This window comes from Capricornis sumatraensis, chromosome 14 (genome assembly GCF_032405125.1).
Source record: "Capricornis sumatraensis isolate serow.1 chromosome 14, serow.2, whole genome shotgun sequence".
Taxonomy (NCBI): Eukaryota; Metazoa; Chordata; class Mammalia; order Artiodactyla; family Bovidae; genus Capricornis; species Capricornis sumatraensis.
Window position 1 is genome coordinate 83,995,373 of NC_091082.1, and position 70,424 is coordinate 84,065,796.

Here is a 70,424-nt window from a genome sequence, read left to right on the forward strand (position 1 = left end):
CAGCCTTCAGACTGCAAGAAAGCACATTTCTGTCGGTTAAGCTGTCTAGACTTGGCATTTTGCTATGGCTGCCCTGGCAGATTAATGTTGCTGCTAAGTCGCTTCAGTTGTGTCCGACTCTGTGCGACCCCGTAGATGGCAGCCCACCAGGCTCCCCCGTCCCTGGGATTCTCCAGGCAAGAACACTGGAGTGGGGTGCCATTTCCTTCTCCAATGAAAGTGGAGAAAGTGAAAAGTGAAAGTCACGTCGCTCAGTCGTGTCCGACTCTTAGCAACCCCATGGACTGCGGCCCACCAGGCTCCTCCGTCCATGGGATTTTCCAGGCAAGAGTACTGGAGTGGGGTAGTAGGAAGTAAAATTTTAACCTCCACGTCGTGTGTGTGGGGTGTCCAGTTGGAGACAGTTCGGAAGCCCGCCTTCTTTCCCTCCTAGCAGGCAGATTTGTTTTATACTCCAGCTGTCTCGGAGAAGGCAATGGCACCCCACTCCAGCACGCTTGCCTGGAAAATCCCATGAACGGAGGAGCCTGGTGGGCCGCAGCCCATGGGGTCGGTCACAGTCGGATACGACTGAACTACTTCAATTTCACTTTCATGTATTGGAGAAGGAAATGGCACCCCACTCCAGTGTTCTTGCCTGGAGAATCCCAGGGACAGGGGAGCCTGGTGGGCTGCCGTCTCTGGGGTCACACAGAGTCGGACACGACTGAAGTGACTTAGCAGCAGCAACTTAGCAGTAGCAGCCAGCTGTTTGCTAAGGACAGGGCTCTGATGAAGGTCAAGTGCAGCTCTAACTATGGGAATAGCTCTTTGAGGGCCTCACCTCTAGGATCTTGGCTCAGATGACTCATCGGGCACAGGCCAATGATTCCACCAGCCACTGAGACTCAAGTACCAAGACTGACACACTCCGAAGCACAACAGCAGTGACGGAGACAAATTACAACCCTGATAGTTAGCTCGGTTTTCAGCTTTGGGTATCTAGATTTTCCCTAATTTTTCAGGTTTAACTGTGTATTTTAAAATATAGTTAATTTTTCAATTTAGGCATTTTGTAAGGGATATTTTTAAGGCTATCTACCATGCCATATATCTGGAAACTGAGGTCCTACACGTCTTGTTATAAGAGTGAAGAAACCTTTTCTAGGGGCCTTCCTGCAGAATTTCCCCGTGTCTCGTTGGTAGGAGCCTTCGTCTTAATCAACCAATCAATTCAGGAAGAACCTGACCGAAACTGGTCAGCGTTTATCTCAGGGCTGCATGGGGGCGTGATGGACAATGAGACCGATCTGGGGGATAGGGAGGGAACAACTACTGTGGAGACAGCGTAGTATGCCTGGAACAGGGACACTGTAGCGGACACTGGGTAACCAGTGTGACTAGCACAGAATGTTTCCCTGGAGAGTAACAGGACATAAGAGCAGAAAGGCATTTCAGGGGCCCAAGCGTGGCAGTGCCAAAAATGCCCAGCCAATGAGTTCACAGTTTAACTTATGTGTAAGATGGTGACACTGAGGATTTTTGAATCAGAAAATGACAATTAAAACGGTGTGTTAGTACCGCTATTTTGACAACAGTGTTAAGAGTGAAACAGAGGAGGAACAAAGTATAGGCAATAATTATAATTTCTGCCTACACTGCAAAACTGTATAGGCAGTAACTGAGGCATGTAACTTTCGCAGAAACTGAGGCATGCATGAAGCGATAACGACCCAAACCAGGTAAGATTTCAATAGGAAGTCAAAGGAAGGGAAAGACTTTCGGAGAGAATGAACAGAATGTGACTGAACTGGAGGCGGGGGGAAGAGCTTTAGTCTACTTAAATGCACAGGAGAGTGTAAAAAAGACGGAAGAGTCAGGTTACAGAGTTTCAGTTCCAGCTCTGCCATTTCCCAGCTGGTAACTTCGGACAAATCCCTTAGAAATCTTTGGTCCTCGGCTGTACCACTTGTAAAAATTTGATATGATTATATAGTTTGGATCTTAAAATGTTGTGAGGCTTAAATGAAGAGTTTCTAAATGTACACGGAAAATTATGGAAGATTACAGATGTTTATTGGGGCAGCTCTACCACATACAAGGATTTAGATCGGGTATTACAACAGCAGCTAGTAGATACGACACTACTCTTTAAGGCTATGGCTCCTTGTTGGGAGAAGGACCCATGATTATTCCTGTCTTCAGGAGCTGTGAAGAGGGAAGGGGCCGAGGGTAAATTGGAGATGGCAAGGACGGGTCTCAATCCATTTCCATGTGGGAAAGGAGATGTGGCCGGTGGATGTAGTCACTTCCAGGCCAAGGTGGTTAAAGTACCTTTTGGTGAATTCAGAGGTTATCAGTTGAAAACAGTGGTGCAGGAACTTCCCTGGTGGTTCAGTGGCTAAGACTCTGCTCCCAATGTGGGGTCCTGGTTTCAATCCCTGGTCAGGGAACCAGATCCCACATGCCACAACTAAGACCCAGAGCAGCCAAATAAAAACAATTTTAAATAAATAAAAAGAGTGGGTGCCAAAGGAGATGGAATTCCTGGCTCTCTGCTTCAAGGCGGGCGGACCAGGAGGGCGGGTGGACCTTATTCACACGCTGGGCACTGGAGGAGCTATCCGCAAGGATGCCTCAGTTTTCCTCAAGGCCTCTCCTGAAGTCTAGTGCGGGCTTCTTGATTACAGCATGCTCTGGTGATTCCAGCTATGTCTGAAAGGGGTCAGTTTTACAAAGCAGCCATCACGCAGAATAAGAGATCACATTTTATGTGTACATGAACAGGTTGAAGGAGGAAATGCCATTTCAGGTGGAGCCTGAATGATGCAAAAATGCTTTATCAGGCTGAAAAGGACAGTGATTTACTGACAGTTTAGGGGAATCTAAAGTCCAGCAGGGCAGCTTCCACACCGCGGAGAGTCTTGGGGAGGCCCTTTCTTGCCTCGCGCAGCTCCCTGGGCTCCGGGCTGCTTCCCGCCAGGCGCAGCCCCCATGGTCGCATCCCCACGTCCTCTGTATGTCAGTTTTAAGGACACTTGCCACTTGATTCAGCACCCCCACCTTGGACAATCCAGGACGATCCTCTCTTCTCAAAATCCTTAGCTTAATTATATCTGAAAGGGCCCCTTTCCCGTCAAAGGTAACATTAACAGGTTCCCAAGATGAGAACACAGACATACATTTTAGGAGGACCACCATCACCGCACCACAGGTTTAAAATGAAGAGATTGTGAAACTGGATTTTTCTTTTAAAAAGAGCAACAACTAGGGACTGCCCTGGTGGTCCAGTGGTAAAGGGTCTGCCTTCTAAGACAGGGGGTACAGGTTCAATCCCCGGTTGGGGAGTAAGATCCCACGGGCCATGGGGCAACTGAGTCTGTGCCACAACTCGAGAGAAGCCTGAGTGTCACAACTGAGACCCAAGGAGGCATAAATAAATATTTTAAAAAATTAAAATAAAAAGACCCAATTATATGATCCTAAAAGAAATACACTTTTACTGTAAAGACAAATAAGGATAGTGAAGTCACTCAGTGGTGTCTGACTCTTTGCAACCCCATGTACTGTAGCCTACCAGGTTCCTCCATCCATGGGATTTTCCAGGCAAGAATACTGGAGTGGGGTGCCGTTTCCTTCTCCAGGAGAACTTCCCAACCCAACCCAGGGATTGAACCCGGGTCTCCCGCATTGTAGGCAGACGTTTTACCATCTGAACCATCAGGGAAGCCCCCCAAAATAAAAGGATAGGAAGAGCTTATGCCATGACAACACATCCTAAGAAAGCTAGAGTGCTTAGGTCAATATCAGACAAAGCGGATTTCAGAACAAAGGAAAATTTCAGAAGAGGGACATTGCATAAAGGTAAGGGGTCGTACAAGGGCACATAACAGTCCCGTATATTCATGCCCCTAACAACAGAACTTCTAAGTCCATGAAGGAAACCTGAAAAAGTCACGGGCATAGACACATCCAAAGCTATTTTCAACAATGCTATCGAAACACGTCATCGAGAGACACGGCCAAACAGGGCAGTGGGCGGTGAGGATGCCCTTACACAATGATACCGATGTGACCGCTCGTAGCAAGCGTTCAGTTAGTCCAGTTGCACGCAGAAGATCCGTGTTCCACAGAGTCCCACAGAGCCATCGATTTCACACTTGGAGTAAACGTGAACGGCGTGTGTGCTGTGCTGATCGCTGAGGCTCATCCCTCCCGCCCACCACGGGGAGGATACTGACACGGATCGCACTCGGCAGACGAGTCAAACACGTCAGTGTCACGGGTATTTGACCTGAAACTCAGGGTGCCTTTCAGTGCAGTCATGGAACAGCAGACATGCTTTCTCCCTCAGGCAGCGGCGAGTGCAGAGAACACGGCTCTGATTTGTACGTGCTGCTGACGACCTTAACCGACATCTCTGTGCTGGTGTGTGCGAAATTCTACAGATCAAGGGCTGGCCGTGTCATTTTAAAAGCGCAATTCTAAATCATTTATTGTAATAAGGTACAAATGGAATCACGTTCTTGCTAGATCTTCAGCCGTGTTCCTTCTGGGAAATACACTGGTAGCACTGAATATCCTGAAGAGTAGGTTTCATTTTGAATCCCTGCAGGACAAAAGGGCTAGAGGTAATTAGTCTGGATATTTTATATGACAGTGATTGTGTGCATGTAGTTTATAATTGGAATGATTGTTCAGGGTTAACAAGGCTGCGCTTCACTGTCAACATACACTGACTGCGTTTGAAACACAGCCCATACACTGCACCTACCATTAATTCGATGACTGCTTGGGGGGGACCTATTAACTGGACTGCCAAATAAAATCATGGTTACCTCGTTGTTATGGTGGGATAGTGTCTCTCAGAACAACAGGCTGAGATCGACGGACGTGTTGATAAAACCCATGCTGATTCTTACCCATAAGATATTAGGGGAAAGTGCATTCGTATCACTTCTTTACTGTGCGACTCAGGTGCGGGATTTTGCTGCTATTTGTTCACCTGTTCACTTCGACAAGCATTTTTTTTTTTTTAGCATTTTCTATGTAATTGTGCTGGTAGAGATAAAAAAGATGATTAAGACAATCTTTTCCCCTTGAAGACCTCACGAGTTGCCAATAAAAAAGTCCTCATAAACACAAAGCCAAAAAGTTAGAAAGTGCAAATACAGAGACACGTTTTGGATACTGTGGAGTGCTGAGGTGGTCTGCCCAGCTCAGACTGCAGAGGAGGCAATGAGCAAGGTGAGCAGTCAGAGAGGGCTTCACAGAAGAGGGGTCGTAGGGGTGGAGGCTTCAAGCACAGGTATAACATCACCACTCCCAGGAGATGAGGGGTATTTTTGTCAGAATAAATATCATGGGCAATGTATAAACAATCCATCTCCAGCCATTTAGCAGAGGGCCCTGATACAGGATAAGTCCTTGTTACTCGTTCTGTTCCAGCTGTGCCCTGGGGAAAGAAATGGTAACAAACTGAACTAGAACAAAAATAGAGGCAAAGGAAGACGCCTTTGAGACCCAAAGAAGTAAAACAGGTAAGACTTGGTGATCACCTGGATGCAGGGATGTGGGGAGAAAATCTGGGGGCAAAAAAAAAAAATCTCTGAATTAGCTGTGCCTTTAAAAGCAGCGACGGGACTTCCCTAATGGTCCAGTGGTTGAGAATCCACATTGCAATGCAAGGGACTTAAGTTCAATCCCTGATCAAGGAATTGAGATCCCACATGCCTTGGGGCAACTAAGCCTGTGGGCCACAAGGAAAGATCGCCAATGAAGCAACTAGCACTCTCTGCAGTTAGATGAATAATATATATATATATTTTTTTTTTTAAAAAGAGGATATAAATGGTGAAGTAGTATTTGGGAGGGAATGATCACAAAGTCCATTCTGAGCTCAGGGGTATTTATATCTGTACTACAGGCGGAGAGTAGATGTGTGGACCTCACAAGCGTGAACTAGAGATCTGGGAGTCATGAGTGTGCAGGAAACATTAAAAACATAAACACAGATAAAATTGTGTGAGGGTGGAGTGTGCAATAGGAGAGGGTGAGGGCTGCTGAAGAAGCAGGTGATCAGCGCTTTCAAAGCAATTAGCCAAGCACTGGACGCATGGCCCACATTTAACCCTCAGGTCGTGCCTGCTCCTCACCCTAGTGGTGGGCAAAGCCACTGGCCTACTGCTCGGTAGAGGATGATGGAGAGGGTAGAAGAGGACCCGCAAGAGCTAGATTGCTTCCACAGCTCCTCCAGGAGACAGAAACGAGGGATGGAGGGGAGCCGAGGGCAGGGGCGCTCAGGGCAGGCGGCACCAGGGGGTGGGCCCTCAGGAAGACAGCCAGGGTGCGCTGGCTGTTTCGCAAACAGAAACGGCTGTAATTTCCCCAAGAATTTTCTAAGACCAGCTCCATGAGACAAAGGGTACCGACAGATGTCGCATGGAAGGAAACAAAGATTCCCTGTGGGCGATCTCAGGGGTGTGTAACATTTGCTCTCAGTCATGAGGATTGATAGTGAAACGCGCTATACGCAGAACCATGGTGTGACACGCCACAACACATCATCCGGTGATCCAAAAAGCGTCAGATACGCAAATCGCGTCCAAAACAACCGTGCCATCAGGCAGTGTCTGCACAGGATGTCTGTGGGCCGCTCTCAGATCCCAGCGCCCACTGGCCCACTCGTAGCGCGATACGCTCACAGTTGCTGAAAAGGAGACACAGGTGACACTTCAAAGTCAACCCCAGGCAGCTTTTCTGGGGCTGAGTTCAGTTTGATAACGTGTGCGTCTGAGCCGTCAGTAAAACGGCCCAATGTTACTCAATAAAGACAATTTAACATGACCTCAGAGTTAGCATCTTTATCATCCAGTTTTTACGGTATTTATTTGCAATCACTAATTTCTCAAATTTGCATTATTATGTAAAAATGTTAATTTTAGAATTTCATATGAAATGCCCACCTACTAGCTAAGGACTGTAGATTTCAGAAGGAAAAAACCATGGATTCATTTACCCATTGGAAGTCTTCGTTCACTGAGTGTCGTAGCGCGAGTGTGCTCAGTCGCATCTGACTGTGTGACCCCAGGGACTGTAGGCTCCTCTGTCCATGGGATTTCCCAGGCAAGAACACTGGAGTCGGTGGCCTTCTCCAGGGCACCTTCCTGACCCTGGTTCAAACCCGCGTCTCCTGGGGCTCCTGAACTGGCAGGCAGATTCTCTAGCACTGAGCCACCAGGGAAGCCCAAGCGTCATAGAACAACACACAAAGTGTGAGCTGGGCTGTGGAGACACAAGGATGAGAAGAGCGTACTCCCCACCCTCCTCCCTACTGTCCTGTTTATCATCTGTTGGGAAAACAATGCCCCCAAATTATTACATATAAAAAGCTAAAATGGAGCAGATAATTGTGGGCAATCAAAGGAAAGATGTCCAGAGGGGAACCAGAGGCCAGTGAAAAATGTTTTAAGTGATAAGCAATTAATACTAGGGAATTCCCTGTAGACCCAGTGGTTAGGGCTCCACGAATCCACTGCAGGGGGCAGGAGTTCAATCCCCGGTCCAGGAATTAAGATCCTGCCCACGGCAGCCAAAAACACAACATGCTAAATGCTAAAAGGACTGGCGAGCTGGAGGAGTTTGTTTTGCCTTTACAAGTCACACTGCAGTGGACGTCAGTTACCTGTATCCCCACCATCGGTACAGAACTGTTCTCAGGCAGTGCCCTGGGCAGGCCCCAGTTGTCTTCAGCACAACCCATACTCATGAAGATTGGTTCACAAATGGACACACAATAAAAAGATGGCTGTTAGGACTTCTGGGGGCAAAAAGGCTTCTCCACCAGGAGCTCCATAAGACTTTCAGTGGGACAAGGAAGAGAAACCTAGGAGCCTTTTACCCCATCTTTCACCCACAGAAACAGCCAACAGCAGTAAGGAGGAAACAGCCCAGCCCTGTGCCTGGACCAAGTCCTGCCTCAGGGTGACAGGGCCTATCCCTTCTACTGTAACCAAAGAAAGCCACCTGACCCACATCCTGCCACCTAGAAGCCTAATGTAGCTACTGAAAAAAACTGATACAAATGAAACAGGGACACACCTGTCTCTGAACCACCTTCTTCCTCCTCCTCCAAATAACAAGCATGTTCAATGTCAACACGAACATCAAAGACGACAGGAAGGAGTGCAGAACACACGCCACATCACGGAACATGCAGAGAGGTGGCACAGAACTCTTCTTCAAGCGAACTTGGGTGTAAGTGCATTCTAAATAAAGCAGGGACTAAAGGTACCATTCCAGGGTGGAATGCGGTGCCCCCCCACTTTCACACAGTTCTGTCTGCTTTAGCACAGAGAATCTAAGAGGAAATTAACACATGCTAGAATAAGGTAGCCTTTACCATCTGAGCCACCAACCCACTCCAGTACTCTTGCCTGGAAAATCCTACGGATGGAGGAGCCTGGTAGGCTACAGTTCACGGGGTCACAAAGAATCGGACACGACTGATCAACTTCACTTCAGAATAAGGTAGGCAACAAGATCCAAGGAGGCTCTTTCAAACAAGAGATGCAGTGAATGAATCACTGGATGTGCCTTGACACTGACTCCCAAGTGTGAAGATGAGACAAAAACTGAAGGGGGTGGATAAACGACACTCTAATGGTCAAATCTGGAAACTATTTATACTAAGATACTTCATCAACTCCTAATTATATAGGTTTCCAGCTCTGGTAAGATTTCAGCTCATTTCAGTTGCTCAGTGGTGTTCGACTTTTTGCAACCCCATGGCCTGCAGTACACCAGGCTTCCCTGTCCCTCATCAACCCCCAGAGCTTGCTCAAACTCATTATCATCAAATTGGTGATGCCATCCAACCATCTCATCCTCCTGCCTTCAATCTTTCCCAGCATCAGGGACTTTTCAAATGAGTCAGTTCTTCACATCAGGTAGCCAACGCATTGGAGCTTCAGCTTCAGCATCAGTCCCTCCAATGAATATTCAGGACTGATTTCCTTTAGGATGGACTGGTTGGATCTCCTTGCAGTCCAAGGGACTCTCAAGAGTCTTCTCCAACACCACAGTTCAAAAGCATCAATTCTTTGGCACTCAGCTTTCTTTATAGTCCAACTCTCACATCCATATATGACTGGAAAAACCATAGCTTTGACTAGACTGACCTTTGTTGGCAAAGTAATGTCTCTGCTTTTTAATATGCTGTCTAGGTTGGTCATAGCTTTTCTTCCAAGGAGCAAGTGTCTTTTAATTTCATGGTTACAGTCACCATCTGCAGTGATTTTAGAGCCCCCCAAAATAAAGTCTCACTGTTTCCTTTGTTTCCCCATCTATTTGACATGAAGTGATGTGATCAGATGCCACGAGCTTAGTTTTTTTGAGATTTAAAGATATGTATCTAAAAGAATACACACACTCGTAACACCTGAGCTTCTGGGACCGACATGCCCAAAGGCTTTTAACTAACAGATGATTTTTAAACCTGGCAATGGAGGACATAATCTAAGGTTCTGGTTAACTCAGTGATTTCCTTTACCCAGTAATGTGAACACTGTTTTTATATCCCTTTTTGCATTTATGGTTTTTTAATTGAAAGGGAAAGTGAAGTCGCTCAGTCATGTCCGACTCTTTGGGACCCCATGGACTATAGCCTACCAGGCTCCTCCGTCCATGGAATTTTCCAGGCAAGAGTACTGGAGTGGGTGGCCATTTCCTTCTCCAGGGGATCTTTCCAACCCAGGGGTCAAACCCAGGTCTCCCACATTGCAGCCAGAAGATTTACCATCTGAGCCACCTACGGGTTCACAAGAAGTTGTAAAAATAGTACAGCAGGTTTCCTTCACTCAGTTTCCCCAAATGGTTACATCTTCCACATTTGTAACACAGTATCAAAGCTAGGAATGGGACTTTGGAACAAAATACTCTAGTTCTATCTCTAAGCACACCTGTAGACTTCCGACAGGATCGGAACACAGAACTGCTACTACTACTATCAAACATCTCCCTCACCACACCCCTATATTCACACCTGCCCCCTCATTCAGTAAAGTAAATGTTTCACAAAACCAGTATTCACTCTTCGTAGATGACTATTTTCTGTCATGAACATGGTCTAAAAATTTGGTCTCTATCCTTTGAATTAATGTTACAAACTATTAACTGGTCCTCATCCTCAATTTTAAAACCAATGTAATCAATCAGAACTTCCAGACTCACTTCGAGAATTTGGTTTGGCAAAAAACACAAACACACAGCTGATTCAGTCAGTTCCCTTTTATAACCACAGTTGCCCTTTCCACAGTTTACTGAGGGTCCCTCCTCAGCCTCCCAGGTTTTAAACTTTTCTCAGATCACTAAGCATTCTCCAGAGCCTGATTAACTAATTTATTATCCCAGCACAAAGGAAGCAGATTTACAAAAGAAGATCCCAATTTATTAATTACTACGAGATTTACAACGGACCAATAGGGTCATTTCAATCAGCGCCGACTAAAAATACAAATATAATGCCAGGGTTACAAGGTGAATGCAGATGTCAAAAAGGGGTGGTGATGGTCTGGCCTCATCCTTCTCCTGTACCACTCTACAACCTGCTCTTGTCCTCAGGGGTCAACTGCTGCCCTCAGTTCTCAGAAAGTGAAGAACACTTACAAAACAGCGTACTCTTCAAGCCTGAAACAGGCTGAGGGGAGGAGGCAAGAGTACTGTTCATTCTAACGCCTGAAATTACCTCCTGGGATGTGTGCTAATTTTCTCAGTCAGTTTTTTTGGGGAGGAGCGGGATAACTTTCATCTTTCAGACAGGAAATATAATCTTAGTTTGAATTTTGCAAATGACTTAGCAACTTGGAACCGACGCCTCTTCCTGCTATTGGTCCTCCGGTTAGTCTGGGTCAAAGAGCCGGGCGCTGGAGGGCTCCGCTCCCAGCACACAGCACCTGCAAATACTCAAGCCTTTCCTGGATGAGCCCAAGCTGGCTATAAACGAACCTGGGCGACTCGGATCACTTTCTGGCATTTTATCAGTTGTAGCGATTATGCTGAAAAGATCTCGAGGCTCGTTTGACAGGAGAAAAAGAATGTCCACGTGTCCTGACAGAAGGCCAATGGGAAACTTGGAGCGGAGGTCCTGAGGGTGGAGAAGGCACGATCTCCGGTCCCCGCGGCCTGCAGGAGTCTTCTCAGCCGCCCGCAGGAGTCTTCTCAGCCGCCCGAGTCACCTCATCTCCAGGCAAGGCCGCAGGGGCGGCGGACGGCCCGGGGTCCGGTCCTCAGGGCGCGGGCGGGGACCGCAGGGGCCAAGCTCGGGGTCGGGAAGGGTGGGGAGGTCCCTCGGTCCGGGGTCAGGGGTGCGGGCCGGGGTCCAGAACCGGAGGGCGGGCTCCGGAGGCTCGAGGCCGGGGTGGGAAGGGGAGTCGGGGCTCGGAGGGCTGAGGTGCGGAGGTGGCGGCGAGGTCCGACAGCCCGAGCTCCGCCAGGCCCCGCGCGCGCAGCCCGGCCCGCCCCGCGGCCGCGCGCCCCGCCCCCTCAGGCGGCGGCCATGGCGGCCTGGCGGGTCCCGGCTTCCGCGCTCGGGAGGCCGCGGCCCGCCGCCCCGCCGCCGCCGCCCCGTGATGGAGCAGCGTTCCGACGGGGCCGCGGCGTCCCCCTCTGCTCCGCTGCGCGGGAAGACGGCGGTGGCCCCGGACCCGACTCGCAGGGCGGGCAGGAGGAAGCGGCCAAACGCCCGGCGAGCCAGGGGTTAACGGCGGCGGAGCGGAGGATCGTGGAGCTACACACGGCCGCCTGCGCGGTGAGGCCCCGCCCCCTCCGCAGCCCCCGCCCCCTCCGCAGCCCCCGCCCCCTCCGCAGCCCCCGCCCCCTCCGCAGCCCCCGCCCCCTCCGCAGCCCCCGCCCGAGGGCCGTGCGCTTGCGCGGTAAGGCCCCGCCTCCCGAGACCCTAAGCCCCGCCCCGCCCGGGCTCTGCCCTGGGGCCATGCGCCCGCTCCGCGAGGCCCCGCCCCTCGGGCGTCCCGCCCCGCCCCGCCCCGCCGCCTGGGGCGTCTGTGCGCCTGCCGGTCCCCCCACCTCGAGCCAGGTGGCTAGAGGCCGGCGTAGGCGTGTCTCTGGCCTCTGTTCATGCGGCTGGGTCCCGTTCAGAACTTTTCTCCTGAAAACTAGCCACAGTTCCCTATTCTCAGCGAAGAATTAACATGTATCTATTTTGAGTATCAGTGCAGCTCCTTTCTAATCTGTGTCCGAACTAAACTCCGGGGGGTGTGGGTGTGTGTGTGTTTGTGGGTGTGTGTGGGTGTGTGTTGGAGGGGTGTGAAGCATTGATGTAAGAGGTAGACGAGCTGAGAAGTCACCGGAAAATATGTGTTTTTATCCGCAGTATCAGTTTAACACCAATGATTGCAATAATGAGAACGTAAAAGATGAACTTTTTTTTAAATTTAATTTTTGCTACCATCCTTTCGTCTTTTGCACCTCTCAGAGCACAGTTACAAAGGAAACTATAATCAGGAGTCTACATTCTTCGCAGACAATCTTGAGCTGTTTTCTCTGGTTCAGGGTTTCAGTTCAGTTCAGTTCAGTCGCTCAGTCGTGTCCGACTCTTTGTGACCCCATGAATTGCCGCACTCCGGCCTCCCTGTCCATCACCAACTCCCAGAGTTCACTCAGACTCAGGTCCATCGAGTCGGTGATGCCATTCAGCCATCTCATCCTCTGTCGTCCCCTTCTCCTGCCCCCAATCCCTCCCAGCATCAGTCTTTTCCAATGAATCAACTCTTCACGTGAGGTGGCCAAAGTATTGGAGTTTCAGCTTTAGCATCATTCCTTCCAAAGAACACCCAGGACCGATCTCCTTTAGAATGGACTGGTTGGATCTCCTTGCAGTCCAAGGGACTCTCAAGAGTCTTTAAATCAAAAGTTGTCACCTCCCATCATGCTTTCTAATATCTTAGACTACATACATTTAAAGGTAGCATATTTATATTTGCATCATCTTTAAAGAGCAAGTGAGTTCTATGATAAAGATACAAAAAGAGATATGAAAGTAGCCTGTGATACACTGCAGGTGATCAGTCCTTCACGGGACTGATGTTAACCAGGTCTGAGCTGGAACCAAGGGAGCAGAGAAGGAAAACTTGCAGGTTGCCTAAAGTTGACTTTTTCGCTGGCAGTTGGTAGGCCGTGAAATCCACTCCCTGATTCATTCCAGTGTTGAAACTTCTGCACAGAGACTCTTTAGGAAACGACTGGCAGCTTTTATTGTTCTTGTTTATACTCTTTTTAAAATAACATGTGTAATTTGTTCCCATATTTCACCATATGGGCTTCCCTGGTGGCTCAAGATGGTAAACAATCTCCTGCCTTGCGGGAGACCTGGGTTCGATCCCTGGGTCAGGAAGAACCCCTGCAGGAGGGCATGGCAACCCACTCCAGTATTCTTGCCTGGAGAATCCCATGGACAAAGGAGCCTGGTCACTATAATCCATGGGGCCGCAAAAAGTCAGACACGACTGAGCAACTAAGCACATTTCACCATATAAATGTGGTAAATAGAAGTAAAGTGTCATTCTCTATAGAACAAACACGAGTGGCCTGGAAAGATGGGCTCCATCAGCCTGGGAAAGAAACATTTTCTCATTCAGGAAATCCATCAGTGTCAGCATTGCAGGTTAAATGACTGTCCCAGAGCCTATAAGTAAAGCTGATAACAAATTTGTTGTTATTGTTCAAAAATCAGAGCCCCCTGCCCCTGGTCCTTCTCCCACACCTGCAGGCAAGCAGCTCTCTTACCTGTACTGATCTGCCTCCCTGGACATCTCGTTCTCAGTCAGCATTCCTGCCCCACCTTTGTCTGTTGCCACCATTACCTAAGGCTCATTCACTAAGGATAAATTAAGTTTGTGCAGGCAGCCAACAAGCTCAGAGTTTCCCCATCAGGGAAAGCAAGAGAGCTGCCCATACCCGGGAGCAGTCTGTAAAACTCCCAGGCTCCAGGCAATTTGCTCTCAGAAGACCCCCAGCTATGAAAAGCAGAGAGATGTCTGCGGACAGAGTTACCAGTGTTCTTTCACTTTTCTTCCAAGTCTTGCAACACAGACTTTGTATTAATAAATAAAGAAGTGAGGTCTTGACAGTCAGTCATTCTAACGTAGTGTTTAGTGCCTCTGGTCTCACGTAATCTGCTTCTGTGACCCCAAAGGATTTTGGAGGCCCCTTAGACTGGCCTTGGGAGTCGATTGTGGGATTTCTGCTGCCCTCGTTGCCTTGGAGGAGGCCTAGACTTGAACTCTAATTGTCGTTTTGCTCCACACTTTACTCATGAGGTATAGTTGACTAAAAGCCGAACTAGAACAAAATATTCAGCCATTAAGGAAGACACTCCGAAGAAGCAGTTTGTGGCACACACGAAAATGTATGTCAGAAGACATTTCCGTGTCACATGTAATTTAATGGAAAGGCTCTATGCAAGAATGGTGCACTTACCGCATGGTAAAAGGGTTACAGAAAAAGTCCAGGAGAAAGTTTTTTCCCTTCAAAATTTTCCCCTTCAAAGTCTCAAGGCTAGTTAAAAAGAATGAAATAGTGCCGTTTGCAGCAACGTGGATGGACCAAGAAACTGTCATACTGACTGAAGTAAGGCAGATGGAGAAGGAGAAATATAGTATGAAAGTGAAAGTGGGGCTTCCCTGGTGGCTCAGCTGGTAAAGAATCTGCCTGCAATGTAGGAGATCTGGGTTTGATCCCTGGGTTGGGACGATCCCCTGGAGATGGGAATGGCTACCAACTCCAGTATTCTGGCCTGGAGAATTCCATGGACTATATAGTCCATGGGGTGGCAAAAAGTTGGACATGACACACCCCTGGAATTTAAAAAGAAATGATACAAATGAACTTATTTACGAGACAGAAACAGACCCACAGACTTAGAGAATGAATCTGTGGTTGCCAAAGGGAACAGACAGTTGCAGAGTTTGGGATCAACATGCCCACACTGTGTTTAAAACAGATAACCATCCAAGACCTACTGTACAGCACAGAGAACTCTTCTCAATGTTACGTGGCAGCCTGGATGGGAGGAGAGTTTGGGGGAGAACGGATACACGTGTGGGCTTCCCAGGTGGTGTTAGTGGTAAAGGACCCACCTACCAGTGCAGGAGACGTAAGAAATGTGGGTTCAGTTCCTGGGTTGGGAAGATCCCCTGGAGGAGGGCATGGCAACCCACTCCAGTATTCTTCCCTGGAGAGTCCCATGGACAGAGGATCCTACTCAGTTGCAAAGAGTAGGACATGTCTGAGAACACATGCATAGATACATGCATATGTATGGCTGAGTCCCTTTGCTGTCCACCTGAAACTATCACAACGTTGTTTTTCTGTTTTTAAGTATTTATTTTTGGCTGTGCTGGGTCTTGCAGCAGACCAGATCTTTTGATGTAGAATTCGAATTCTTATTTGCGTTAAGTGGGGTCTAGCTTCCTGACCAGGGATTGAACCCAGGCCCCCTGCAGTGGGAGCTCGGAGTCCCAGCCACTGGACCATCAGGGAAGCCCCCATCACAACGTTGTTCATCAGGTGTGAAAGTGAAAGTCGCTCAGTCGTTTCCGACTCTTTTATACTCCAATGCAAAAGTAAAAGTTTTTTTTTTTAAATCTCTAGGATAAATAATGTCAGCCACGTGGTCCGCATCCATAGCAGAGGTTGCATCGTTCACTTTGTCTTCACATAGTGTACCTGGAACAACTTTCTAAAACCATGTTTGATAAGTAGAGCATGCATCCTTGACATCTGAAGGGCTGTAGTAAAAGCTGCTTTTGATCAAACTCATGAAACAGTGAGTGTTAATATGCTAAAACAATACTTTCATTTTGCTTAAAAACGGTAATAAAAACACTCCAAAAACAGAAAGCAGTGCAAAGCGTGCGGGGGAGCGGCGGCGCATCATGAAGGTAAGGAAAAGTGTTCAATAACAGCGAAGGCCGCACTTTTTCTAGAAGGACCGTTGGTTTTGATTAGCACATTTTCTGTAAGTTTAAATCATTATCCGCATATTTTAAGCACTGAAATTGCAACTGCAACTTCTGAGTGAAGGTTCATTTTCAGCCTCTTAAGCTCTTAAAGTCATTAAATCACCTGTTATTAAACTTGTTACCTAGAAACTGAATGAAAAATACCTGCGCGGTGGCTGCATCGTTATTGGGTATAGAGGCGTTCTTGTTTTTCCATCAACTTCTCGTTTTTCTCAAACTATATTTTCTCCTCATGTCATATAAAGTTGGACTGTGTATAATGTCGGAATGCATTCGGGCCTTAATTGCAAGTGCCACGAAAATTGCTGGGAAGAAGTTTAATATTGTTTGAAGAAAAATGTTGCAGTATTTTATGGGTAGGAATTATGGTGAGGAGATACGATGAATTTTGAGATGAATGAATTGTTTGATTTCATTACTCTTCAGGCTGGCCAGCTAAACTACGTGGACCCAGCTACCGGCTACATGGTGTTCACCCAGCTGGCCCACTTGCAGAGAGGCCAGTGCTGCGGCTCAGCCTGTAGACACGTGAGTACCAGCTCCCCTTGCAGTACAGCAGCAGTCTTTGGTGCTTCTGTGACTTCATAAATACCTATTATTTGAAAAACAAGTCAAATAAAAATGCTAAATAGACCTGTGGTGCACTTTCACAAGCTTCCCTAGTCTAGGACAGTGAAAGTCCTAAGGATCAACAGAGGACCTTTAAAGTTAATGGAATTTTGTAACATTTCACCGTGGGCATCGGTTCCTTGAAATGCCGTGATGGGAAATTCATGGGAGTTCTTTTATTGTGAAGAAACTTTTCACGAGGTTTCAAATCAGCTGTGTTCACTAGGCGAGTTCAAAGACAGCAGGAAAAGAAATCCAGAATATTGCAGACTAGATCCCAGGAAGCATTTATTTTTCATTTTTAGCTGAATCAGTAGATACTTGCCCAACACTGGCAGGTATGTTTTTGTTGACGGTAATGATTTTGCTTCTCCCTTGCTCCCTTTCTTTCTTCCTTCCCTCCTCCTCCTGTCTCCTCCTCCTCTTCTTCCTTCTGCATATTATTATTACTCCGCCTCCCTTCCTCCTTCTCGCCTGCCTCCTGCTCTTTCTGTAGCTATTTTCTACTCTGTCTTTAAAATAAGCATGAGACTCGCCACCCCATACTTAGTGCTGTACATTTCCTAAAATGTATATTTCAGTGACCCTAAATCCCTGTGCTCACTGACTAAGACGTGCTAAACGTGTAATCCTTCCCCATTTTGAGCAAAAAATAAATAAATGTGAATGGGTTCTTCGCTGTAACCTTTTTTAGAGTAGGTCCCTTTCGCAGGAAGGAAATTCTTAGGCAGTTAAGATTATAAACAGATAACCTCTGTTTATAGGCCACTTTGAATGTTTGGGGGCAAGAAGTTGTTATTTGCTTCCACTGACCCACTTTATATCAAGGGGCCAACACTGAAATCCTTGTATTAGCCAGCACTGATACAGTGAGCCTTCAGCTTTACGGGTGTTCCTACCTGTGCCTTTAGCTGTTTCTAATCAAATGCCTAAGAGCTTTGCCTGAATGGAGGACTTGGAGGATTTTTTTTTAAGGGTGAGTTTTTGATGGTAAAATTCTTCAAGTTGGAAGGATGCGTTTAGGAAGTGATTCTTGGACCCTAATTAGGACCGTTTGCCAGACTTTGCCACCACCCTCTTCTGAGTCTGTAGGCGGTAGATCAAATAATCTACAGAACATCATCAGCAGTCTCTCTTTTTCACCATGAGACATGCACTTTTTCGAGATGACTGTTAAATAATTCAACAATAACTTGTTTTCTTTCTTTTGCAGTGTCCATATGGTCAAATCAATGTTAAAGATCCATCCAAAAAGAAGCAGTTCAATTCATATTTTTATGTGTGACAACAATTTTATCTCTGTTCTCCATCTAAGCGAGCCTTATTAAAAATAAATAAATAAAATTTTAATCCAGAATGGCTTTCTGGGCTGTTAGTACTTAAGCACGGGATTCATCTTAAGTACATATGTTAAACGAACATCAACAAAATAAAAAGTTAGCAAATATTTGTGTTTCTGAAGTGGCACATTGATAATTATTTTGCTTTCTTTTTCCTTCATTATCAGACAGTGTTGAAAAAAGAAAATAATGACTCTTCCATTAAATAAATACCAGCAATCAGGTCACATTAGTAGCTCTTGATTTTTTTTCTTTTTTTATAGCCCCACTTCTCCTACTGTTTTTCTCCTCAGTGCTAGCAACCCAGGGAGGTTGCTGGCAGATAGAAGAGTCTGACTACATGCTTCCTTTTACTTACATCTTGAGGGATGAGGAGGTTGGTGTAACACTGCATTGGGCAGCATATGAGTGCCCAAGAAGTGCTATTCCGCAGCAAGAAGTGCACTCATGTTCCATCCATTCCCCCAATAAAAACTTCAAATCATTCCAACTTGGGGGTCAGGCCACTGAAGACGCCTCGCCTAAACCATTCTTTTTTCCTCTCTCCCACATTTTACCCCTCTACCTCTAATGGCGCTCCTCAGGCTGATCTGTCTTAGGGTATTTATTAGCTTTATTAGCCCATTTCATTCCACTTCTATGAAGACCCTGGACTTCAACCTCCAACTTGGCTTCTAGGACCCCGGGGACCACCCTCTCCACACCTCTCTGTTTCCCTGTGACCAGGGCAGTCCCCCAGGAAGCCTTTCTCTGGCCAGGGGAGGCTGATGGGTGAGATGGCAGGCTGGCTTTACCCAGAGCTGACCCTTAGCTTTTACTCCCAGCAGAATCTGAAAGGTTCTCTAACATCTCCAAGGTCTACCTTAATCTCTGCCTGTGGCCCCAATGAAGGTTTTTTCCCCCAAAGATTTCTACAAATCTTAAGCAACAAAAATGTCTGATGCCTTCTCCCATATTCAATTCAAAACAAAGGCCCTTCTAAACTTTAAAAGGCATGGGGTCCGGGGCGGGGGGGGGGGGGGGACACCATTAAGTCTCTAATATGCCATGACTTCCAGTATTCATTTTATGTCAAATATTAAATTGTTTCCCAAAACTTTGGCAGTTTTGGTGCCCCTGTATTTCTGATGCTCTAACTGAGGTGCCCTGAACAACCCTGTCTCATGGGCCTAGTGGGATCTTAGCATCCTCTTTGGGTGTAAAGAGTAGTGTCTGTGGCCTGGTGTTGCCCTCTCCAGGAGCTCGTTGGAGGAGAATCAGAGAACAGATCAGCATTGTGATGGAGCAGGCAGTCTTTCCAGAAAAGTCTGTGGACTCCTGGCAGCCAATTTCTTTTCCATTCTCAGGTCAAGGAGCAGTGGCTAGCTCCAGGTTTCCAGGCAGATTTGAAGATTACCGAAGCCATCTTCTGGGTGAGGGCTGGATGGGGCTTTCTTTAGTAGTCCCAAGAGTTAAAAAGAGAAGGAAACAGAGTCTAAGAGGCCTTTTTTTTTTCTGGAGAAACTAGAGGAAGAGGAAAGCAAGTTCACGTTGAGCTCTGCCCCGCCCCGCCTTGTTTAGACAGTGTTATAGAAAGCGGCTTGGAAGGTGGGAAGAAGGTCCGGATGCTGCCTCCTGGACGCGCGCCTGTCGCTCCTTCCAGCTCACCTCCTGCAGCGGGGACCTGGCCCAAAGTAGGATGTCCATCGCGGGAGGACCCTTATCGGGACTCTGTGACTCTTCCTGCCATAAATTCTAAGCGTTCCCCACAACCACAGCAGAGGAACCGCCGCTGGGGTGGGGTTGGGGTGGGCTGGGGGCGGGGAGGGGGGCGCTCTGACTCTTCCTGCCTCTAGAGCTCTCGAATCAAGGTCTGAAGTTGTCCGCCGCGGTTCTGGGGGAGATGCTGGTGAAGCCCCCAGGGAGGGCTGGCAGCGGCGGGTGCTCCCACATTAAACACAATACGGCCACATAAATGGGCCTCGCCGTGAGAGCTTCCAGCTATATTGTATTCGCACATTGTAAAGTAAAAAGTCAGGTTTCTTATTGGGTGTGTGTGTACAAACACATGTGGATGCCTGAGAAATAGACTTCCCGGTTTAAATCAACTCTGGGGCTACTTCTGGAGGCTCCTGCCGCCGCGAGGCGGGCCCCATAAATCAAGAGATTGATTTCTAGATGGTTTCTAATACGGAAAGACCCGGGGGAAGCAGGAGTTCTCGTGCGGGGTTTAGCGGGGTGGAGGCTGGGGGAAGCTTCCTGGTGGGGCGTCCGGTCCCCTCTCCCGGGAAGGCCCGGCCCTGGGCTGTTCGCCCAGCAGGTGGATTGCTAGCACACTCCCCGCTCTTCAAAAGCCACACCGACCCCATCGATTTTGCAGAGCCAGGAAGGGAAGGGCTTTTATTCCACCGCCCCCCGCCCGACAATCCCGTGCAACTTGGGGCTCCCACACCGGTCTTGTGTTTGGACCAGAAGGGGCCCGAGAAAGGGGGGTGCTCCCCGGGCGCGGCGCGGGTCTTTGTCCCTCGCGGTGTGCGGTGTCCTAAGGCGACCTCGGGAGTGTCCGGCGCGCCGGGTTCCACCGCCGGAAGCCAGCGGGGGTCTGCGAACAAATCTGGAGAAGAGGGCCCACGACCTGGCGAACGGCCATGGGCATGTCGCCTTTCCTGAGCTCTCTGAAGCCTCGCGGCCCCCCAAAGGAACGCCCCCCGCCCCCCACGCCTCCGCTGCGTGGGAACACCTGCCTTTTCATCTTCTCTACATTCGAGCAAGGGCTTGAGTTGTGGAGGGGACATCTGCCCGTGATGGAGGATTAAAACTCGCTGCTATTGGTAGTTTTCACTACCCTTCAACAACTAAAAGGTACTTCTGGATGCCAAAACTATCCCCTCCTCAGGAAAAAAAACAGTCGGTTAAGTTTGTATTGGGGTGGGGTGGGGTGGGTGGGTGGTGCGCGCCTCTGGAAAAGCTTGATTCCCGAGAAAAGGTCGTGGGAGAACTCGCAACTGTCTCTTGCCGGAGGTGGGTGGTCACCGGGACTATACCCGCGGGGTGCATTTTGCCAAGGGAGGCGAGGGTTGGGGGGGCGGGGAGGCGGGCGCTGGAAGATTCCTGGCAATCACATCTTCCCATCCGAAATCTGTCTCCTGAAGCGTGAGCTTCCGTGCACGCGCGTCTCTGCCTGCCTCTGTGTGTGTGTGTGTGTAAAATGCATTTTTAAAAATCAAATAACCTAAAACAGTAATGACCTCAAAGAGGTTAAATAAAGCCCGCTGCTTTGGACCCCGACGAGCGGGAGGACCTGAACGTTTTCGGGTCAGGGTCGCCGTCCATCTAATTCGGTGGCCTCTCCAGGGAGCGGGGGAGCGGACCCCGGGAGGCTGGGGAAACGAGCGGAGATGGGGGCGTTCTCGGGGAGAAAAAGCTAAGGAAGACGGGTTGGGAAGGGGAAACGGGAGGGGGTGGGGGGGGTGAGGGAAACTTAGATCAACCAGCAGAACTGGTTGGCTGGTGGAACCGGCTGGGACAGCCAAGGGTCGAGGAGAAAGAAGAACCCCACCCGGGGGCTCCAAGCTGCACGCCGGGGCTTGGGGCGGAAAGGCTAAGCCAGAGGCCTTTGATTCGCGGCTCCCGCCGGATCCCTTGCCAGCCCTGAAGTGTGCGGCGGAGCTGGCGGGGAGGGCGAGAAGAGGTGGGTGCACCCTTGTGCCCAGCACCACGTGCCACCATCCCAGGCAGTGGTCGCCGGCGGCTCGCGGGCGCGCGGAGCCCCCAGTGCCCTGCACGCTGGACCCAAGCGCGTGGGCCAGGGAGCGAGGGAGGGAGGGCTTAGGTGGGCAGGGCGGCGGCGCCGCCGGGACCGCATCCGGGGGCAGCGAACCTCGCCGCTCGCCACCCTTCCCCATCCGCGCAGCCACCTCCGGGTGATCCCCGCCCCCACCTCTGAGAGCTCGGGGAGCTAGTGTTGGGAGACTGGGTAAATAATTGGCCAGAGGCCAGGCTTCCCGGTTCTTCGTCCGTTTTCTCGCGGCCTGACTGCGTCCAGGGTTGCTGGGGGCGACGCAGCCACTCGGGAAGCCGAGACCGACCAGGTACCCTGGCACCCGCCGTGTCCCGGGCATTGGAGTCTGTGCCGGAAAACGATCGTCTCCCAGGGTCGGAGTCGGTTTTCTCCGGATGGATCGCCGTCCCCGCCTCCTAGCCGGAGCCAGGCTGCAAGGATACCGGGGGCCGGCGTGCTGATCCGCCGGAGAAGGCCACCCTCGGGCGCAGAGCGCACCGCGCAGGGCTGGGTTGCGGGCGCCCGGTCCCGGAGCGCCGAGAGGAAAGGAGGGGGTGCGGCGGGGGGGGGGCAATCCGTGGCTCAGCCCCCGGCCCCCCTCCAGGCGCTCCCGCCCGCTCGCCGTCTATGTGGGCACCAGCTGGCAGCGGCAGCATCTCTGAGGTGCCAGCATCTCCGGGAAGGCCAAGGAGGGCCGGGGGCTCGGGCGGGGGGCGGGGTGCAGGGCGCGTCGCGGGACGCCAGTCCTCGAGGGACTCCCGGCTTTATGAGGGTCCCTCCCGGCCGTCTTCTCCATTAACACCTTTCCTGATTGCTGAGAAGCTGGGAGGGCTGGACGCAGCCTCAGAGCCTGTCGCCCGGCCCTGGCCCGAGCCGGTGGCCTCTGCCCACCCCTTCTCCTCCTCCTCCTCCCGATTTGGAAGCATAAATAGAAATAAAAGACAGGTGGAGCGAGCTGCGGGTCAGAGGTGAGGGATTCGGGTCAATTCCGACCGAGAGGGAGAGGAGAGGAGAAGAGACACAGAGAGACCCACCCACCAACCACCTGATTATTTATTTGGATTCACAGAGGCCCCCTTGGCGAGATTCTGGGGACTGGCTCGCACCTCTGGCCGCCGCCGCCCTTCTTCTTCTCCCCGGACTAGCTTCTTGGAGGGAACGTCTGGACCTCAAGGTAAGATCTCAATTGGGGTTGTCTGATCCGAGCAGTTTTCCGCCTTCGGTGTGCTCCCGACCTCCGGGCGCCCAGGAGCGCCCCGGGCACCTACCGGAGGCGGCCTGGCTTCCCCGAAGGCCGCTGGGTCCCCAAGGCCGAGAGGAGCGGGAGGAGCGGTTGGGACGTGCTCCCCGGGTCGGGGGAGGCGCGCGGGGTCCTGGGCCGCACCTCGGAGCTGACGCGCCCGTTCTCTGCGGTGCAGCCACCATCGCGGCGTGAGCCACCCCAGCTCGCAGAATGCTGAACGGCACCACTCTGGAGGCAGGTGAGTTACCCGCCATGCTCTCTCGTGCCCGGTTCCCTAGGCCGGAACATTTATCTCTTGGGTGTGTGAGTGGGTGTGCACGCGCGTGTACCCGCCTTCATCGGGTGCGACGAAGAGGGGTCGCGCTTGCCCTGGAGATCGTACTGCGATCAGTAGGCTCTAAAATACGCGGTCTCGTTCAGAGTCCGCTGACATTAGTCCTGAAAGGCCCCTTTCCCTCCTCCGGCCTTGCTCTCCGAGGCCTGAGATTCTCGGGGTGCAGGCGCGGGGGCCGGAGGTCGCTGGGCCACTGCGCTGAGAGTTGTCGGGGCGCCAGGGATGCGCTCCGGTCCTCGGCATAGCTGCTGGGGGCATCTTCTCACGGGGATGGATGGGAAGGATGAGGCGGGTGGGGACAGGGTGGGGGCGCTAGGAAGAAGCCGCGTCTCCTCCGGAAACTGCCTTCACCCCCCATTTTTGGTTCAATCTGACCCCCGCGCAGCGGTTTCTGTGGGCGATCTCCGCGGACGCGGAGTGGGGGCTGGGGGGACGGCTCCCTTTATTCCGGCGGTGGCGGCGGGCCCGCCGCGCTGCAAATCCCAGGTGAAAGGGCTTCAGATTTCAGAAGCGCGGTCTTCCCCACCGGGCGGCGGGCCCTTAGAGAAGAAACCGGGGTCGGGTGGGGCGCCTTCCGGGGAGAAGGAGGCCCGTAGGCGCAGCGCGCACCCGAGGGCAGGGCCCCGCGCGCGCCGCGGGCGCGGGGAGCGCTCCGGGCCGAGGTGCCCGGCGGTGCCTGCCGCGGGGCTCCTTCTTCGCGCGGTAGAGCTCGCGAGGCCCGGAGCCCCTCAGCCTACTCCCACCGGGGCTGGCGGCCCTCCTCGGAGGACTGATGCCGAGGTGCGCGGCGCCAGGCTTGGCCCTGCCGCCTAGGTGTACCCACAGTTGCCCTGAGCCCGAGGATGGAGACAGGATTGGCGAGCCTCGGGGCCATCCCCTCGCTACCCCGCCGGGCGGAGGCCCCGCGACGTGCAGGGCTGGGTGCTCGGGTGCCAGCCCCAGAACAGCGCTGACTCCCCCGGCCCTGGGGTGCTCAGAGCAATGCTGGAAGCCGGACGCCTCTTCGAGAGCTGCACCTTTCAGACCAAGGAGGACCCTCCACCAGCTTAATAGGGTCAGGAGGAAAGGTGACCTCTGCCCTTTTAAGGGCAAACTCGGGGCAGAGCATTTTGACCTCCAAAATTCAGATCTAAAGAGACCTCGCTTGTGCTCACAATCGAGGCTTCCTCTCTCGACCCTGAAGCCTCCGTCAGCCCCTGGGTGAAGCGGTCCGTTCTCTTTACTTCTCTTTCTTTCTCCTGGAGAGGGACCCCGATACGGCCCTCGAGGAGATTCTGTGGACCCCGACCCTCGAGCCCAACTCCCATGCCCGCAGTCGCTGCCGTCCGCTTTCCTCAAAGCCGCCACAGGGGCTGGCGGAGCAGAGAGGGCAGAGTGGGTGAAGTGTGCTCCCTCGGGCGGAGAGCAGCCCCTGGCCAGGGTTCTGCCACCTTGCTCCAAAGAGAGCTTTGAGTTTAGACGGGAGACTGGAGGAGTCATTGTGGGCCTCGGACGGAGGCGGTCGCTGCACCTGTCCCAGCCAGAGGTGCGGGGACTCAGCCCCGGGAACTGAGCGAGCAGCACCCCAGCGTGTAGGGAGCACCCCAGGGCCGCCCCGCGCCCCAGCACCTCCTTTTGAGAGATGAAAGAAGGCAGAGACACCTAGACCCTCTCCTGGAAGTGCTTACTGTCCCTTGAGAGTGCGGGGGTGGGGTGGGGTGGGGTGGCGTGGCGTGGCGTGGCGTGGCGTGGGGTGGGCCATCTCCCGGAGGCTGCAAGACAAAAAGGTTAGGGCGTCCCAGGCCACAGCCCTTTTTCTGGAGCCGGGAGAGGAGGCAGGGCTGGACCCACCCCGAGCGATTTCTGATGGCCACACGATTAAGGAGGACCTCTCAAACTCCAGCAGCTCCCCTGCCTCACCCCGAGGTCTCCGCAGACTTCCTGCATTGGCAGAGAAGGAAGAAGGCGAGCAGTTGGCATCTTTATGGGAAGTTAGCAGATCCCACCCTGCACAGAAACTTATAACCCCAGTTTTATAAGAAAAAGCCGAGACAGCGAGCTCCAACCCGGAAGCTGATGGCAGGAGGCCCCCTGCCCTGCCTGTACCCGACAGTCAAGGAGCAAATCTGTGTATGCAGGAGAGGAATGATGGAAGCAAGGACTGGAGGGCTCACGGGCCTTCCGTGCCTGCTTCCCTGGAGACGCTTCACAAAGTTCTGGCCTCTCCTTGGAGTTGTTGGGTAAACCCTCACTTAATGAAGTCTCCAAAATTTCATCCCCAGCAAGAAGGCAGTGGTGTTCTCCGGCTCTGTTTATTTTTGTTGAGCAGGACCCAGATCCAGCAACAGCCAAACCCAAACCCAGTTCCCAACCTCCACCTGGGGGTGAAATGTGGGGGGAGTTAGCCCAGAAACTGGACAAAGCGAGTCCTTGGATTGAGGTCCCTGGTTTACTTTCCCTTGGAGCCTCCTTGGTTAAAGGATGTCCTTCTCAGAGACCCCTCCTCTTTCTTCTCCCCCCCCCTTCCCCCTCCTCCCCCTTCCCTTCCCCCGTCCTCGGCCTCCCCCTCCCTGGGCCCAGTCCCCTCTTGTGGAAAGGCAGTCTGCCCCTTTGTGACAGGACCTAACGTCTCTGAAAGAGGTGTTGCCCCCAGCCCCTGCGCTGGTGCACGTGGGTTTGAAAAGTTCATTGATTTCCATCCAAAGGGGCTAATTACATTACTTACAGTAAATAGCAGCCCTGCTGTCCAGTGGGGCTGCCAGAGTTGGGGGTGGGGAAGGTCTCCAGTTTAGTTCACTTGACTGGCTTCATTTTGTGTGTGTGTGAAATTGTGTTTTATGAGCTGTATTCTGGCACCCGGAGGACCGTAACAGCGTCCAGTCTGCAAATAACTTTTTTTTTTTTTTTTTTGACCCTGAGAAAAGAGCAAGGGGGAAGCAGGCGAGTCTTGGGTTTCATGGCAGAGGCGATTCCAGCAGCTTCAGAAGGCGATGCTTTGGGACAGGAAGTCGGATCGGCACCGTTCTCGTCTTCCTTCCTTTCTCCTCCCTCCCCCTTCTTCCCTCCCCCTTCTTCCCTCCCCTCTTCTTCCCTCCCCCTCTCCATCTTTCGAGATTTGGCCCCGGTTCCCGGTCGGGCTCCTCCGGGAGGGACGCGAGTCTGCCACCAGGGGATCCCTCGGGTGTCCCGGACCTGCCGGGAGAAGCGCGCGGTCCCCGCAAAGCCGACGGGGCGCGGTGGGGGAACGGGCAGCCTGGGGGAGGCCCGCGGAGGCCCGCCGGGTCTTCCCGCTCTCGGCTGGGAGCTGGGTCGGTTCCTGCAGCCGCTCCCCGCGTCGGGCTCCTCGGGGGCTTCTGGCGGTTTGCATGAATCGACAATATCCGAGTATTGTGGCCACTTTTTAACGGGGCCGAGGAGGGGCCGCGGCTCGCGGGAACAATCCCGCCTCTTGTGAGGCGCGGGGGCTGCCGTTCCGCCCGTCAGCTCTCACCTCGCCCTCCTCCATGCCGAGGGGCCCCTTCGCATCCTCCTCACCGCGCGGGGCGCCCACGTTTACAGGTCCCCAGTCCAGTCGGGGCAATGGGGCGCGCGCCCGGTCCCGGGATGTCGGGGGCGGCGCCAAGCTCGCGCGAGCCCCCGCTTCGCTGCCCACACGGACAGGTTTCCTCCGGGACGCGAGTTTCTCCCCCAGCCTGAACCGGCATCCCCCGGTGGCCACGCTGCAGTTGCACACACATCTCCAAGCCCACTCATCTCCAAGCCCTGTCCCCTGCACTGATTGTTCCAAGATTTTTTTTTTTTTTGCCAGAAGTAGACTCTAGAAAGAGAGGCTTTCCTAGTTCCTGTTCACTTTGGGGCTTGCTTCAGCCCCAGGTGGGGTAGGGAGGCCGTGGGGAGATGAAGCAAACGTGCTTTTAAAAAGTGAGTTGAAGTCAGGGGTAGGGGAGGAGAGGAATGCCTGCCCAACATTTATTTATTTGGGGTCCCCTCGAGCTGGGGACCAGAAAGTCCACAAGGAGGAGACGTGAAGTTTGGGGCTGGAATTCTGCGTTTCTTGAATCTGGGTCTGATCTTGAACTTGGACCAAACAGGCCGACTCTCTGCCTTCTGCGCCAGGGCGGGGACAATAAGGGTTCCTTTTTCCCTTTAAAAGGTGATTGCTGGGAACTCTTGGAAGGGCGTGTGTGTGTGTGTGTGTGTGTGTGTGTGTGTGTGTGTGTGTGTGTGTGTTGGGAAGTAAATGCCCCCTCCTCCTGCCTCCACCTTACCCCCCCCTCAGTGTTTGTCCCCGCTTCCCCATCACCAGGGGGTTGAGAGGAGTATGACAGGTCTTTGTTGTCTGAATAAAAATCCGTGGCGGCTCCGGGAGAGAACTCCTCCTACTAAATTATCAAAAATGGGCTGGCTTTAGTCTCTTAACAAATTGGACACCGCTCCGGCGGCAGGAGCAGTCCCCAACCCAACCTACAGGCGCTGGGAACTTGCAAGCAGCCAGGGGCCGCTGAAAATAGCACTTCTTTTTCTTCCTTTGTGTTCAAAATTATTTTCTTTCTCCACCAGGTTTTGCTCCCCCCTCCCCACGCCCACGCGGTTGTTCCCCGTTAGTAACTCGAGCTCTCGGAGAGGTCAGATCCGTCTGCTTCACCTCCTCGCCCCCCTTCCCGTGTTTGTTTTCTGCGCATCTCCTTCAGGGAGTCGCCGGGGCTGGCGTCCCCCCTGCTTCTTTTTTTCCGAGCAGACCCATTTCCACTGCGGCTGCCTCTTTTCTTCTTCCCCCTCTCCCTCAGTCCCCGAGCGTCTCGGCGCTCTCCCATCGCCCCGCCTCTGCGCTCCCCGCTTCTCCTCCTCGGATGAGCTGAGAGCCCCCGGGGCGAGTGTATATGGAAATAGTGGGGTGCCGAGCAGAAGACAGCTCGTGTCCTTTCCGCCCCCCAGCCATGCTCTTCCACGGGATCTCTGGAGGCCACATCCAAGGCATCATGGAAGAGATGGAGCGCAGATCCAAGAGCGAGGCCCGCCTGGCCAAAGGCGCCCAGCTCAACGGCCGCGACGCGGTAAGGAAGGGCCGGCGGCCACGGGAGCCAGGAGCCCGCGCGCGCGCAGGGGGAGCCGAGTCGAGCCGCCGAGGCGCCCGGGCGAGGGTGGCGGTTCGTAGGCGCGTCCGCTGCGATCAGCGGTTGGGTTATCTTCGGTTCGCCTGGCTGCTGCGGGGTAAGAAAGGGCCCCTTTCTGATAGAGCTACACTCCTAAGAGCCCGAGCTCGCTCGTCTCTGCCGCAGCTGGTCCGGGGGAAGCAGGGCTAGTCGGGCACGAGAGGATGGCGACGTCCTCTCCGGCGGCGCAGACGCCGGTCTCCTGGCCCGCTGGAGTCCTGGGCGCCTCCCCGGCGAGGGTCGGCGGCTCGAGGGCGAGCGGGTGCGGGCCACGGGCTGCGGCGCGCGGCCAAACGTCCCGGCCGAGCTGAAGCTCCGGGTCTCCAGTCCTTGGGTCTGGAGACCGGCTGTTCGGGGTGGACTAGAATGCGTCCTCTGGACGCTCGGGACGCGGAACGCGCAAAGGCCGCGATGGCCTGGGGATCTCTGGCGGCCCGGCTTGGTCAGCTCCCGGGCCTGGCGCGCGTAGCTTGCTGGGCAGTCGAATAGAAAATCCGGAGGAGCCGGGCGCCGAGCCCAAGCGCGAGAAGTTTCTAACCCTTCCACGCTGTGGTCGACCACGCTGTGTCGATTAGGCACGCAGGATAAAAGTCAGGCCCGCTTCGTAAAGAAAACTAATGAACAATCTCTGTGCTCGCCTTTCCCATATTACGAGCCGGAGAGGGAAAACGACAGACGTCTCCGCAGAGTTTCAGCCAAACTGAGCTGTGTAGATCCTCGGGCATCACACCGGGAATCGCAGCTGAAACTAAGCCGGTGGACAGACTGCCCGGGGCCGGTCAGCGGTGTTTGGGGTCCACCAAGTAGCCGAGATGGTGAATGTTTCTACATTTGCAAAAATGATTTCACTGCGGGGGGTGGGGGGAGCTGGTCTGAGTCAAGTGCGAAACTCTACTTTTCCAGGCCTGCCTGGGTTTCTTGGGGGAAAGTCCAACCCATTTCTGCTAGTCCTGAGGGAAATGTCCCGCAGTTAACCACCCGCCTTTTGTGGCTATCCCGTTTAAAAACAAAAAGCGGTAATGCAAACCCGAATTTCACGGCGGGGTTGCACTTAAGGCGAGGGGTCCCCTTCCTCGCCGGGTCGTGGGGACACAGGCGGGAAGCTCAAGGCCGGCTTTGGAAAGATTTTCAGTACAAAGATCTCCGAGGTATGTTTATGTTAGGGAATGGGGGCCTGTGTAGAGGCGATCGGATAACGGACCTTCCCAGGAACAGGTATGGTGCTCCCTTAGTAGAAGGACCGATAACCCTTGCAAGATCTGCCAAATATATCTCGATGGAAACAACGTCCACCACATTATGAGCACCAGTATTAAACCCTCTCCCTTCTCTTTTACTTTAAATGCTGCTTATAGGGATATTGAGAAAGAGAAATGTAATAGTGTTTGCTGAAAACCAGTATGTGCTTGTTCGGATCTCCCTTTCATCCTCCAACAACAATTTCTGTTGTTTCATTTCGGGCGAATCGAAAGCCACACTTTTAAAGTTTTAATTATTTGAGTTCGGAAACCTCCACCATTTATACAGTTCATGCCCTTCTAGCCCTTGTGGAAAAGGTTCGAGGTGACCGGCGGGTCTTTAGGTTGAGTCCAGGTTCAGACGGACGCGGCAGAAAGTGGCAGAAGGAAAAACTGCAAACATTTCCCCGATGCCTGCCTTCGCGGAGGGGCCCCTGACCGGCGGCGCTCGCGGAAACCGCGTGCACGCAGGGGGAGCTGAGTGTAGGGAGTCCTCGAGTCGGGGAGGCCGGGGGCTGGCTCTGCGCCGGGGACCCGCGTGGGGCGGCCCCGCGCGCTCCTCACCGCGCGCGCGCTTCCTTGCAGGGCATGCCCCCGCTGAGCCCGGAGAAGCCCGCCCTGTGCGCTGGCTGCGGGGGCAAGATCGCCGACAGGTACTACCTGCTGGCCGTGGACAAGCAGTGGCACCTGAGGTGCCTGAAGTGCTGTGAATGTAAGCTGGCGCTCGAGTCCGAGCTCACCTGCTTCGCCAAGGACGGCAGCATTTACTGCAAGGAGGATTACTACAGGTATTCCCACCCCATCCCTTCCCCGCCTGGCGGGGCCACCAGCCCGAGCCTCTAGGTCCCCTCCGGCTCTCCCCCTGCCCAGGGAAGCCCCCCGCGTGCGCCTTCAAACTGCAGCGTGCCCACCCCCGCCAGACCCGGGAGGAGGGCGCCGCGGGAGGAGGGCACCCCAGGCCTAGAGCGAGGTCTAGGCTCTCCCGCTCAGGCGGCCCCCGGGGCACCGCTGAGGGAGCTGGGCACGTCCTCGGAGGGCCAGTGAGCGTGTCCGCGTCTACCGAGGCTGAAGCGGGTTGGGTTTGTGTTTTCCGTTTGCTACGTACGAACTCAGCCAGGCCGGTGCCTTGGAACTGAGCCGGCGGCCGGAGCAGCAGCAGTAGCTGCTGGCTGTCGGGTTTTCGCGAGGGTGGCGGGAAAATCACCCAAATGACCACGAAAAGGAATAAATAACTGCTGTTGCCAAAACGCAGGCCACTCAGTTCGGAGATGCCCTGACCGCGGGCTGGAACCTTCCCGCCAGCCTCCCCAGTCGCCGGAGAGTGAACTGGCCGCAGCGCGTTCACTGATTCTGCTCGGTGTTTTTTGCCTTGGGGACCGCAGCGATGGGCAGGCGACACGGTTCGCTCTCGGCCGAGGCGAGAACAGTGGTTAGAAAAGAATTAGCTCGCCTCTGCGGAACTGTCTTTTCTTTTTCTCCCCCAGGGCTGTGTCTGAATGTCTTCATGCACACTCACACTTTCATAAATAACAACACCCTTCCTGTGAATGCCTTGTAATCGAGGAGACGGTTTCACTTGGCATCGCAATTTAATATTCTTAACATACTGTTGTGAGTTAGCCAGGGCACGGTTTGTTTGGGGTTTTGATTTGTAAAATTTTTACTTTACAGGGAAGAAAACTGAGGATCAGTTCCTCGATTCTTATTTTAATGTAAGGGTTCTTTGTCATATTCATCAGAGCAGGTCAATCAGCAGATAAAATGAATGTATATCCAAGAGGGCGTGGGTCCTCCGCTCCCGGATCTCCGTCTTGGGCGAGATGTGGCCCTGCCTTGGCCTCAGCTAGCTCTCTGACGCCGCTGTTTCCTTCCAGAAGGTTCTCTGTGCAGAGATGTGCCCGCTGCCACCTCGGCATCTCCGCCTCCGAGATGGTCATGCGCGCCCGAGACTCCGTCTACCACCTGAGCTGTTTCACCTGCTCCACGTGCAACAAGACCCTGACCACGGGCGACCATTTTGGCATGAAGGACAGCCTGGTGTACTGCCGCACCCACTTCGAGACCCTCTTGCAAGGAGAGTATCCGCCGCAGCTGAGCTACACCGAGCTGGCGGCCAAGAGCGGCGGCTTGGCCCTGCCTTACTTCAATGGCACCGGCACCGTGCAGAAGGGGCGGCCCCGGAAACGGAAGAGCCCAGCGCTAGGGGTGGACATCGTCAATTACAACTCAGGTGGGTGCCCACCCCATCCTGGCCGCCCCTGCCGCCCCAGCCCCGGGTCTGCCCGGAGAATTCCATCTGGCTTCTCCCCTAATCCCCCTTGGTTGCAAGAGGGCGCTTTGCTTAGCAAGACCCTTTCCTGGCCACAGCTCTCGGTCACTCAGAAAGAAGCTGGACGATGGAGTGAGAGAAAGAGGGAGGAGAGAGAAGGGGGATGGGGGAGGGGAGAGGGAGAAAGGGGGAGAGAGGCACCTTTATTTCGTTTGTGGCCAGAAATACATTCACAACCGTGGGGCTACGGCGACTTCCCCCAAACAGGCAGGGCCAAACCCTTGTTGCCCATTAGTTAATGAGCCCATTAGTTTCTGGCTCCCAGTTGGAGCGAAACAGCCCCAGGGCAATTCCTGTGTGGAGGCCAAGTTATAGATCCTGGAGGAGGTTTCCCTGAAAACTAAAAAAGAAAAAAAAAATCTTCAGAGCCCAGTCCCAGTGTGTCTAGAGGGGACAGAGGCTGTGGTCACCAGCCCAGAGTTAATCAGGGAAACAGTTGGCATGAGTGTTGAAAAACCAAATCCCTCATTTTGGTGCAGAGTGGCTGGAGGGGCGGGAGTCACTCTCCAGAGTCCATGTGAGCTGGCCTGCCCCTTCCCTGGGTCAGGGGACCATCCAGCCAGCTCACTGCTCCTGTGATAAACCCTCCAGACACCCAGACTGTCCCCCCTCCCCCCCTCCCCCAGCTTTCTCTCTTAATTAAAAACAAAACGCAGGCAGCAGGCCAGAAAGCCTTTTCTTCCTTGCTTGGGGGGGTGGGGCACACCTACCACTCATCAGTCTTACTCACCAGTACCCCGTTGTTGGCAGCCTGCCCCACCCCACTTGCCAGCCCCCAGGTGAGGATGGTGACAGGTCCCCAGGACCACAGTCTACCTCTAAGCAAGATGGAAGCTCTTCCTGTGAGTCCCAACCCCCTGGAAAAGAGGTTACAGAAAACCCTGGAGCTCACTTAGTGGCATCCTCAGGACTGGTTTGTTGTTGTTCAGTTGCTAAGTCCTGTCTGACTGTTTGCAACCCCATGGACTGCAGGCCAGCAGGCTCCTCTGTCCTTCATTATCTCCCCGAGTTTGCTCAAACTTGTGCCCTTTGAGTCAGCAATGCTATCCAACCATCCCATCCTCTGTCGCCCCGTTCAGCCTTTCTGACTTTCGGTGCCCAGCCCCACTGGACGTTTTAGGAGGAGACTCGGGCTCAGGGAGTCCTTTCTGTCGGAAAGGACCTTGGGGACCTCATGGTGGCCACCCCGCTCTGTTACCAGGCACACCCAGATGCCAGTGGAAGGGTGGGCATCCCAGAGCATGGATCTTGCCTGTTTTTCTCTTCCAGTCCCCACGTACCTGGTGTGGTGCATGAGCCGCTGTGGCTCAGTAGTAAAGGGACGCTGTTCCCCCTCATAAATGACTTGCCCAGGGACACTCAGCCAGTGTGAGCAAGCAGAAACGGGTCCTGCTCCGAAGGGGGAATGTGCCCAGCTCTCCCCTCAGCTCCCTCCTGGCTCTGATTTCACAGATGAGGGATAGCGGGGGTGTCCCCGAGAAGGTGGGGACCTTTGTCGCAGGGGTTGAACCCTGGGTCACTGGAGAGGGAGGGCCGACTTCTGGCAGCAGACATGCCTAGATGGGTCAGTGTCCCGCAGCGGTGCATCCCTGGGTTTTGCCAACCCCCTACTGGGGGGTCAGGGCCTCCTGCTGCCCCTCTGCGCCTCGGCCAGCAGGCTGATTCGGGGCCACGATGCCCAGCGTGGTTACTTGGGCTCCTTTGATGCATGGTCCCAGGGGCGGCCAGGCAGGGCACCGATTGTTCTTTATTAATAGAAGATGACATCGGAATCTCTAGCCACTCACCAAGGCCCTAATGCCCTAATTAGAGAGAGGGAGAGAAATAGAAGAGAGGGAGAGAGACTAGTCGGGTCTGCAGAGAGCAGGAAGCCCCTGGCTCCCAGAAGGTCCAGAAGCTTGGGGAGGAGCTTTCTAGCCAAAGGCGGCAAGCCTGGTTTCTTCGATTGTTTGTTTAACCTAATTAGCTTTGTTTGATTATGCCTTGATCTTACTTTACGTTAGAAAGATGCGGGGAGCTTTAAGGACAATAAAACTGTGTTTCTCCTGCTTCTCCGAGGAGCACCAGAGAGTACAGATTTATTTCTTAAAAAGAATGAGAATCTCTTTCCTCTCCGACCATTCCACTTCCATTTCCAATTCGGCCATTAGTTTGCAAATTAAGTCGCTGCAAGGTTCTGGAGAGAGCTGATGCTTCTGTTCATTAAGGAGAGAGAGGTTGCAGAGGCCTTCGGAACACAGCCAGTGTGCATCACAGAGCTGGTAACTCTTAATTAACGTCCACCGCATCGCTGCGGGACTTTCCCCAGAGACACGAGCAAACAGCATACAGTTCAGATCTGGGTGAAATAATCTAGAGAAACTCGGTTAAAGATGCCTCACCAAAAATCAGCCTACCGCTAAAAAAAAGTTTATGAAGCCAGTGCCCGTTTGTTCTTACAAAGAAATGCTTCAGTGAATTAAAACCACATTAAAAGCGCAGAAAATAAAATGGACCCACAGTTTTAGCTCCTTATTTTATCTTTCTAAGCCATCTCTGCTTAAATGTAAACTAGTCTCAGAAAAGGGTCACGTTGCTACTAAGCAGATCTGATTCACACACTGATGATATTTTCAAGCACATGCACACAAAATATGTTTGTGACGCAGAATTCCAGAGATGTGAAGCTAAGCAAAGATCCGTAAATGTCTGACATAAGGCAAGTGCCTTTCCTTGAGACTGTTCCTAATTTACTTTATCATCTCTTTGTGCGGATGGCAGAGGGATATTTTAGAAAGAGCCACAGGAAGTCCATTTGGGATGCTGGTTTGAGATGAAGCCCTCCGGGGTGAGAAGAAGATTTAGTCTAGGGCCGATAGCTCTGGTTTGGGTAATTTATCATTAGTCGAGAGACTAGATTTTTGCCATTTCTTGAAATCTCCCCTCCTTAGGTTCTTTCTTGGCTTCCAAACTTCCAAAGCTCCCTGACGTTGTTAAATTAGCCTGGCACTGACCCCTAGTGGTCTCTCTGGGAGCAGTTCTCAGAGGGTTTCGTACCTTTAGAAAAGAAACTCTCTTCGGATAGGTGACCATTTCCTAAGTGACCAGAGAATAAAATAGTTAGATCTTCTTATTAATTTTATAGTGCCAGATGAGTGTACTCACAGGTGTATATTTAAGACAGTCTTAAGAGAGTTATCATTTCATCTCATAATTCAGTGGTGGGGGGACCCCTATAGCTTTAAAACGGGGGAAACAGGTCACCTGCAAGTTTACACAAGACATTTGTAGTTAAATTTAAGTAGTTTAGGCTAATACACCGAGTTACTCTGTAGGTGACACAGACTTTGCTATTAAGTGGCATAATATAACTGATCCCACAGTTTGTTTATATGAATACCATCTTAATCAAGCACTAACTTAAATCTTTTTGCACACTGAATTGTATTCTGTTTGAAAACAAGTCCCATAGTAGTGTTTAATACACTGAAATTCTCTACTGAGTTTTAAATCAGCCATAATGGATACAGAATGCATATTCAGAGAAGTAGTTTTTATCATACCTATCATTGTGTGTGTGAAAAATGTCTATAATTATTTTTCATTAATTCATTTTAGAGACTAATGAGTAATGGAGTTTGTTTAGGAATCAAACTCATTTCTAAGAAATAGTAACTTGTGGGTGAGGGTTGATGGCTAAGGGCATTATTTAAGTACCAAGTTAAGTCTTCTGCCCCAGTGTAATATTCAGTTCAATAAGCTATTCAAGAAGAGTTACATATCACTCACCTAGGATAGGATTGAAATCTTATCTGAAGAAGCCTCCAGGGACTAAGGTGCACCTCTTTGACTGTTTTGGTGTGGCTACATTTATAATCTGGTTGTGAAATATAGCTCAGTTTACTGAGATAAGTATGGTTTTATGGTAGGTCATAAGATGCTGTTTCATCCATTTGGGGATACAAAAGGGCAATTCTGTAGAATATTTGAACTTGACATCTCTCCCCGGGGGTGCAATAGGATAAAATGTAAAACATATTCTATTCTCTCTCTTATTTCTGGGTACCTGGTGCCCTTTCAGTGGGGTTTAAGGAGTCTCTGTTCAACCTTTGGCTATGTATATCTAACTTGCAGGCCATCTGAAGTTGATCTGACTTTGCATGAGTAATCATTGATGATTTTATGGATGAACAAAAATTCAAAATCTTGATGTGAAGCTCGTTGAATTCCTGGCCCTGTGTTGGACGTCGAGGGTCTGATGGCGAGCATGATAGTGTCTTTCTTGCCAGGAACTCACCTGCCCTCTTCACGGGGCTCATGGAAATGTGAACAAAGGCGTCATTAGTTCATGCCTAGTCTCATGAGAGTGGGGAGAATTTAAGTGGATTTTGTGATGCAGGTGACTCTTGTTGTTGGGTCTCTGGATGTACACTGATTCACTGAAAGCGTTTTTTTAAAAAGTAATTCTCACCAAAGCATTGGATAAGGGAATAGCAACCCACTCCAGTATTCTTGTCTGGAAAATCCCATGGACAGAGGAGCCTGACAGGCTACAGTCCATGGGGTCACAGAGAGTCGGACACGACTGATCATGCACGCAGGTATATAGTATTTTATCAAGCAGAACGGAACAACTGATCGTAAGAGATGTCTCACATTCTTCAAGATTCTGGTTTCTCCCCCAGGCATGTGATCATGTTGATTTTAGATATTCTATTACAGTGAACTAAAATGCTGGATGGTCAGTCTGAATATACATCAGATAAACATCTGAAGTAAGGTGTAAAGGAAAAAAAAAATTGCCATGCCCTTTAAATTTCGAAAGTTGGCTGAATCGGTAAACATTTAGCAAAGTGTTTTCCTTGTAATCATATTTCTTATGCAAAGCTAGGAGGTTATCGGAAATGACCTTTTAAATGTGCATCTTTACATCCTGGGGATGAAGACTTTCAGGCTGGTTTCAAAGGCTGGGTTGTTTTGCCCTCAGTGCGGAGGGGGCTGTGTGTGCGGGGAGTGTAAAGGTGTCACCCCTCCCCCTGGCCTGCCAGCCAGGGGCACAGCTCACACTCCGGCTCTCACAGGACCAGAGCAAAGAGGGCCACCGTCCGAATGGGACATCAGCATCTCTGAGCTGGGAGATGTGAGGAGAGATTCTGGCATGAACCAAGTGAACACACACCTGGGCTCTTTCTCTTTCAGAAATATCTATTCCAGTGACTCCGAGGGAAAACTCTCTTCATCCTGGTTAGCCCCATGTGAACCAGTTACCACTAAACGTCCTCAAAAGTAATATTCTTCTGGTTATGTAAGAATCTTGCAGGTTTTTATCTTGTAACTTCTTCCCCTCTTCTTTTTAACTTTTTTCTGAAAACATTCTAGGATATGCAGAAAAGGCTGAAAATTGAAACTTAGATTCTTCCTTCTTGGGGGGTTGGGGCAGGGAGATGGCTCTGTAAAACTTTTAGACTTGAGAGAGCTGAAATTACTGGCTTGCATAGGATATGAAACTACATGTGAAACTACACCTCGTTTCACAAATACAGACAAAACGAAGAATCTCTGAAAACCGAGTGTGTGGAGGGCCAGTGCTCATACACATCACACAGTAGAAGAGGGTTTGGGGTTTTTTTTTCCCCTTTTCACTCTTGGAGAAGATTTCTCTCACTCCCACACGTAGACCTCACTCATCTTCTCAAGTCTTTCTGGCAACCATTAAGCCAAAGAGATTAGATTTATCTCATAATTTATCTAAATGTATTAGATGTATCTAATACTTTTCTAACTGCATAAACTTCCAGTGGGTCCACACTTAACAGACTAGTTTGGCGACTTGGGGTGATTAACCTCCTTCCTTTGTCTGGATCCTGCTCGTGATTGGGTCGACAGCTTTCTCCACCGTTGCTGTCCTGTCACGACAGGAGCATGCCACCTGCCACCTTTTCAGCTAAAGTAGGCCCTTGCACTGAGCCCCTGTTTTCGTCCGCTGTGGCTGCCACAGGTTGTAACGAGAACGAGGCCGACCACTTGGACCGGGATCAGCAGCCTTACCCGCCCTCGCAGAAGACCAAGCGCATGCGCACCTCCTTCAAGCATCACCAGCTGCGGACCATGAAATCCTACTTCGCCATCAACCACAACCCGGACGCCAAGGACCTCAAGCAACTTGCTCAGAAAACTGGCCTGACCAAAAGAGTTTTGCAGGTAAGAAACGTCCATTGTTGGCTGTGCCTACAACTTCCCCTTGCAGTGAAAATAGTTCTCGTCCCTGTTTGAGTCCTGTTCTGCTTCTCATTCGTTTACCTTACTTATCTCCCTAGAGAGTGTACCAAGCTTTTGCAGGGGCTTCCCGGAGACTGCCCAGAGAGCGAGAGACCCAGGGTCTCCTCAAATGCAGCCACATCCTCCCTACAGATGGGGAGAGAGGCCCACAAAGCCAGCTTGCCCCACTGCTCTGCAAACGCGGGTGGTGCTGTCTGCACAAGCTGTGTCTTTGGAGACCTCTGTCCACGTCAGGGTCAGTGCGCACACACCTGGGGAGACCTGCTGCTACCCCCTTATTTCAGCACACTCTTGGCGGCCTCACTCCCCCGTTCCAAGCTTCCAAATTCCCGTGGATCCTTTTGGTCAGCTCCTGAAAAGCCACAAGCATGGTTAGCTGTCTCTGCAACCAATCAGAGCGAGTATTTTCCCATTGTAACCAACCGCATTTGACCACTGCATACTGCAGTGAGACCTGCTGGCCCAGTGCCTTGCTAGGCTCATCATGGTAAGAATGTCTAACAGAGACCTGATAGTGGGTGGCTGGAGGTCGCCTCTGATGCTCTCACCCTCAGTGACAGACAGCAGGCGTTTTAAATTCCACGCACCCGTTTCCGGTTGCTTGGAGTCTGTGGCCCTGGAGGTTTTTCCTGTGCACGGAGTACTTGGCATGTGTCAGACTCAAGAACAGCCAGAAATCTGTTTCAATGATGTTCATTTCATGCGAGTGATTCTAACTTGGTGAAACATCCGCTGACCTCGCCTGTCCTCTTTCTGGAAAGACAACCGTTGAGGGATGAGGGTGTATTTCCACCGCCCCCCCCCACCCCCTTGATCGCTGTGCCTTCATTTCCCCAGGGTATCTCCACTTAACCATCTGTGCCCCCAAGCGGCATTCGTTAATGCTGGGGGTGGGGGCCCCTGTGCAGCTAAGAGGGTATTTGTAGTCTTACTGGGATTACTCTGTTGTCAAAGAAAGCAGAAAAAAAAAAAAAAAAAAAAACCAAAACAAAGGTGGGAGGAAGGCCCTTCTCCCCCAAGGAAAATAAACATTTAAAAAGAGAAACGTATATCCAAAACAGAATTAAAAAAGAGAAAGGGAAAGAAAAAAAAAGGAAGTATAAAAATAAACATCGGTAAAGAAATCCATTGGGATTGGTTTGCAGGTTTGGTTCCAAAACGCACGAGCCAAATTCAGAAGGAACCTTTTGCGGCAGGAGAATGGGGGTGTTGATAAAGCCGATGGCACGTCGCTTCCGGCCCCGCCCTCGGCAGACAGCGGCGCGCTGAGTCCACCGGGCACTGCGACCACTTTAACAGACCTGCCCAATCCCTCTCTCACTGTAGTGACAGCCGTGACCTCTAGCATGGACAGCCACGAGTCCGCGAGCCCCTCGCAGACTACCTTAACGAACCTTTTCTAACATTGGGTTTGGGTTTTTTTTTTTTAATTCTTACTCTTCTTTTTATTATTATTCTAATGATTATTTTATTATTTACAAAACGATATTTTTTTCCCTCACCCACAAGATACTTGGCAAGTAACAACGACAGCTTGGTGTGTAGTGTCTTGCAGCCACTTGGCAAATGAGTTTACAGTATCGTCTCCTTTACAAAGTGTATTATTATTTTTTGTCTACAAAGTGTATTTGGATTTAAAAAAGATTAATTAGATCGTTCAGTCGGTAAGGGGAATTTTGGAATCATTCTAATAAGTGCCTCTTAAAATTGTATGTTACTTATTTCCAGAATCTCAAAGGAAAAAACAAAACAAAGAGTGGTATTGTGATGGGCAAAGAATCATATTCCCAGTTACATAATTAGGCTAATAAGGAATCAGATAATTGACTAAAATTATTTTTTAATCTTGCAACTGTACCTGTACTTATGAAAGTTTGGAAACTGCACATTGTCTTTTAAAAAAATTTTTAAATGCAAAAAATGTTTTAATCATTCCTTTTTCTTACAAATGAGGAATATGGTTAAATAAACAATAGCTAATTTAAATATTAAAGATTAATTAGATGGAAAAATCTAACCAGGAATGTGACTTTTATTTTCTCTTAGGGGTATAGTCCCAACAAAACTTTCTTACTAGTTAGTTATTGCTTTTCAACCTTTGAAAAATACTTAAACCTCCTGTGTATCCATGAAAATTCCCAACAGAATTTGAAATTTTATACATTTAACCTTCTCAAGCTGATGATAGGTGTGAAAGCATTCTTTCTAAATTATTTTTCCCCAGGGAAAATGGAAATAAGCAAAATATAATTTTTTAAGAAGTTAAAAAAAATCAGTATAATTTAATCGATAGCTCGTAATTGGCTTTAGCTGTACCATGATATTGTATCTGGCATTCTATACAAATAAAACAAAAAACTTAGTAACTAATATTAACAATGAAAATTCTTTGGTTTTGTTTTGCTTCATTTTACTTCGGCACAGGTTGATGTATTTGTCAGAAAAAAAAAACAACAAACTTTTCTGACGTTAGAGATTTGAAGTTCTTAGTTTAAAGATAAACTCAGAAGCCTTGTGGATGCTAATCTGAATATATTTCCTAGTTTACAGTAGCATTTTTTTTTCTTTTAATTTAAGCTAAAATCTTAATGGTCTGGGCAGTGGTGAATGTTCATCTATATGCTTCTGTTGTAGTTAAATATCAATTAGATTGTGGATTTCCTAAAAAAAATAAAATAAAAAAGAAGTCAAGATATATGTCTTGCTTTAGTGGATTGTTAAGAATAACTTTGCACATATTCTCCACTTTTCGGACCCCTTAAATCTCCTCTGGCGTTCGAAGTGGTTATTTAATAGATTTTAAAGGTGTCCTTCTGGTTGTATAAATGTGTGGTTACATATTGACAGTTCACTGCCCACATTAAAGTGCATTATTGTAACTTTTGCTCAGGGTCTTTAGAAAATTAGCACAGAAAGTAGCTTATTTTTTAAAAAAAAGATGATGGAAGATAAGTTAACACTGTAACAGAAGAAGGTGTGTTTGCCATTATATATTTAGCAAGTGTGGTTATCATCTTATATGGAGCTTAAATCTTGACTTTTCATATTTCTATTACATTTTGGGCATTTACCACTAACCAGACCAAACAACCTTGGTAAGGCTGAGATCTTATGAATACACTTTTACAGGTAAAATATTGATACTTATAAATTTTGTTCTTTGACAGAACAATATATGGTACTATAGATCTACTTTATTAAGTAGACTAATTATAACTCAGCTCTCCTATGTGCCTTATGAGATAACTCGGACGTAAGTTTGTGAAAATTCAGGATATATGTGTTGTTTGTTAAATTAACTGTTTTAAGCCCTTTTGACACCTCACTAGTTTTGTACTGTTTTACCTCTTATTTCTGAAACTCTTTTTATGGTGTATCCTGTTAGAGGGGACAGACATGTCATAGAAAGCAGTTGTGCACTCTCCAATATAGTTGATAAATTCAATAATCTTATATATTGAGCTTCGTGTTTATAGTACAGTAAGTGGTCTAGCAAAATTGTCCATGTTTCTTTGTTTATTGAGAAATGCATTGTATAGAAACTATTTCCTAAATATTTATGGACCAAACAGTTGTGATATATCCTATTAAATTTGTGTGAATAAACCATTTTGAATCTAAGGACTTTTATTTCACATCAGTTTTATTTAAGGTTTAACTGTACTAGTGTGTTTTTGATATCTATTTGTAAAAGCTGTTAAAATGGTAATACCAAATTTATTAATATACAGACATACAAATAGTTTTTAGTTTTCCAAACTTATGGTTCATTTTTCGTTACCATTGCATTTGCAATGCAGTTCAGCTTAGAATTACCTTTAAATATATTTTCCTACAATAAAAGTAATGCCCCATGGATTTGACTCAGCCTGATTTTTAGAATTAAAAAAAATAATTAGCAGAAAAAGTAATTGCATGAAAAGAAACCTTAAATATGATTAAGTTTCATGTTAGGTCTATTGAGCACAAATGGATATTTGTAAATCTAAATAGAAATTGAAGACCCCTAAAAGCCAAGTTGCTCTGGAGTTAATAAATTGTCACTATGATTTTTTTCAGGGAGAACAAATCTTGGGGCATTACAGCCAAACATCCCGACGTTTGAAAATTCCCTAAAGTATTAAAAGAAGGGGAAAAGTTTGATCGGAAATCCACTGCAGTGAAGACAAAGACAATATTAGGTTATGATAATCATACATTAAAAGATCTATTGAGCCAAAAAGAGAGAGAGAGAGAGAGAGAAAGAGAGAGAGAGAGAGAGACCAAGAGACTTAAATGTCATGTACTGAATGTTAACAAAACTTCTGTTCTTTATGATGTCTAACACAAATGGAGGCTTAAAATTATATGATTTTAAACAAAGTAAGACAAACCGTGTATAAACCAGAGCAGCCAGGCAGTAATATGCCCACCCCATAGGTGAAGAAAATTATTCTTGGGGGAAAAAAAAATCCCACACATTTGTCAAGCACAGTACTTGTAAAATAAAGTCCAAAGGCATTCATTTCACCTGCTTGCTAATGTCTTTTAGTCCTATCTGTTAATGACATTTTCCAACTGTAAATTCAAAGAAAAGCTATCGCTCATTTAAGAGGATAGGGATCAGACCCCAGTGATTTTAGCATTATTGTTTATTACTTCCTTCTGAACCAGAAATCTCTGCATGCACGTCCACATCTGTCAGTTCTAGTGTGCACCTCTGTATGATGACTTCTCTTTGCTGTTTCTTGTATGATAATTAGCTTTCATTAATAAACATCTTATTCGATGGAAACATAGTTAACTTTATGTTAAACACACACTTTTGGAATTAATTTTGAACACTGTCTTAAGAGGCAGCACAACCCATTTCCAGCTTGTTATACTTAGGAAAAATTCCAAATGATATAATGAGGTTAAGTTCTGGTAATCTAGGATAAAATTATTTACTTGGTTTTGGACTTTTCATGACCTTTTATTTGTTGTATTCAATTGACACATAGACTAAAAGTTTTTTTTATTAAAAAAACCCCAAATTACAACATAAACAAACCTCAGTATACTGTCATGTAAAATTTCAGCAGCTTTTTTAGATGATTAGGGTAAAATTTATAGATCCTCTGTAAGTTTACATGTTTGCTATGCAATGAGCAAATTTTTTGAAAGTACACAAATATATTCTGAACTGTGATGAGATCCTGTCTTTGCATGGTTCAGATTACATATGATATTACAAACAAAAGAGCAAGTGGAAAGAAAAATATTTAGGAATGAGGTTTTTAATGGTTAAAGGGAATATTTGAAGATAGAATTTTTGAACGACTCATATTTAGCTGCGTATCCAAAGCATATGTTAAACAAATTAACATATACCTTTCCAGAAATTTTTTCATTATGATGAAATTTTTATTATATACGAATGAACCCTATGTAAATGACGTAACTTTTATGAATGATAGACATTAAATATTTCATTTACATGTATTCTCAGAATTTCGAATGTTTTCTTAAATGCTTTCACTTCCTGAATACTAAATAAGAAAAAAAAATTTAAAAAGAGAGAGCAACTTACTAATAGTAAAAAAAAAAAGCAGTGCACCATGACAAGTAGACTGTTTTGAATGATGATGAAACCTGTTCCTTTTGTCAGTAACTTGAATGTTTATGCCTCACTGAAACCTCATCCACAGCTATAGTAACTTAAACAGCTTTTCCGATACGTTTCCAGCCAGTTTATTCCAATCCTTGTCCTCCCGCGTTCCTTCTTTCCCTGTGCTGTCACCCATGGCAGTTTCGTTTAGAAATATTTTGGAACCTCGCCTGGTTTTACAGACCTTTAAATATTTGTCTGGAATGTGAAATTCGGGAAGAGACCACAGAGGGAGAGAACAGAGCTGAAATTAGGCGTCTGAAAAAAAATAATGCAAATTTGAAACAGGCACATTTTTAAAGAGGAAAAGAAAGGAGCGTTAATTGCGAGTGGGAAGAGAAAGAAGCACTCGGTGCCGAATCCGAAGGTCAGTGGTGCTTTCCCGTGATGGACAGCGGGCTCTGAGTCTGCAGGACTGCACCCTCACTGGTGTGGAAGAGAAGGACGTGGACCTCTTGGCCGGCGGCAGGGCACTACGTTTTTGTAGCTTCTACCTCCCAGATGTCTGGGTTGGCTGAATTCTTGCAAATTGATCTTGGGCAAAAAAAAAAAACACAAAAAACAAAAACCTTCGCTGAGAGTCAGCAGCTGTCGGCTTAGGTGAGTTACCACCTTCAGGCTGACTTGCAGAGTAGGTGGGTTCTTTTCTTTTTTTTTTAATATATACCTCAAATAAGGACATGACTCCATAGTAAGGGACCCAAAGCAAACACTTAAAAACCTTCGTGATGCTTCATCACCTACAAAGTAGATTTAGCTTTATTTAATAGACCTTGTGGAATCCACCGCATGCTATTTTATAACAATCTTTGGATGCACAGCATTTTAACAGCCACACAGAAATAGCACCGTGTTTTCTGTTGCAGTGTGCCTGCCAGAGCATCATGGGGAGAAGTGTTACAAGTGGGAAACTCTGATGAACAAGAATATATATATATATCTGTGTGTGTATAACTGAATCACTTTGGTGTACAGCAGAAATTAACACTGTAAATCAACTATACTTCAATAAAAATTGTTAAAAAAAAGAAGTGGGAAATTCTGGAATGGAAATGTGGAGTCATGTCATCCTAGGCTCTTACAAGAATCCTAGGAATAAGATTGTTACAAAAATAAATGTAAAGAACTAATTTTGTATGCAGCTTTGCTATTTAATTTTCAACTATGTTATAAACAAAGCTAGCTTTACTTGTAGAGAGTTTGTGTACCAAGGGGACCCAAAATATTTTATGGTCTCTAGACGCCAGGGTTAAATGAGGACGCTAGGACTTAGTCCAAATTGCAGAAATGGCATTGTGTTTGCTTTGAAACCATACAGCTATATATAGCTTATAGATAAACTCTGGATTGGCCTTCTGGATCTATTTTATACATTTAGTAATTGGGAACCGACTCTGAATACTCAAATAAATAACACCCTTCTGATATAAAGCCACAGTCCTTTGCTTTATAGTCAATCTCAAAATTAGGAAGTTATTTTCTTTACAGTGCAACGCTGATTTAAAAAGATTTTTATAACACTTATTTTGCCCATGTAATTTTTTTTCAGGATAATATTACCATCTACCATATTCTCAAAATACATTATAACTCTTAACATTATTTTGAATGCCCTCTGGAAGGATTTCCATCTCACTTTATCTGTTTCTATAGCCAGAAAAGAAAAAAGTTTGGAACTGTGCATGGTACTTAAGGGAAAGCCTGTGAATAAATATGATGTAAGTAGCAATGTAGTCACCACAACTAAATTTCTTTTTAACTCTGTTTCAAAATAGATATTTTTATCTAACATCACTCTTCACTCCCAATATTCCTTTTTGAATATTAATGTAGTAAACTCTCCTGTATGATGCATCACATGAATGAGTTTTCCTTCCCTTGGGTTATTAACTTTTGCTTCTTTGCACTACTTTTATTGTGCGGAAATGATAAAAAGCAGGCGAGAATAGAGATCCAGGTATCAGCCATATGTAGAAAGTTCCTGGTGTGCATCTCTGTGAATCTTTCCTCATCCATTAGAATTTTCAGGAATGATTCTTTTTTCCTTTGGAACATCATGTTTACATCTTGCATGATCTTATAAATTAATCTGAAGAGTTAACTGGATACCTTTTATGGTTATTTGAAAATAAAATTTGCTACAGATATGCTCCAGTCTCCATTGCCTCCTATTATGCATGAATGTATTAATTTTTTCTGTACTTACCCATTGAACCAGAAAATATTAACCTCAAAGGACATTTTAATTGTTATTTATGATAAATATACAAAGATGAAGGAATCCAAAGGTAAGGTTGCCTTTCCTTAATTATTCCCTTTCTGCTTCCTTTCTTTTTCAGAAGCAACAAAAATCATGAAGGGATATCTGCCTTAACCTTGACATTCAAGGGTTTTGACAGCTTGCATCACTTAAAGTTATATTTATTATTCAGTAAGCTTTAATTCTGTGGAATAAGTGCCCTTTATGAAATGTGATTTTTGAAAAGCGCTAAGATATTTCACCATCTCAAGCAGCTGAAACTGTTTGAATTCTACAAACTGGTTTTTTTTTTTTTCCAGAAAAAAAGTATAGTGGAAATTATTTTAAATGTAATATTTGTAGCATTTTACCAGCTTGACCTGGATGCTCTACAGGAATTTTAAAGAGCTATAAAAAAAACCTCCAAAATGTTATGATGTAAATAATTAAGTGATGATATTTTACTGTAATATAAATCGAGAGAGTTTATTTTATAAATACAGTTACACAGACGTTTTGTCATTTCAGTGCAGGTCTGAGTTACTCTTGGCTATTTTAATGACAAAGAGATCTATTTCTGAGGGCTCTAATAGAATTCTTGATTCAATTTTCCTCTTGAGCATCATGAGCCTGTGTGTGTATGTTGTGCATTTTCTTCCTAACATCCATGAAAAGACATATATTTTTAAGAAAAAAAGTTTATCTCTTTTAAACCAATTTTTAATTAAAAGCAAACCAAAAAGGCAAAATAATGGCAACTTTTCTTAAGTTGGAAATATTGTGAAAGGTCCATTTTTTGTTGTCCTCACATGAAGCCTCGCTCCTGAGAGCCCCGTGCTGACACTGCTGCTCTTTCTGGATTCTCTGCAAGTTACTGTCTTCACTGAGTGTGGCCACAACTTCGCTTTTTATTGGGATTACATTGCTGGGTTGGACTTTTCTATTCAACACAGCGTGACCAAGGCTTATATTTCAACACAAACAAAACAAAAAAAGGCAATTTTTGTTGGAGTGTATAATTTAACTTGCTGCTTCTATTAAAAGGGGCATGTTAGAAAGGAAAACTTCAGAGAAGATATTTTGGTCCAAGCTGAACTGTGTTCGTGTGTTAAGGTGGCTGGCGCTCAGTGCATTCGTTAGTGGTCGTGAGGATCGCTAGTAGCACGTGAGTACACAGGCTGGTGAGCTAAATATGCACATGGTGTAACAAGGCAGCTGGACTCTGAGGCCCTCCCAGAGGGATTTCACCATGGAGGCAACTCCCATGGCCTAAACTGATGTTTAGTTGCCAAGTTGTATCTGACTCTTTGTGATACCACGGGCTGTAGCCCACCGGGCGCCTCTGTCCATGGGATTTCCCAGGCAAGAATCCTGGAGTGGGTTGCCATTTCCTTCTCCAGGGGATCTTCCCAACTCAGAGATCGATCCTGTGTCTCCTGCATTGACAGACAGGTTCTTTACACTGAACCACCAGGGAAGTCCCATAGCCTAAACACCTAACTTAAGTGTTAGATTAGGAAACATTTGGTATCAACTCTGGCATTCTGCTTTTCTAGAGTACCTTGCATTGAAACATTTCACCAATAAAAATGATCACCATGGGCTTTGCTTTGGTTTTAGTTTTGCCTTGGATCTGTGTAAACTCATGGAATCCCTGTGTAGATTGGAAAGAACCTTAGTAAATTGGCTGAAATCCTATCTACCCCCGTCTCTTCCTTTTGGGGTGGAAATAGAAAGCACCAAGGCAGAAGTGTTTTGTTTCTAGTTCAGAGCCTGTTGTGGGCTTCCCTCAGGAAAACACGGATAGCCAGAGTTCCAATTTAACCTCTGCATGCGAGTGTGCTCAGTTGCTAAGTCGTGTCCAACTCTTTGTGATCCCCCCTGGACTGCAGACCACCAGGCTTCTCTGTCCATGGGATTTCCCAGGCAAGAATCCTGGAGCAGGTTGCCATTTCCTTCTCCAGGGGATCCTCCCGACACAGGGATTAAAGCCATGTCTCCTGCATCTCCTGTGTTAGCAGGCAGATTCTCTACCACTGAGCCACCTGGGGACCCCTTAACTTCTGCAGATTTACTGTTTTTTTTTTTTTTTAAAGCAATGCCAAAACCAAGTCCGTGAAGCAGTCCAGCCACTGCTGATACAGCTTATTTAAAGCTGCCTCTTTGTGAGTTCTATGTAGGCTCTATTTAGGAAGATGAGAACAGAAGAGTGGGGTTATTATTGCCGAGAATTTTCTATGACTGTCTACAGCTTCCGTTTGGCGTATCCACTGCTCACCTGTGTCCCTGTAAAATTCTCTTTCATCTCACAGCTCTTCCCATCCCAACTCTGAAAGCATTTTCCTTCAAGTTAGCAGTTCTTCTTCTTTTTTTTTTTGTATATAAAAATCTTGACATTCAAAGAAGATACTTTGGTTTTAACTGGTTAAATTTTCCCTGCATTCACAGTGGCTTTGGTGCCAGATTCTATACCCCTGAAGACTTGCCCTTCTTTAGCTTGACCACCGAGCACCAGGACCTCGCCTCAGGCAGCCCACCTGCCCTGCCGGCTCACGGCCATCCGCTCACCATCCTGCCGGGGGGCCTCTCTGGCTGCCTGTGCGTGCCGCCCGGGAAACAGCATCCTTCTTAGTGTTCCTCTCTTCTAGTGAGGACTCCAAGTACGTTTCTTGGGAATCTTCCCCTGACTGTTTTGTCAGTGGAGGTGCAGCAGGAACAAAATTAAGCGTATTTTTTCCTCTGCTGCACACTTTATTTCTAGGTTTGGTTATTTCTGCTCACAATTTTACTCTTCCCCTGTTCCCCAGACTGGGATTTACCCAGCTATCAGTTTTTCTCCATTGCCTTCTCTTTTACAAAAACAGTCATTTTGTATCATTCTGTTTCCAAATCCTAGTGATGCTTTCTTTATCCTATATCTCTAATCAGCCCTCTTGATTCACCTTTTATTTATTTATTTTTTGGCCAGGACTCCATCCCTGTACTCACTGGAACTTGTGGGGAACACACCAGAACTAACTTGCGGGAATTCTCCGCAGAAGCCATGAGTTGTTTCAGATGTTGTTTACTTTTCCCATCTCTGCATTCTGACCCCCTATTACAGTAGACCCAATGGTCAGCAATTTAAAAAAGATTTTATTTAAACTGGAAGATTTTATTTTCTTGGGCTCCAAAATCACTGTGGACAGTGACTGCAGTCATGAAATTAAAAGACACTTGCTCTTTAGAAGAAAAGCTATGACAAACCTAGTCAGTGTATTAAAAAGTAGAGACATCATTTTGCTGACAAAGGTCCATATAGTCAAACCTATGGTTTTCCCAGAAGTCACGTACAGATGTGAGTGTTGAACCATAAAGAAGGCAGAGTGCCCAAGAACTGATGCCTTCAAACTGTGATGCTGGAGAAGACTCTTGGGAGTCCCTCAGATGGCAAGGAGATCAATCAATCCTAAAGGAAATTAACCCTCAATATGCATTGGAAGGACTGATGCTGAAGCTCCAATACTTTGGCCACCTGAAGCAAGGAGCTGACTCATTGAAAAAGACCCTGATGATCAGAAAGATTGAGTGCAGGAGAAGGGGACGACAGAGGATGAGATGGTTGGCTGGCATCACTGACTCGATGGACGTGAGTTTGAGCAAACTCTGGGAGTTGGTGATGGACAGGGGGGCCTGGTGTGCTGCAGTCCATGGAGCTGCAAAGAGCCAGGCACGACTGAGTGAGTGAATGACAGCAAATATTTAAACTAATTATATGACATAGGGGCCTTCCCTGGTGGCACAGACGATAAAGAATCTGCCTACAATGCAGAAAATCAGGTTGGATCCCTGGGTTGGGAAGATCCCCTGGATAAGGAAATGGCAACCCACTCCAGTGTTCTTGCCTGAAGAGTTCCATGGACAGAGGAGCCTGGCGGGCTACTGTCCATGGGGTTGCAAAGAGTCAGACACGACTGAGTGACTTTCACTCGTGTGACAATTTTCTCACCAATGTAGACGCCTGTGATCTAGACGGTAGTGACTCTACTTTGTGGGGATTTAAAAAGAGCCTGGTTGGGATTTCCCTGGTGGGACAGTGGCTAAGACTCCACACTTCCACTGCTGGAAGGCAGGGGACACGGGTTCAGTCCCTGGTCGGTGAACTATATCCTGCAGGCTGTGCAGGTCAGCCGATAAATAAGTGAATAGATAATAAAAGAAGTGTGGCTGTCACTCATTTGAGCGGCTGGAGCAGGGCTTTCTCGGCCCATGGATAAATAGAAGAGAATATAGCTATCATTACTCTCATGTGGCAAAGATGTTAAACGTTTACTTCATGTCAAAACAAATGGTATACACAACAGAAGAAATAAGTGCTGCTTGAAATGCAAAATCTACCTCACAGAAAATTTTGGCTTCTAGGCGGCTGTGCCCTCAGCCCTTAGGGACACTGGTGGGGGGTTCTGAGAAGTTGTGGGCTTGATGGTCCCCAAGATTCTTGCTGGTTCCAATCACATGTGATTTGCAAAGAAGCAGCATGGTGAGTAGGCGGGCACACCCAAGGTCACATTCTGCCTCTTGCACAGGGTTCTAATCCAAGCCCTTAAGCTCATTTGCTGACTTTCCTCATCTACAATCACAGCTCTGTGAGGTTTTTTTTTTCCCCTCAGTCTCTCTCCACTCAAAATCTTTTCTATATGTTACAAGAGCAATCTTTCCAAACATTATCTTTCAGCTGTACCTTCTTTCTAGGAAACTAATGAATTCCCAGCATAGATATGATTAAGTATAAATTCCTCTCTGAAACAGCCAAGGTTCCCCATACTAAGAATTTGTCTTACTTTTTCATTTTTTTTTTCCGGCAACATGAACCCTTCACTATCTGTAGCACAGGCTGTATTCTATCATATTTTTGCCCACAGTCCCTTCTTTCATTATAAAATATTTCTCATTACTTCTTATCTGCCTACATCTTACAAATTCTTTTTTTTTCCCCCTTCCTTTGGGCATATATAATACTAATCAAGAAAAAATTTCAGAAGGAAGAAAATCACCTACCAACCTCTGGTGACTCAGATGGTAAGGAATCTGCCTGCAATGCAGAAGACCTGGGTTTGATCCCCGTGTTGGGAAGATCCCCTGGAGGAGGGAATGGCAGCCCACTTGAGTGCTCTTGCCTGGGGTGCTCCATGTACAGAGGAGCCTGGTGGGCTACAGTCCCTGAGGTCGCAGAAGGCTGGACACAACTGAGTGACTAATGCTGTCACCATCCTCATATAACATCTCTCTCTATGTTTTCCAAGTTCTTTTCCAGTTTCAATGTTTTGTTAAATGTCATCACATGGTAAGCTGGGGCATGAAAAGCATTCAATAAATGGCAATTTATTTGAACCTCAGAATGATCATTGCTTTGTTATTCTAATTCTATCTCCATGAAAATTGCCTTCATTAATGCTTGTGATAAGCCAAGTCTGTCTTCCCGATCCCCCATAACTCTTACTGTATGTACAGCCCACACCCTCAACACGAGTATTTTCGTCTTGAAGCATGTGTTACTTCCTCTTTCTCAAACATTATGTTCTTCTTGAGAAGGTGGATGGTGTCTTATACGTCTATTGCCTTTGGATTCTTTTTGTGCAGTCCCTCAGCAAAGAGTCAGACATGACTAAGTGACCGAACTGAACTGAACTGAACTGAACTGAACTCAGTCGTGTCTGACTCTTTGTGACCCCATGGACTTCAGCACACCAGGCCTCCCTGTCCTTCACTGTCTCCCGGAATTTACTCAAACTCATGTCCATGGAGTCAGTGAGGCCATCCAACCATCTCATCCTCTGCCGTCCTCTTCTCCTCCTGCCTTCAATCTTTCCCAGCATCAGGGTCTTTTCAAATGAGTCAGATCTTCGCATCAGGTGGCCAAAGGATTGGAGTTTCAGCTTCAGCATCAGTCCTTCAAATGAATATTCAGGACTGATTTCCTTTAGGATGGACTAGTTGGATCTCCTGGCAGTCCAAGGGACTCTTAAGCATCTCCTCCAACACCACAGTTCAAAAGCATCAATTCCTTGGCACTCTGCCTTCTTTATGGTCCAATTCTCACATCTGTACATGACTACAGGAAAAACCATAGCTTTGACTCTACAGACCTTTGTCAACAAAGTGATGTCTCTGCTTTTTAATATGCTGTCTAGGTTTGCCATAGCTTTTCTTCCTTGGCGTAGGTGTTAGGGAAATAGTAGCTGCTCAGTAGGCATTTTAACAACTATGTTGAGAAGCGATACTTCTCTTATGGGTCAGTGGATAGAATTGGCTGAAGAAGACAGTCTGACCCAAATTCTAAGCTTTCGTTCTGGAGAATTACTGCTGGCACTTAGAATTCTCCAAGATGTCAGGCAGGGGAAAGGCAACAGATACTTTTCCAGCAGGTCTTATCTGAGTCTTACTTTCCTTCTCTGAAGCTAGTAAATGCTTCTTGGAGTTAACCTCTTCAGGATGGAGGGCATACAACACCCACGGTCACTGTAGATTTATCATAAGGAAAGAATCCCAGAGGCCACTCTTGGCATCCTCACGGGTAACACAGGAGCTCCTGGCCTTGAATCTTTGGGCTACAATCACTTCAGTAGTTCTTTCCATTTTGTTAAGCCCACTGGGGTCCTCTGTCCATGGGATTCTCCAGGCAAGGATACTGAAGTGAGTTGCCCTTCCTTTCTCCAGGGGTCTTCACAACCCAGGGATCGAACTCAGGTCTCCTACATTTCAGGCAGATTCTTTACCATCTGAGCCACCAGGAAAGCCCCAGTCTGAACATCAAAAGACTATTGTTAAAGAAAGGAAGGCAGCTATCCCAAGTTAAGGAATTTGGCGCTTTTCCATGAATGGGAAGATGCAAGAGTCTGGGCTCACTGACATCATTCCTTTCAGAAGTCCCTCAGCTCTCCTTGGCCAGCATTCTGGGGTTCTCATCCTGAGCTCCCTTGGGGCTCTTGGGAGGGAGCGGCTGCAGCCTGATGGCTGGTCCTCTCGGTCCTGAGTGCCCCAGGGCTCACCAGCTCACTGTCCCTGGCAGCTGCAACTCTGTTGACCGCGACACCCTTGTTTACTGACATGGCAGGAAATACTCCATTTTTCAGTAGCAGCGAGACTTGATGACCATCCCATGAACACTGAAGTAAGAGGCTGTGGAGCATTTCTTTCTTTTCTGTTTTGAGACAGGTGAACTTTTCAAGTACGATCAGATATGCAGATGTTTCAGGTCAGTTGCTCTCAAATTCTTCTTTTACAGAGAGCCTTGCTTGGGGAACTTTTTCACAGACCTGAATACATAAAACAGATGAAAACAGACTGTGCTGGTGGAGAAAAGAAGGGATGTGGGAGGCCTGGGGTCTTCAGGTGCCTATTGTAAAACAGCAAGATTTTGGAACCAGTCCTGTGGTCCTGCTAAAAGGTTTTGGTAAAAGCATGGGGGAGCACACAGGTGAACCTCTGGTGGCCATCGTTGGAAGGGGGAGAAGGTGAAAGTGGGGAATGAAGCTGGGACCTGGGTGAACTGCTCCAACGGTCTCGATCTCGGCTTTATCATACATGAAAAGAGAAGCCGCCCTAAACCATTGCTTCTAAAAGTCAGCTGACCCTCAGCTTCACCTGGAGGGTTGGCTAGAAGGGGTTCTTGCCCCGCCCCTACTCCCTGGAGGTGTTCTAAAATCTGTTGTTTCATAATTGTGCTCCAGGTGCCCGGGTGAGTTTGGGAAAACTCTAGCTTCCGTCTTTTCTGCCACAGCTTCCAGCATCAAACTTTTTCAGGGTTCCACTCGCTTCCTCTATTTCTTCCACAGGTCACTTTGCGACAGGGATGTTTCTTACCATCCTGATTGGTAAGAGTCCAGCGACTCTGAAAAAGCAGGAATTTAAATCCAGGGGAGTAATGACAATTATATAAAAATGTTTCCCCCCCAGAAAACATGCATAAACAGCAATCAGGAATCTTGAGAAAACAGCAAAGACCAGTATGTGCATTGCAAGATTGTGCTCTGAGTTCAGTAAAGTAAAGTGTTTCTCAATATCCTTTGGGGGTGAAAAGTGTACTGATTACAAAGTATGTATTTCTGCATCACCCAAGGTTTGTCAGTCTGGGGGTGCAGAGGCCTCCCATAACTTCGGTCACCCCAGTCTCAGTGTTAGCCGCTTCGTGCTCCTCTCCACTCGTCCCTGGGGGTGTCTCAGACACACTGGTGTGCCCGCCTGGCAGGTCCATGAAGGAGGCTCCCTCACGTCCCCCTCCCCAGCCCTGGTTTCCCCAGGTATCTTCTGAACAAGGGCATCCTTCTGAGAATTGGACATTTGCTCCCAAGATGCTGTTTCTCAAGACTCCTAAGGAAGGCACACGCCTCTGCTGACCCCTAGCTGCTCTGTTTCCTGGGGTGGGAGCAGGGCTGTGGTCCGAGTCCTTCATCAACTTTTGCTTGGGGACCCTCTGCCCCCAGACCTTGCTGCCTGCCCCTGGGACTGATGAAGGGAGAGAGGTCATTTCAGCATCTTCCCCATGTCACCCTCAGACGTCCTCACCCAATCCTCCTTCCCCCTCCACCCCCAAACAGAAGTCCTCAGACAACCAACTCCTGCAGATGGACCCATCTTAAGTCTGTCCGTTTTGCCAGACCTGATTTAACATATCTGAATCACCACGTGGGCTCAAGGTTGGACAGAGCTGCGCGGATTGGAAATCCCAGAGAGCATCAATTAATGGATTAATACCCCTGAGGGAGGTGCCTGGGGCTTGTTCATGGACTCTGTTGTCTTCAGCATTTTTATTACAGAATTAGGACAGAGCTGTCAAGCTGGCCACATCTGCAGATGGTGCGAAGCTGGGAGGGACAGGAAAATACAACGGATGGCAAAGGCAGAACGGAAAAGATGCCAAGAGGCTGGGAGGCTAATGGGAACCTAAGAGAGAAAATTTAGGAGGAAAAACATGGAGACCCCTAACTCCACCTGCACAAATTCAAGGTGTCGTAGAGATCATTGCATGTATTTTACCATGAAATGCTTTCAAAATATAAGATCTTACCAGAATTCTCATGTAAGAGAGTGAATCTGTTCTGGTTGAGGCTTGAGTGGAGGACCTGGGGACACTGTACTCCTCCTCACCTCTCCCCATGGCTTCTGAAGAGGTTTTGTAAAACAATTTGAAAGCCTCTCAGGTGGTGGAGAGAGTGAGAGGCAAGAGAGGGGAGGATGGTGCAGGGCTCTGAAAACAGCAGGATCAGTTTCAGTTCAAGGTAGACTCACTAGGAGCTCACAGTGTGATGTGGTCATTCCTGCAAACACATGATTTTATCTCAGGATCCTGAGTACTAAGATTAGGAATACATGTCTTCTGGACAAACCATACAGGGATATGATGTTTTCACACTGCTGTGATCATCTGGGAACTATAACTTAGCATCTTACTATTTTATAAACATTCTGTCTCTGTTGGACACTTGGCCAAGGAGGTCACATATGGTTGCACAGGCTGCGCACTGAGCAAGTCCAAGGACACAATTTTCAAAGACAATATTGATTATAGAAGGTTGTTCCTCTTCATTTTTCCTCATTTTTTTCCCTTCAGTTTCCTTATCTTTCAGAACTCCAAGCTGGCTTCTTTTAAGGTCAAACATACACCAAAGCATATAGCTAGAAAATAATATGAATTTTTAAAAAAGACATTTGTTTCTCCAGGATTTAAAGAATTATAGTAGCACCAGAGTGTGTTGTTTTCTTGTCGGGGTGTGTGACGAGAGTAACCAAGGCAATACAAACATTCCGTACGATTAAGGTTTCCAGTGCTCTTTCCACAATCCGCAGTGGATTGTGACTTTCTCAAGTTAGAGGGTGGCTTCAGGGTTATCACTGACTCAGCTCGACCTCCTTCCACACTCAGTCTCCTCCGTCCTCTTCTTAAAAACAGTGGTCTGCACGGGGTGATCTCCGCGCTGGTTTCCACTTCAGTGCGTCACGATTCTACGGTCATTCCTCATCAGTGAAAGCTCGTCATTTAGGGATGGAGCTGATGACGCCTAACACACAGGTTGCAGTTCAGTCGCCAAGTCACGTCCAACTCTGCAACAGGCTTCACTGGTCCTTCACTAGCTCCTGGAGTTTGCTCAGATTCATGTGCATTGAGTCAGGGATGCTAGCTAACTGTCTCACCCTCTGTTGCCCTCTTCTCTTGCCTTCAATCTTTTCCAGCATCCTCACACATTATGTGTGTGCTAAGTCGCTTCAGTTGTTGTCTAACGCTGTGACCCCATGGACTGCAGCCCGCCAGGCTCCTCTCTCCATGGGATTCTCCAGGCAAGAATACTGGAGTGGGTTGCCATGCGCTCCTCCAGGGGATCTTCCTGACCCAGGGATCAAACGCAGGTCTCTATGTCTCCTGGATTGGCAGGTGGGTGGGTTCTTTACTACTAGCACCCCCTGGGAAGCCCTAACACATTATATTATCATTAAATCTATCATTTTCACTCAGAGTTAAGCAACCTCCATGGAGGAGATTCCAAAACAATGGTTCTCAAAGTATGGTGCCGGGAACGCTGGGGAATGGGGGGTTCCCTAGATGCTTCCAGGGTTTCTGCAAGGTCAAAACTGTTTGCATAATTATACTAAGACGTAACTTGCCGTTTTAACTCTGACTCTCTCATGAGTGTACAGAGTGTAAGAAGCCTGTGGTAATGTTTTCAGATCCCATGTTGCAACTAACCTTTAAGAAGCTACCATTGTCAATGGGGGTGGGATCAAAGGAGGCTATCTACAGTGATCTGAAAGGCTATTAAAATATCCTTCTCTTTTCCAATAACATTTCCTAAGAGGATGAGATGGCTGGATGGCATCACTGACTCGATGGACGTGAATCTGAGTGAACTCCGGGAGTTGGTGATGACAGGGAGGCCTGGCGTGCTGCGATTCATGGGGTCGCAAAGCGTCGGACACGACTGAGCGACTGAACTGAACTGAACTGAACCAGTTCTAATGTTCTTCACATAGTACAACCAAAACAACATGTTGTAACAGATTGAAAACAGAGGCACAAGTGAGGCTCAGTTTTAATTTCTAATACTAACAGTATTTATCATCTAATAAATATTGATATAAGCCTGCAAAAAGCAAGGATCTTTGGAGTCCTTCAGCGATATTGAGTGTGACCGTGAGACCAAACAGGATCTTTTCCAATGAGTGGTCTCTTCACATCAGGTGGTCAAAGTATGGGAGCCTCAGCTTCAGCATCAGTCCTGCCAAGGAATATTCAAGGTTGATTTCCTTTAGGATAGACTCATTGGACCTCCTTCCTGTCCAAGGGACTCTCAAGAGTCTTCTCCAGCACTGCAATTCAAAAGCATCAGTTTGGTGCTCAGCCTTCTTTATGGTCCAACTCTCACATCCTTACATGACGACTGGAAAAACCATGGCTTTGACTATATGGACCTCTGTTGGCAAAGTGATGTCTCTGCTTTTTAATATGCTGTCTAGGTTTCTGATGGTTTTCCTTCTGTACTGTAATAGGTTTATAATACTTTCACACAAAAAATACGTAAGAAACAAACACAAAAAATAAATACTTTTAATCTTACTGTACAGTACCCTGAAAAGTACAGTATTAAGTACAGCAGCTGGCACACAGGGCCTGGCACTGAGTGAACTGGCAAGAAGAGTTTCTGACCGGAGGAGGAGAGGAGGTGGGAGATGGTAGAGCTGAAGGATCATCAGTGATTGGCAATGGAGAGTGAGCTGCAATTTCTTTGAAAGCTTGCAACTAGAAGGTTTGTGTGTTGGGAACTTAGTGTACTCTTAAGAACCTCATTAGTTGGACTTTTTCTCTGTCTCTCTCTCAAAAATAAGCCTTCTGCTTGGGTATTCACAGTGCAGGAAGCAAAGGAAAAGGGTAGGAGAACTGTGTAGACAAGCAACTTGTATTTCTGTACTTTCGAGTAACTTCCTAATGAATTTTCAGATGACCCCTGGCCTGTTGAGTTTCCCATCTCTCCCCCTCCCACTAAAAAGCAAACCTTTGCCAGGGCGTATTCCTGCTTTCCTCTCACTCAGTGTGAAGACACACATCAGCGAGGCGAGGCAGATCAAGCAAGGCTGGTTTCCGCCTCTGCTAGGACGCAGGCAGTGTTGGAAGGGTCACAGTGGTCCTTTCATTCCCAATCAGGTCACCAGTCGTGAGATCCTAGAACCTTCCCCAGGGTCAGCCCTGGATGCTAGAGTCAAGCTCACTGCAATTTCGGCTCATCAGATGGAGCACAGGGAGAAGGGAGGTGACAGCCCACATGCCAACGGCTAGATGAGGGCTGCCTTCAAGCAAGCTTAGAAGACCAAGGGTGGGTTACAATGACACGCAGTCCTGTGGAACATGGCCTGGCTGCGGTTATTTTCATATGTGAGTTTCCAAGGCACTGAGTATGAAATATTCACGAAGTAGAATTTTTCCATTATTCATTCACTCATTTACACACTTTTGCTAATAATCTAAGTTCTCTCATTCCATCTTTTCATCCCATTTGAATGACCAAAAGTCAGACTTGGATGAGCCTCTATTTTTTTTCCTCGACCGAAGTCAAACAGCTGAGCTCTCCTGGAGAGATTTGCACAATAGGTCAGACGGATGTTGTGATAAAGTCACAATATGAGCCTCAAGATATGAGCCTGGCCATCCAAGAATTCCTGTGATCAATTCTTCCCCACCCTTGGCAACAACTCCTCAGATCTACTCTGTTCTTGTCAAATCGCTAACACCACCTCCTGTACGACACCTCCACCGGGCAGCCCCACTCAGTCAGCAGATGGAATCCCTTAGAATGGGGACTAAATCAACTCTTCCTGTTAATAAAAGGGAACAACCACGTCACTAGGATTCAACTGCTCTTCTTTCCTGTCCCGGTGAACGAGGTTTCCCTTTCCCGCATGAAATCTTTCTGTGTGTGGATCTGTATTCTCTAGCGTTTCTGAAGCTGCACACAATAATTCACTCATCCCTTTATTATTTGTCCACTTATCTGTTTATTTTAGGGACTGACACCACCTTTTATTATTTATTTATTTGTTATGAAAGCCAGAAACCTTGGACTAATTCTTAACCCTTAGGTTTCGTTTTTGTTTTTAATTAATTTTTAAAACAAATTTTAAAGGTTACTTTCCATTTATAGTTGGGGCAAACTATTGGCTATATTCCCCGTGTTGCACATCTCGAGTGCATCTTACCCCCAGTGTTTTGTGTTTCCCACTCTTCCCACCACTATTTTGCGCCCCTCCACTGGTAATCACTAGTGTGTTCTCTGTATCTGTGAATCTACTTCTTTTTCTGTTATTTCTGCTAGTTGCTGTATTTTTTAGATTCCACCTATAAGTAATATCATACAGTATTTGTCTTTCTCTGTCTGTCTTGTAAGACTCAGCATGATGCCCTCCATTAACAGTTCATCCATGTTGCTGCAAATGTCGAAATTTTCCTCTGTGTTACGGCTGCGTCATAGTCCTGTGTGTGTGTGCCACGGCTTCTTTATCGCCAGCTGATGGACACGTACTGTTTCTGTCTTGGCTTTTGTAAACAGGTTTGCTATGAACACTGAGGAACATGTATATTTTAAAATTAGTGTTTTCTTTCTTTCTTTCTTTGATAAATACCCAGGAGTGGGATCCCTGGATCATATGATGGTTCTATTTTCAGTTGTTGTTTTTTCTGAAGAAGCTCCATACTGTTCTCCAAGTGGCTACACCAATTTACATTCCCACCAACAGTGCACAAGGGTTCCCTTTTCTCCACACCTTTCCCAACATTTCTTTTTAAACGCTTAGTTTTATCTTCCATAGCCAATCCCTCATCGCGTTCTGTCAGCTTTTACTCCGGGGTATTTGTCACATCCACGCCCCGCTTGGCCAGCTCTGTGCTCGGAGCACGCCTCCCCCAGGTCTGCGGCTTCCGCATCCGGGCGGCTCTGTCCGCTCTCCTCACGCACTCTCCGAGCTGTGTGACCTGCTCGACACAGCCCTCCCCGCCCCTCCCCCTGCTCGGAACCTTTCTTAAATTGCTCTCCATCATTTCAGGAAAAAAAGGCCCGTTTCCGGTTGAATAATTCGGGACGGAAGGCCCGCCTTTCGCTGGGCGCCCTCTGACCCTGCGCTCCGGCCCCGCGGGCCGCGGGCTCCTCTGAGCGGGGCCTTTGCACGTGCTGCGCCCTCCGCCCGAGTGTGCCTCGGCCTCTCCAACACGCGCTCATCCTTCCTCTTGAGGCCGAGCGACACTTTCTCAGAAGCACACCTCTGACAAGATCAATTCTCCGCCACAAGGCTCCACAGCATCACCTCAACTTTCCTTTCTACAGCTGCCGACAGCTGCCCCTGCACATTTATTTGTGAGATTACTTAATTAACTCCAATCTCCCTAACTTGCCTGCACACTCAGGGGGCCGGGGACATGTCTCCTCTCATGCTGTATACCCAGCATCGCACCTGGCATGTGCTAGACACCCTATAAATATTTATGGAACGAATGTGGGTCGAATAAATAACAGGAAGTTGAGGGCACGGTATTAGACGCTCCAGGGCTCCGGTTCTTCAACTTCAGCGTCAGAATAACCTGGAGGCTCGTTAAAGCCCAGCTTGCCGGGCCCCAAATCCTGAATTCCTGATTCAGGAGGTCTTGGGTATCACGGAAGAATTTACATTTCTGACAAATTCCAAGGTGATGCTGATGTTGCTGGACCCAGGGACCACAGTTGGGGGACCATCGCTTTAGGGAATAAAATACATGATTGTGACATGGTCAACTGTCTTCCAGAAATTTATAATTTTGTTCAGGTGCATATAGCAGATAAGAGACATTTGATGTAAAAAATAGACTTTAAAAAATTGTGGATGCTAGAACCGGAAAAGACATGCCATGATCTGTTATATTTTGTCGATATCAGTAACTGGTTGCTATGCAGATTTTAGGGCCAATAGTTGCTGTTGGTAATTGCTGTTGGTATCTGGCTGAGATGATCTTGGAAACAGTTCATGGGATTTAAAGTAAGCCTTAAGGAAAATTCTTAAGGCTTCCCTGGTGGCTCAGATGGTAAAGCCTCTGCCTGTAATGTGGAAGACCTGGGTTTGATCCCTGGGTCAAGAAGATTCCCTGGAGATGGAAACGGCAACCCACTCTAGTACCTTTGCCTGGAAAATCCCGTGGACGGAGGAGCCTGGTAGGTTATAGTCCATGGGGTTGCAAAGAGTTGGACATGACTGAGTGACTTCATTTTCCTTTCCTTTTAAGGGAATTCAAGAAGGGTTGAGGGGTTGAATTTTCAAGATAGAGTAGGATGAAAAAATATATGAAAGAGGGACAGATAGAGCAATATGTTGAGAGATTAAGTCAATTTAACTGGAATCCAGGTTCATATAAAAGAAAAATATAAAATTAAATAGGAAATGAAGGGAGTGTACCTGAATATAAGTGAAAGTTGGCTAGGAACACTTTTCTTGTGTGGGGCCATGTTATACCTATTTTGGTTTTTCATTCACGGTTTATTACCCGCCTCATTTATAAGGGGATAATGGTCCCAGGAAAAACCAATGGTGCCTCCTGTAAGGCCCCAGGTACTAGGGATTAATATCTGCTCCAATTCTGCTGCCACTGTGTCTAGTAAGAGGTTGATAGACATGGTAGGACCACGAAGGTCAAACCTTTTTAAGGCTTGGTTTTTAGGTGATAAAAGCAGGTCTTGGTACATGTTCTCACAGCCCATTAAGACTCTACTTTTTTATTCAAGGTGCTAAAAACATCACTATCGTCTGCATAGACTGTACAGCTGTGGTTGAATCAAGCCATTTTCAGAGATGATTTGCAAAGTGCTCAGGGCCATAGCAGACAGACAATGCCTCACTCAGGACAGAAGGACTGAAGAAAGGAAGGCTCCTTGAGAAGTGACAGGGTGCCACTCGCACTAGTGGGAGACAGTCTCAGCATCCCTGCCGGCACCAAGGGCTTTAGAAGCACAGCTACTGGGCTTGGATGCAGGGGAACTCCTGCTTTTAGAATACAGCCCTTCATAAATATGATACTTTTCAGTATCACGAAACATAAAGCTTTGCATCACTCCCTTTGCGCCATGAACACTCAACACGGAATTGAACTAAAGAAGACTCGAGTTCTTTTACGTGACTAGATAATTTTAGGCGTGTTTTATTTCACATGTTTATACTGTAGACATTGTGCTCTGAAATTTGTCAAAGGTTTTATATCCATTCCAGTAAGTGATGTGGGGGAAAGTTTTTTTTTCTTCTTCTCCCAAAGACCTCAAAAACTCCATGGCCCATTCTCAAGGGTGAAAGCAATATTTAAGGAAGAATCCTGCTCTCCTATGCATCTATTCAGCAAGACAACAGCTTGCCTGCTGTGTAAATTCCCTCTGGGGACCGATAATTTTGTCCTGATTTTGGAAGCAGTATGCCAGGAGAGGCCTTCATTCTTACCAGAACTCAGTCCTTTTCCCTTTTTTCCCCTTCAGTGAGATAGATGTCTCAGAGGTGGGGGAGGGTACCTTTTCCTCCCTGGTTAGCGAGAAGGGCTACTGTAGGCTGCTCCGCTTCTCCTGGTCCGGACAGTTTTTCGTTTGTTTGTTTTTGAAATTTGCATGGTGTATTTGATCAAAATTCCCTGAGACTGAGAAGTCTGACCCTCTTTATATACACAGAAATGCCACCAAGAGGCTTCACTGAGTCTGGGTTCCCCAGAGAACCTCTGCGTTTCCGCAGCACGTACTGTGGGTGACACCTTATTTGTCACTTCACTCTAGCATGTCTGGCACCGGTTTTACGACTGTGTTCTGTGCAAATCTCGTCTCCTTTCGAAGATCACAAGCTTCTGGCACCTGGGGATGGTGTCACAGGCTTCTTTTGTGGTTTGCAGGTCTGCGTCTGTGCCTGAGCAAAGCAGATGCCAGCAGATGGGTTCACGGAGTCAGAAATGCCCCTTGTATGTCTTGGCCTGCTTACTTATTACCAAGGAAACAGATCACGCGTGGAGCCTCGAAACTCAATTGCTAGGCTGTGTGTTCATTTTGTTTTTGTGAATGAGACATTGTGACAGATTGCAGTGTTAAGTAGGACCACAGTAGTCACGTCAGGAAGAAAAAGCATAATTATACCCATTTGAAAGGTATTGCATGTGAGGACAAACAAAACGATATCCTGGGAGATTCAGGATTAACAGATATACACGACTACATATGAAACAGATAAACAAGGACCTACTCTATAGCACGGGCTTCCCCGGTAGCTCAGCTGGTAAAGAATTCACCTGCAATGCAGGAATCGAACCCAGTTCAATTGGGAAGAGCCCCTGGAGGAGGGATAGGATACCCACTCTAGTGTTCTTGCCTGGAGAATCCCGTGGACAGAGGAACCTGGCCTGCTACAGTCCATGGGGTTGCAGAGAGTTGGACACGGCTGAGCGACTTAGCACAGCACTGTATAGTACTGGGAACAAAACAAAAAAAGGGATATTTCAGGAATTGAATCCACAGACGCCCTGACGCACGAAGGAAAATGGAACTTGGCTTACTCTGTTCTAGGCTGAAAGGCAAGACAATCCAATATGGTCATGTCATAGATTGCTTATCCCTCTGAGTTCACACGTTGGAGCCCTAATATCCGTGTAGCTGTCGCTGGAGACGGGGTGGCTAAGAAAGTATTGAAGGTCAAGTGAGGTCTTCAGGGTGGGCCCTGGTGTAACAGGGCTGGGTCCTCACGACAAGAGGCAGCAGTGTGCTCTCTCTCTCTTCCCCACAGGCCACCCCGAGGACAGGCCTCGGGACGCTGTGGGGGAGGAGGCGGCCGCCTGCAGGAGGAGGGGGCCCTCACCTGAATCGAGTCAGCCAGGACCTCCACCAGGAACGGAGAGACACATTTCTGTTGTTGAGGTCACCGGGTTTACGGTGCTTTGTCACAGCCGCCTGAGCAGAGAAACACAGGCCCCGTGAGATCAGCACGACGGGCCGCTCTTTGCTCCAGTTGTTGCTGTCCAGTCGCTCAGTTGTGTCCGACTCTGTGACCCCACGGACTGCAGCATGCCAGGCCTCCCTGTCCTTCACTGTCTCCTGGAGCTTACTCAGACTCACATCCATTGAGTCGATGATGCCATCCAACCATCTCATCCTCTGTCGTCCCCTTCTCCTCCTGCCCTCAATCTTTCTCAGGATCAGGGGCTTTTCCAGTGAGTCAGGTGGCCAGAGGATTGCTTTGCTCCTCATTCCTAACAATCAGCAGTCCCACTAGCCCAGAGGTGAGCTTCTAAGACTTTTCTCTACTGTTGCTTTAAAGGCAACAAAAAGGGTACCTCTTAAGACCTGAGCGCGGTGCCAACCAGGGAAGAGGCCTTACGTAACTCTCCTGTGAAGGGTTAGTCTCTTACTCATGTCTGATTCTTTGCGATCCCATGGACTGTAGCCCATCAGGCTCCTCTGTCCATGGCAAGAATCCTGGAGTGGGTTGCCATGTCCTAATCCAGGGGGCCTTCCTGACCCAGGGGTCGAGCCCACGTCTCCTGCATTGCAGGCAGATTCTTTACCACTGAGCCACCTGGGAAGCCTGAGACGTCCTGAGTGTGACTGAGTAACGGAAAAGAGCAGACAGAAATGGAGAACCAGGCGAGGTGCAGCCCACCAGACTCCTCTGTCCATGGGATTCCCCAGGCAAGAACCCTGGAATGGGTTGCCGTGCCCTCCCTCCTCCAGGGCACCTTCCCCACCCCAGGATCGAACCCGACTCGGGTGTGGTGGTGGGTCCATGTCATGACCACGGCTGGTGGAGGTTCTCTACTGATCACTTCAGTTTTCTCAGTGGGAAGGAAGTGAGGGGATCAGAGGGGAGAGAAAACGAGGAAGGTGGGGGGTGGAGGTTTGATGAAGAAGGAGAGAGGAATCAGCTGGTTGGGAGGATGGAGAACCTGCAGGCTGGGGAAGGGCTGGAAGGTTGCCGACCAGCGGAAGGGCCCCCGCAGAGGGAGGTCACGGTGGTGGATGTAAATGGAGCCCAGCCTGGCTCAGCAGGTCACAGCAGGTGCAGGCGTGGGCTCAGCGGGAGCTGGAGCTCGGCCAGGGGAGCAAGGCGGGTGCGGGGGGCTCCGGAGGGCGGGCTGGCCCCGGGAGCGGTGGCCACAGTGCACGTGGGAAGCTGAGCCCTTTTGGTGGAAGAGTGACGACAGGGGGTGCCCAGGGCCCTTGAAAAGACTCTGTGGATTGAGGTTCTCTCCGCCGGCGAGTCCTGGTAGCAGAGGAAGTGAGCTGGTGAGCGGGGAGGAGGGGGCCAGAGAAAGAGTTTCTGAAAACGGAGACTGTGTCCATCCTGTCCAGGAGCCTCCCAACCTCGTTTACAGGGAGGCCTCTGACCAACAGGGAGAATTCGTTAATTAATAGGAGTTGAAATAACATCTAGAAGTGCCCCGCGGCTGTGATCTCTCTTTGGGATTATTTCCACAGAGGGCAGGCAAAAAAAAAAAAGAAAAGTCTGAATGTCTTCTTGGAAGTTATAACAGTAAAACCAGGTGCCCGGAGGCCACTCCCACAGCTCCTAGTCTGGATTAACCCAGCCTCTTCCACCCACTCTGACTACTTTAGCGGAGAAAGGCCACCACGGAGCCCTGCCCGTCGTTTGCTCTAGAGCTCTCTCTGGTTGTAGCTTTTGTAAAACACTTCCCGGAGGCTCAGACAGTAAGGACTCTGCCTGCAACGCAGGAGACCTGGGTTCAGTCCCTGAGTCGGGAAGATCCCCTGGAGAAGGGAATGGCTACCCACTCCAGGATTCCTGCCTGCAAAATCCCATAGACAGAGGAGCCTGGTGGGCTGTATAGTCCATGGGGTCACAAAGAGTCGGACACAACGGAGCGATTAATACTTTTACTTTTATCGAATATCAAGCCGATGTCCTTTTTTGTTTTTTAGGAGAGTAAAAGAAAGTCAGTGTCACCTGCCTAATAGCCCTTAAACACCGGATGGCAATTAGGGTTTGGTACATACAGAGCATGACCTGGCAGATGGTTTTCACCTGGCAGAGAGGTAGAGAGCGTTCTCCTGGCCAAAGGCCCACAAGAAAATTTCATCACAGTGCAGTGACCTGGGGATACCGCACTCCTTCTTATTTATATATATATATAAACTTCCATGACCTTCACGTGCAGCAATAGCATGAAATCTCATTCTGAAGACTCATGAGCTCCCAGTCTAAAGAAAAGGTAAGATCCAAAAATTTAAAGCACTGGTGTTCATGTATTTAAAAAACGAATCCATGGTGTGTCAAAGGTTGGCGCTTTTTTGCTAGTTCTTTGCATCGGCTTGACTTGTCCTTGGAATTCTCTGGTTGTGGGCTTGAGAACGCAGACCTCCCTTCTGCGTTGGAGGGTTTGGAAGCAGCGCAGCTCGTTAGGGGAGGTGAGACTGAGGGGGCCGGCTGACTCAGTTGCTCTGGGGGCAAAGTTTGTTCTGGGCAGAGACTATTGTTCTAAGGCCTTATTAGGGTTTTGGAGCTTTGGGCTTTCTGGCAGGTCAGCATGCTAAATCATTAAAAAATATGGAAAGTCAGCTCGAAAGCCTTTTCTTTTTCGTTTTCAACGGTTGGAAACAAGCACAGCAGCATAGACGAACCAGGAATCAAAGTGCTGCTGGCACGGTGGTTGTCGTCTCTTGGTCGTAAGTTTCTGGTTCTGATTAAACTTCAAGTCGATTTTAAAAGGAAATACTTTTAAGCCGAGGGGGCCTCAAAGCCCCCAAATGCAGGAGAGAAGTGAAAACCAAGGATTATTTCACAGTTGCCTCATTTACTGCTTCGATAGACACCCGTGGAAACATTTTCAAAGGTTGCTAAGAGTAAACGAAGAGAAGGAGGCGGTTGGAAAGCGATGGGTTATTTCAGGGTGGCGTGTGCATCACCGGCGGGGGGAGGGTGAGAAAGGATTTGGTGCATTGTCTCAAAGAGGAGGGCTTCCCAGGTGGCAGTAGTGGTAAAGAACCCGCCTGCCAGTGCAGGAGACCCAGGAGACAAGGGCTCGATCCCTGGGTCAGAAAGAGTCCCTGGAGGAGGGCGTGGCAACCCACTGCCGGATTCTTGCCTGGAGAATCCCGTGGACAGAGGAACCTGGCGGGCTGCAGTCCTTGGGGTTGCAAAGAGTCGGACATGACTCATACACATACGCTTAAAGAGGAAGAGGAAGGAAAGAAAAAGCTGAGACAAGGCTGAGTTACAGAATTTCCTACAACTAGCCCAAGGGAAAATGGAACAAGGAGAAGGAAATACCGTGGAGTCAGAGGGGCGGGAATTGAGATGATATTGGGTCCTTAGGTCTCTTTTCCTCCCCTGCCCCTCTGGCCCCCAACCCGTGGCAGCATGTGACAGACAAACATGGTTCCACATGGTACATGGGACATACATGGGACATACATAGGACATACATGGCCCCAGCATGCCAGAAGGGGTGTATTTCTGGGGGGTGCATGTTATGTGCTGGGACCCAGGATGAGGGTCCCCAACTGACCGCCTCTCTCCTAATTCCAAACTCCTGGAGAGGTGTTCTGATGGGACCCACTGTGCTCAGGGCCACGCCAGCAAGGCAAGGGCATAGGGTGCAAACCAGCAGGCCAACTGCTCCCTGCGGGCAGGTGGGCACCAGAAGGTGTCTGAGAAGGCTTTGGGCTGGTGACACCCCAGGAGGGATGGCTAGAGAAGCCTGTGTGTCACGAGCTTGATTTGAGTGGGACCTGAGCAGATGTAGGGTTTGCATAGCAGTTCAGTTTCTACATGACTCTGTTCCTGTTGACACGTTGAGTAATCTATCTCCTGAGACTCAAGAGGATGGGGGGAGAATCGTATATCATAGTTAATTGCTAGTTCAGTCTGGCTCATCTCACCAGAGTGTCACTGTTCATTCATGTTCAAAAGCCTTTTGAGGGGGCACAGAGTGAAAATGCCTAGAGCTCCCTGCTGGTAAACAGAGGTCTAGTTGCCTTCTGAACCCCTATCTCTCTTTAGTGCAATGACCTGAAATCGTGCACGGTGCTAAAGGGAAGTTCATTTTTATCTCTGAACACATTAACACTAGTTTAGTAGATGTGTATTTAAATATGTCAATTTCATTACAAAAGATTGCCAATAAATTTGACCATTCAATTCAGTTCAGTCACTCAATTGTGTCCAACTCTCTGATACCCCATGAACCATAGCACGCCAGGCTTCCCTGTCCATCATCAACTCCCGGAGTTTACTCAAACTCATGTCCATTGAGTTGGTGATGCCATCCAACCATCTCATCCTCTGTCATCCCCTTCTCCTCCCACCTTCAATCTTTCCCAACATCAGGGTCTTTTCAAATGAGTCAGTTCCTCACATCAGGTGGCCAAAGGATTGGAGTTTCAGCTTCAGCATCAGTTCTTCCAATGAATATTCAGGACTTATTTTCTTTAGGATAGACCAGTTGGATCTCCTTGCTGTCCATCTCCTTGCTGTCCACAGGACTCTCAAGAGTCTTCTCCAACACCACAGTTCAAAAGCATCAGTGCTTCAGAGCTCAGCTTTCTTTATAGTCCAACTCTCACACCCATACGTGACTACTGGAAAAACCATAGCTTTGACTAGATGGACCTTTGTTGACAAAGTAATGTCTCTGCTTTTTAATAAGCTGTCTAGGTTTTCTTCCAAGGAGCCAGCATCTTTTAATTTCATGCAGTCACCATCTGCAGTGATTTTGGAGCCCCCCAAAATAAAGTCTGCCCTGTTTCCACTGTTTCTCCATCTATTTACCATGAAGTGATGGGGCCAGATGCCATGATCTTGGTTTTCTGAATGTTGAGCTTTCAGCCAACTTTTACATTCTCCTCTTTCACTTTCATCAGCAGGCTCTTTAGTTCTTTATTTTCTGTCATAAGGGTGGTGTCATCTGCATATCTGAGGTTATTGATATTTCTCCTGGCAGTCTTGATTCCAGCTTGAGCTTCATCCAGTCCAGCATTTCTCATGATGTACTCTGCATGTAAGTTAAATAAGCAGAGTAATAATATAGAGCCTTGACGTACTCTTTTTCTGATTTGGAACCAGTTTGTTGTTCCATGTTCCGTTCTAACTGTTGCTTCTTGACCTGAATACAAATTTCTCAAGAGGCAGGTCAGGTGGTCTGGTATTCCCATCTCTTTCAGAATTTTCCAGTTTGTTGTGATCCACACAGTGAAAGGCTTTGGCATAGTCAATAAAGCAGAAATAGATGTTTTTCTGGAACTGTCTTGCTTTTTTGATGATCCAGCGGATGTTGGCAATTTGATCTTTGGTTCCTCTGGCCTTTCTAAATCCAGCTTGAACATCTGGAAGTTCATGGTTCACGTATTGCTGAAGCCTGGCTTGGAGAATTTTAACCATTACTTTCCTAGCGTGTGAGATGAGTGCAACTGTGCGGTAGTCTGAGCATTCTTTGGCAATGCCTTTCTTTGGGATTGGAATGAAAACTGACCTTTTCCAGTCCTGTGGCCACTGCTGAGTTTTCCAAATTTGCTGGCATATTGAGTGCAGCACTTTCACAGCATCATCTTTCAGGATTTGAAATAGCTCCACTGGAATTCCATCACCTCCACTAGCTTTGTTTGTAGTGATGCTTTCTAAGGCCCACTTGACTGTACTCCAGGATGTCTGGCTCTAGGGGGATAATCACACCATAGTGATTATCTGGGTCATGAAGACCTTTTTTGTACAGTTCTTCTGTGTATTCTTGCCACTCTTCTGAATATCTTCTGCTTCTTTTAGGTCCATACCATTTCTGTCCTTTATTGTGCCCATCTTTGCATGGAATGTTCCCTTGGTATCTCTAATTTTCTTGAAGAGATCTCTAGTCTTTCCTATTCTTTTGTTTTCCTCTATTTCTTTGCATTGATCACTGAGGAAGGCTTTCTTATCTCTCCTTACTATTCTTTGGAACTCTGAATTAAAATGGGTATATCTGTCCTTTTCTCCTTTGCCTTTTGCTTCTCTTCTTTGCCTTTTGCTTCTCTTCTTTTCATAGCTATTTATAAGGCCTCCTCAGACAACCATGTTGCCTTTTTGCATTTCTTTTTCTTGGGGATGGTTTGATCACTGGCTCCTGTACAATGTCACAACCTCTATTTATAGTTCTTCAGGCACTCTATCTATCAGATCCAGTCCCTTAAATCTATTTCTCACCTCCACTGTATAGTCATAAGGGATTTGATTTAGGTCACACCTGAATGGTCTAGTGGTTTTCTCTACTTTCTTCAATTTAAGTCTGAATTTGGCAATAAGGTCATGATC

The 70,424-nt window shown here is 48.1% G+C and overlaps 2 protein-coding genes across 5 annotated transcripts; both read left to right on the top strand.

Moving 5' to 3' along the window:
- Positions 1-11,533: 11,533 nt before the first annotated feature.
- C14H1orf53 (chromosome 14 C1orf53 homolog) lies at positions 11,534-17,998 on the top strand. Its single transcript, XM_068985797.1, has 3 exons — positions 11,534-11,785; positions 16,443-16,544; positions 17,839-17,998. Exons 1-3 carry the CDS (start codon positions 11,534-11,536, stop codon positions 17,908-17,910), a joined length of 426 nt encoding a protein of 141 aa, XP_068841898.1. The 3' UTR covers positions 17,911-17,998.
- Positions 17,999-23,178: 5,180 nt separating this feature from the next.
- On the top strand, positions 23,179-42,375 carry LHX9 (LIM homeobox 9). 4 transcript variants are annotated; one of them, XM_068986243.1, is made up of 6 exons: positions 23,179-23,206; positions 28,217-28,335; positions 30,258-30,460; positions 31,547-31,902; positions 37,979-38,181; positions 39,405-39,662. In XM_068986243.1, exons 1-6 carry the CDS (start codon positions 23,179-23,181, stop codon positions 39,660-39,662), a joined length of 1,167 nt encoding a protein of 388 aa, XP_068842344.1. The 4 variants fall into 4 exon arrangements, with proteins under 4 accessions (XP_068842344.1, XP_068842346.1, XP_068842343.1 ...); XM_068986244.1 differs by lacking the exon at positions 23,179-23,206 and adding an exon at positions 32,040-32,045 and having other exon boundaries at positions 28,219-28,335; XM_068986245.1 differs by lacking the exons at positions 23,179-23,206; positions 39,405-39,662 and adding an exon at positions 42,319-42,375 and having other exon boundaries at positions 28,162-28,335.
- The last annotated feature ends 28,049 nt before the right edge of the window (positions 42,376-70,424 follow it).

Excerpts from the sequence above, each read along its gene's own strand:
- LHX9 (XM_068986242.1), top strand. The coding sequence starts at position 28,162 with ATGGAAATAGTGGGGTGCCGAGCAGAAGACAGCTCGTGTCCTTTCCGC. Across the intron at positions 28,336-30,257 it reads AGCTCAACGGCCGCGACGCG|GGCATGCCCCCGCTGAGCCC; the intron begins GTAAGGAAGGGC and ends GCTTCCTTGCAG. Across the intron at positions 30,461-31,546 it reads TGCAAGGAGGATTACTACAG|AAGGTTCTCTGTGCAGAGAT; the intron begins GTATTCCCACCC and ends GTTTCCTTCCAG.
- C14H1orf53 (XM_068985797.1), top strand. The coding sequence starts at position 11,534 with ATGGCGGCCTGGCGGGTCCCGGCTTCCGCGCTCGGGAGGCCGCGGCCC. Across the intron at positions 11,786-16,442 it reads TACACACGGCCGCCTGCGCG|GCTGGCCAGCTAAACTACGT; the intron begins GTGAGGCCCCGC and ends ATTACTCTTCAG. Across the intron at positions 16,545-17,838 it reads GCGGCTCAGCCTGTAGACAC|TGTCCATATGGTCAAATCAA; the intron begins GTGAGTACCAGC and ends TTTCTTTTGCAG.